General features: G+C 39.3%; 3 protein-coding genes across 4 annotated transcripts; 1 reads left to right on the top strand and 2 right to left on the bottom strand.

Annotated features, from left to right (window-relative positions):
• Positions 1 to 12,427: 12,427 nt before the first annotated feature.
• LOC134675170 (uncharacterized) lies at positions 12,428 to 34,457 on the top strand. Of its 2 annotated transcripts, none has more exons than XM_063533359.1 (8): positions 12,428 to 13,099; positions 14,217 to 14,336; positions 16,042 to 16,240; positions 21,302 to 21,392; positions 22,163 to 22,262; positions 23,192 to 23,357; positions 31,218 to 31,425; positions 34,352 to 34,457. In XM_063533359.1, the coding sequence occupies exons 1-7, from the start codon at positions 12,502 to 12,504 to the stop codon at positions 31,423 to 31,425; spliced, it is 1,482 nt and encodes a 493-aa protein (XP_063389429.1). In that variant the 5' UTR covers positions 12,428 to 12,501; the 3' UTR covers positions 34,352 to 34,457. The 2 variants fall into 2 exon arrangements, with proteins under 2 accessions (XP_063389429.1, XP_063389430.1); XM_063533360.1 differs by lacking the exon at positions 14,217 to 14,336 and adding an exon at positions 13,999 to 14,118.
• A 3,531-nt stretch (positions 34,458 to 37,988) lies between these two features.
• LOC134675103 (uncharacterized) lies at positions 37,989 to 43,381 on the bottom strand. The gene is made up of 4 exons (XM_063533265.1): positions 43,326 to 43,381; positions 40,191 to 40,269; positions 38,514 to 39,323; positions 37,989 to 38,115 (listed from the first exon to the last, which is right to left on the bottom strand). Exons 1-4 carry the CDS (start codon positions 43,373 to 43,375, stop codon positions 37,999 to 38,001), a joined length of 1,056 nt encoding a protein of 351 aa, XP_063389335.1. The 5' UTR covers positions 43,376 to 43,381; the 3' UTR covers positions 37,989 to 37,998.
• Positions 43,382 to 45,717: 2,336 nt separating this feature from the next.
• LOC134675333 (olfactomedin-like protein 2A) lies at positions 45,718 to 48,874 on the bottom strand. Its single transcript, XM_063533540.1, has 3 exons — positions 48,757 to 48,874; positions 47,335 to 47,452; positions 45,718 to 45,996 (listed from the first exon to the last, which is right to left on the bottom strand). Exons 1-3 carry the CDS (start codon positions 48,822 to 48,824, stop codon positions 45,718 to 45,720), a joined length of 465 nt encoding a protein of 154 aa, XP_063389610.1. The 5' UTR covers positions 48,825 to 48,874.
• Between the last annotated feature and the right edge of the window lie 23,215 nt (positions 48,875 to 72,089).

The raw sequence follows: 72,089 nt of genomic DNA, 5'->3' as shown, positions 1-72,089 counted from the left end.
AAAAACTAAGTAACCTATGACACGAATAGTGTACGACCAATTTTATCGATAATCTCTTTATTTCAGATGTCGATTATGGGCAAAGCTGAGGAAAAGGAAATGAGGATTTGGCGTATTTATTTACCTATTCAAAAGCTGAATGGAAACAAGTTCATTTGTGGAAATCATTCTCCATCCAGTGCCTTCAATAAAAAGGGACCAGATTAAAAAAGAATGCGCGCGAATTCAGCATATTGTAATATGCCTACTTGAATAATAAACTATGTTATTTTTATCATGTAAAATAATATTGTTTATATATATATATATAATGTTCTTTTATTTTATTAATAGGTAGTACAGTAGGTAAATACAGCAGCACGTATCGCACATTTATCGATATCGATAAACAGTAGGTAATGGAAGTGTCGAGCCCTAGCGTTGTTTTTTTTGTGTTGGTAGTATTGTGTGGTTTTTCTTTTTTTAACAATTATGGCCTGGATGCGAGATCTTTAAGCCTGTATTTGGTGTGTTGGGATATGTACGTTCATAATTCGGTTCGAGGATTGTTCGAGAGTGCCGACTCTTAAAACGTAGTGATTATATGCTCTTTGGTGATAACAGATCCTGTCAATGTCATCACTGCTATTTCTAGTAAAATGGATCGACATTACGAATATTCTAATTTAGAGTACGTCGCGATGGTGCAGCTGTATTACGCTAGGGCTAACTACGACTCCCACGCCGCCCGGCGACTTTACGTGGAACCGGACCATTTACAGTCGCTGCGTCTTCGGGGGATTTTAAACCCCCAAGTTCCACACGGACTAACAATTGTCGCCGCAACACAACGGGCAGTTTCAAACGCCAGCACATGCACAGGGCAGAGGTGATTGTGTATTGAACGTGGCGGATAGCAGTTCGAACAATTATTGCGGTATCGGGAAGTTTAAGTGTTTGTTTAAGTTTTTGATCATTAAAAGCTTGATCTTAACTTGTTATGTTTACTTTTAAGGATCTGCAAACTAACTGCACGTAAAATGTGTGAAGGAAAAATAAATGGAACTACTTTTTAGGTTATTTTGTTACATTCACTCAAAAGAATTAGGTAGGTACTACTGCAGTGCTACTACTGGTGTTAGGTCACTTTCGAGTTTCGATCGACACATTTATAAATCTGGCATTTCTTAACATTATTTAAAAAAATGCCCTCCTTCCGACAATATCTGCATCCAAATACAGAACGAGGCCAAAATTGTTTGGACGCAAGCCTGCCCGGAAAATCCAATCCCAGCCTTCGTTCAGTCACAAAAACTTTGGGACGAGCCCCTCTGCAGAGCCACCCTAAAGGCACTTATTGATAATACTCAAAGTTCTGCAGAGCGCGCTCGTCTCCTAGCCGTATCGGAGCCAGAGTCAGGGCTCTGGCTTCATGCATTGCCATCCCCCAACATAGGCACCCTCCTAGAAAAAACGACCCTCACACTCGCTACCAGTCTGCGATTGGGGGTCAAAACCAATGAGCCCCACCGCTGCCGCTGTGGCTCCAATGTTGACGAGCTGGGCCACCACGGCTTATCCTGCCAGAGAAGCGCGGGCCGCATCTCTCGCCATGCCTCCCTGAATGATGTCATCCGGAGGGCGCTTGCTTCCGTTAGCGTGCCGGCCATACTTGAGCCGAACGGTATCGCACGTGACGACGGCAAGCGGCCCGACGGAATGACACTTATTCCGTGGAGGCTGGGGAGGACGCTTGTGTGGGACGCCACCTGCGTTGACACGCTGGCGCCGTCCCACCTACAGGCGACCTCCGTCAGGGCGGGAGCTGCGGCTACAACCGCAGAACAGAACAAGCGGCGCAAATATGCTGTCCTCGGTGAGGGATACATATTTGCGCCATTTGGCGTAGAGACTCTGGGACCGTGGGGGCCTAGCGCAAAAGCCTTATTTAAGGAAATGTCCCAGCGTCTCATCGACACCACAGGTGACCAGAGGGCTGGCAGCTACCTCGGCCAGAGAATAAGCCTGGCCATCCAAAAAGGAAACGCTGCCAGCCTCCTGGGCACCATAACAAACGAAGGCGACCTGGGGAGCATTTTTTATTTATAAGTTCTGTTAAATTTTAGTTTTAATTTTAATGTTGTTTTTATTATCACTTTATTTGTTATTGGTAAATAAAAATTTTTTATTTGTATTTTTAAAAAAAAAGATTACACATCGACTGTATATCGATAGCAGAATCATTTCGTTGCGGGAAAACAACCACTAAAATTTCACGGTGTATATATCTATAAATAAATACAAGAATTGCTCGTATAAAGGTATTAAGTATATATTAATTAGATATTGTACCTAAGCTATTTTTGGAAAGGGAAATATTGTGAAAGTTTAACACTGATTACCGTATAAAAGGCGATAAGGCGAAATCTGCCTCTTTATCCTCCAGAGACCCAGAAGAATTTGTTTTATCTTTGAATTTCGAACCCTTTAGTCACTAATTTAAAATTCAGATTTGACCGTGGAATTTGTACAAAAATTTGTACGCCGGGTCCTAGGAGATTGAAGAACTTTGCTGAAGCGTTTAGCAACGGATTGTTATTTTTTATGTTATTATTATTACTTCCACCGTTATTAGAAGGGGATGAGGGGGATGAAATTAAATGAGCCTTTCAGTTTTAGTGACACACTCAAATGGAAATCTGGGTTAATATTTGGCTCATTTTTTGCACGGATGGAAGGAGATGAGACTTTAAATAGCAGTAGGTAAAATATTGTGCCCCAATCTCATAAAACCAATAGTCGATAAGACAGAAAAAGAGTCGGCGAATCCGAGCTTTAGACATGCGTAGTTCGCGAATGAAAGATTCAAATGAAGTACTTCACTTGATGTCACTCTTTCATTCACTAGTTCAGCGCATTCATTTAGTTCTTTACTTCAGCAGTTCAGTTTAAAAACCTGTTCATTTACTTGCTCATTCGCTTAGAGAGTGACAAGGACGCCATGTTAAACCTTTGATTCATAAATTAATTTACTTGAGTGAGTGATATTGAATGAAACTATCTATCAAATTCTTCATTCAACTCAATATATCCGTCAATGAGAGAAATGAAACCAATACTTTTGATAATATTTTAGGTAAATATACCATACCATTCATTAACCCGAGGTTAACCGGTTACCATAACTAAGAGTTTCGTTTGTTACGTTAACACGTTCACTGCGGCAAGCCAAAACCTTTACCTAAAATGTAGTGCGTTACGAGGCCTAATCCGCCCCGTAGTGGTTTACACCTTGGTGCGTTACGGGTATAAAAGTGCCCCGTACACCCAAGTCTGTTAAAACTGCTATAAAGTCCTGAAATATTTTATTGTACAATTTTTTTTCTGTCAGACTTAAAGAGTATGAAATTACCTACGTCATGTTCCCTTCGCACGTAGATACGATAAAAACATATGAAATTATAGAGAAATGAAAGGACGGGGTTATTTACTCCCCGTATCGCACTAAAATTGAAAAAGTACGGGGCTTAGCAAACCCCGTAACGCACATACCTTATTTATGTCGATAAATAAATAGTGATGGGAAATAAAACAAACGATATTTCAGCGCTTACTATAGTAATAATTAGACATCGTTTTTCAGGTAGAAATCTAAAGTTTTAATATTAAAAACGTCACTTTCGGACGCAACATATCTGGAACTGATTGGTGTAAAAATTGACTACAGAGCAGCCGTCAACAATACGTAACAATCAGTGATCTAGACACGCGGCAGCGTGTCAAGCCAAGTTCAAGCAAAGGAACTGGCTAGCCAGCGCCGAGTGTAATATTACACGAACCACTTGGTGCCACTTTTGACCCTTCTATAACTCAAAACATCTTTGACGTAAACACATAAAACTACGTGTGTTTAATTATATCCATAAGGATATCTAGAAGCCTAAATTTCATGAAGCTAGCTCAAACGGTTATAAAGGTATGAAGGTCAAAAAGTCGTAAATTTTAAGACTGACTTATGACTTATAGTACCTTAACCTAACCTACTTCCAGATGACCTAGAAGGATGAAATTTGGAATCCAGCTCGGTTATTGTGTGTAACCGTAGGAAAAAATCTAAAAATAAAAAAAAGTTAAAAAATCGGGGGGTCCCCATACAAAAAAATATTTTTTTATTGTAGCGTTGGAACCGTTACAAGCAGATATTTGAAACTACCCCAATATATGTATTATTATATTTGCTATATTAAAATAAAGTTTAATGAAAAAATAAGTGGTGTCCCCATACAAAAAACTTGTAATACGCTCTAAACAACCGGCCAACGGTGTGTCGTCGGCGGCGCGCGGCACCACATAATTATACAAAGAACAGAAGTAAAAACCATACAGCGGAAACACAAGAAAAAACATTAAATCTCAATACCTGCCTAGTTTTCTTTACAAAAAGTATTGATATCCCACCAAAAACATAAATGTAAAAAAGGAGAGCCAAGTTCAATACAAAAATTATACTTGGCTGTGGGGCTCGCCGCAAAAAGAATGGAGATCTAAATGAGTGCCACTGCCAAGTTCTATGCAAAATCCAAATATGTATTTATAGGAACAAAATAACATTATAAACAAGTATTAAACTCTATTTCTTTGCTTTATTGGATACCTATAACAATTGCTGTTATTTAAAAAAATGTGAGATCTTAAAGTAGGTTAGATTTGGCTTGGCCAGGTTTTATCAGAATTACAATATATATAAAATGATTGATATAATGAAAACTGGCCAAGTCAAATCTAACCTACTTTAAGATCTCACATTTTTGTAAATAACAGCAATTGTTATAGGTATCCAATAAAGCAAAGAAATAGAGTTTAATACTTGTTTATAATGTTATTTTGTTCCTATAAATACATATTTGGATTTTGCATAGAACTTGGCAGTGGCACTCATTTAGATCTCCATTCTTTTTGCGGCGAGCCCCACAGCCAAGTATAATTTTTGTATTGAACTTGGCTCTCCTTTTTTACATTTATGTTTTTGGTGGGATATGATATCTCGTGAAGTATATTACTTGTTCTAAATTATACCAATTGTTAACTACATTGTTTTTGCAATAACACCATTCTAGCATGCGTCCCAAAAGCATTATTTTTAATTTATCGATAAGAAGTCTTGCAATGCTGACTGCACTAGTGACTTTGTGGTCATAACCCCGTACGGGCCAGCTGAAATCTATACGGGGTTCACTGGAACCCGTATCGCACTAGAAGGCGAAATTTGTTCCCTGGTCGGTACGGGGTTCCTGAGACCTCGTATATTTTGAATATACCACTTGGTTATACTTTTGACAAGAAACTCAAATATATATTTGTCTTTATCATAGTCATAAAAATATCCAAGATACAGCTTCCGCACCAGCGAGTAGACACGATTTTTTAGTCTCCGCACTGAATGATGACATCGTACGGAGCTTAAAAGCCCCCGTAACGCAGTGAACGTGTTAACTCGGCACATCATGCAGTTCTTTTGAAATAAGGTCAATATGGCTAATTAAGGGGCTATTCCGTCCACGAGCGTATATTTCTTTAATTTTCATTCGTAGGAAAAAAAACCATTTGCTTTTCATTGCTGAAACTAAAAGCAATCGCTGCCTTGTCGATGATATTATCAATTTTGTTCGTTGTTCGAGAGAAATGCTACGGAATACGCTTATTTTCCTCACAAACTTTTTCATTCCAAACATTTTTACCTAAAAGTTTGGCTGTGAAACAAAGGGAAGTTACTTATAAAATATTTTGTGGGATTGCGGAAAGAAACAAACTTAATATACTTACGCCTTGCCAATAGGTACAATATGTGACGTCCCACGGGTAAATGTACCTTATGGGGGTGTGCACTTACGCTATTATTAACGTCGCTCCAATAGTATTACGGCGCTATGCATCGTAAGCGCCAGCTGCCATAAGGTACCTTTTCCGTGGAACGTCACATATACAGAATGGATATGGATAAAATACACTCCTTTTTTTTGGGTTTTCGTGTAAAAAATAACTGCATTCCCGTTGCCAGGGAGGTTTTGGGATTATACTGAGCAACTTTCACTATGGGACACCCCGAAATCGGGGAAAAATTTTGGCGGTTTCATACATTTTGGCTGGTACATTTTCTATGGAAGGGTAAATTATCTTTCGCGTATTCGGGATTGGTCCCATATTAAAAGTTGCTCAGTATAATCCCAAAATCTCCCTAGCAATGGGAATGCAGTTTTTTTTTAACCACCGTGGGCTACCGTATTGGGCTAGCTTATATTATGATTTATTTATTGTTTAGTTATTAGTTTTAGTTTTGTATGTAATTTTAATTTTAGGTAAAATATTTTATTAATTATTTATATTATTTTATTAATATTATATTTTCCCCATCTAGCTTTGATGATAGGTACATTAAATTTGAAGACAAGTCACATTTCCCGAAAGTGCAATCTTATTTAAACCTTAAATCGGAATGCTAAAGTTGAAATTGTACTGGCGCGTAAATGGTTCATAAATCGTACTATGCCTGGAAAAGGTTTAATGATTTATGCATTTAATGATTTATGTTTATGTACGAGTATTTCCTTCCTGTCAAACGGCAGTCAAACTGTTCACTAACAGAATTAAACGGCGCGATTCGGGAAATGAATTAGAGATTAACTAGATAGGTACGATATAGTAAAGATATGTGACGTCCCATGGGTAAAGGTACCTTATGGCGGTTAGCGCTTACGCTATAATCAACGCCGCTCAAATATTATTGGGGCGGTATGCGACGTAAGCGCCGGCCGCCATAAGGTACTTTTTCCGTGGAACGTCACATATCTTCACTATTTCATATCTAGTGAATATTAAATTCATTTCCCGAATCGCGGCGCCAGCCGCCATAAGGTACCATTTTCAGTGGAACGTCACATATCGTTACTATTTCATATCTAGTGAGTCTCTAATTAATTTTCCGAATCGAGCCGAAAGACGGATTCGACTTCGATATCAAAACTATCCATAATTTACTGAAATCCCTAGATTACCGACGGAGATGATTAATTTATGTCTTTACTGACACAGTTTAACTATTTGCTTAAGTTTTTGTTTCTATTTTGACTATACAATTTATCATACATTTTACAAGGTAGGGACCTAGCAGGGTTGTGTAAATATTTACTTTAAGAGCCAACAAGAGTAGTCATTTCTCCATACAAACGTACTCGACTGTTTCCTCCGTGGGTTTTGATGCTAGAGCAATGTTTTTTTCAACACAGATTAATATTGTCAATACCTGTGTCGGACCGTTTTGCTTTTTTTGATATTTTTTGTTTTATAAGCGCTAGAGCCCTTTAAAAATGGCCAAAATGGCCTCATTGTCTATGCCGCAATGAGAGGCGTAGTATTCAAAACTGATAACAATTAGCCAAAAAAGAAAAACGGTCCGACACACATAATTTCATAATCATTTGGATTTCAAATTTGGTTACGATTGGTTAAGTTTTGGAGGAGGAAACAGTCGAGTACGAAACCTCGATTTTTGAGATTTTTACGCAGGATTTTTCGCCTTGTCCTTATCGCACTAGTTTTTGGAGCCGCTTCCGTTAGCGAAACGGGTATGTTTACCTAAAATATTTAAAACTCAGCTCCTGTTTCGTCTTATGTAAATAATGTAATATAAATAAGTATCTACGCGGATCCCATTGAATGAGTTAAAGGGAACCACCAAAATTTCAAAATCGAATTTCACAAAATTACATTTATTATGAAACTTGGTACCACAGTTAAAAGCCTTTCAACAAAAGGTTTTTATCTTGCGTTACTACGCAATAAGAGTTGAGGAAACATCATGTATGTATGTACTTATTTATGAATTTATTATAATGTGCGTTTACTTTTCCTCACAAACTTCTTCATTCCAAACATTTTTACCTGGAAGTTTTTACAGCTGCAGAACAAAGGAAAGTTGTGGTATATAATTGTGGGATTGCGGAAAGAAACATACCTTAAATAAAATACTTAATATACGTTTCATGTTCTTTTACTAAACCAGAGAAGACTTCCGTGAGCCACATACGGCCCCGACTTGAAGGAATGACGTTTTTAGTGATAGTGTATAATAATATTATAGGGATTGTCATGAAGGAATGACGGCAAGTAATGAAGTTTATTTTAATAATATCCGTCAGTATTGGACTTATGTCAACGTAATGATACTAGAAATGACAATTTGACAATACTACTGACAGTGAATTGATTAGAACAGACATCACTACACCTTACTGTTTTTTTAATCGTATGGCGTACATAAACATTCTCAAACAATAATTATGTAAGTAGCTAAATAATTACAAATCCACATCTTACTATATAAAACAAAGTCCCCCGCCTCGTCGGACTGTTTGTGTTTGTATGTTTGTTCGCGATAGAATTAAAAACTATAGAACGGATTTTCATGCAGTTTTCACCTATCAATACTGCCGTATTATACCGCAAGATATTCACAAGTGACGACACGTACTAGATCTCTAGATACGTTATAGTTTAGATATCAACTAGTTCTCTTTTGCAGCGCAATTCGGGCAACAAATGTCACTTTTACGTTAGATAGAGTAAGATATCTATTAGATGTGAATTGGATCTCTAAGTCATATCCTGTGGAAATCGTTCAATAGTATCTCCAGAATCGTGCAAATGTCAAATTTGACAGGTAAGATCTTAAACATATCGTTATTGTATCTTGGTGATATTTAAAAGATATCTAATAGATGTCTATTTCAAAATCCGAATCGGGCCCATAGAGTTTTGTTTTTGTCCATTTTATGTAAACCTGTTTATGTGCAATAAAGTGACATACATACATACATACATAGAGTGATTCTTGAGGAAGGGTTGGAAGCCGGGCGGATTGCTAGCATTAGGCACTGGTCCCACCGCGAGCTAGTAAGCTATGAGCTATCGGCTATAAACACGAACAAAAGATAAGCACTCCCGTGTAAATAAAAGAGACACGGCGATATTTATAGCTCACCGCTGGGCGAGTAACTATAAATATCGCCGTGTCTCTTTTATTTACACGGGAGTGCTTATCTTTTGTTCGTGTTTATAGCCGATAGCTCATAGCTTACTAGCTCGCGGTGGGACCAGTGCCTTAAATAAATTGTAACGGATCACTCTTGTAAAATGTTAAGTTGAAAACAGTAAATTAGAACATATGTAAATCTGCCCTAGTATGTTGTACATACTATAGTCTATATATTTTTGGGACAACCCCTACAAACCTTTCACTAGGAAATTTAATAAAACTTTTACGGCTGCGTGCTCCTATTTGCCTTTGTTAGATGGGGCATTATGTGCCGTACGTGATTCATGACATATTTAGGTAATATACCTAAATACGTATTTAAAGTTAGCCTTTGTACAATTTGTATTGTATTTTTTTTACATAAAGGTAGTTTGGAAGTCTAGGGGGGAGAGGCCTTTCCCTTCAGTGGGACTATATAAAAAAGAAGTTGATAAAAGGATTTTTAGCTCTATCTTACAAATACAAATACAAAATGACAGATAAAGACAAACGACTTATAGCTAACTGAAACGAGTTAATAGCTAAATGAATAACGTCATTAATAATCTAGTGGATATTAAATGACAGAGTTTTAGTACGAAAACCAGTGTCGCCAAACTCACACATTCATAGTTGAGTACAACACGGCATACATACAACTACTATACTACTACAACTACTATACTATATACTAGCAACTTTCTATTTTAATAGGATTTTACCGGTTTCATTTTTAAAATGAAAAGCAACTGTAGGTAACATACTAATCATAGTCCGTGCATAAAGTGAGTCGGGCACGACAATATAAATATTTTTTTTAGCTTGTAAGATTTTACTATTGTATGTATGTTAGTTTGTAAGGTATGTATTTATGGGCCTTAGTCACAAAACAGATAAGTACAGAAGTCAATCACATGTATGTACTTTACTTTTCATACCTACGGTCGGCGGTCGCTCTAGGGTTGCGATTGTTGCGAACTATGACTTATGCACAAAAAACTATCGTGGTAGTGGGACTCGTATCCATCGTATCGTATCTCGTATCTAGTTGTTTGATTTATTGTTGAGGATGAAACGGGAAGAATGGAAATATAAATTAATAATGACATTAATAACTCAAATAGCTATTTTCATTTTAATGTCATTGTTATATTACAGATTTGCCACAGAAAATATCTTGCGATGATTTCGAGTTTGGCGAAATGCACGATTATTATATTTGAAAGTGTAATAAATTCGCATTCTCATGTACAATGTAATAAATTCGCATACGCATTCTCTCTGAAACCACTGGTAGCTTAAAAAACGACAATTCACCGGTTAATGTTGAATTTAAACAACCGTCCACTGTACCAGTTATAATAACTTTTTGTTTTGTTTCTCCATTATTGCACAAACAAGTTCACAGACGCGTGTCTCAAGCGGATGGCACTCGCGCTCGCACTGGTCCCAACTGGTCCGAGATATCGTGTCCGTGAGCAGTGTCTATGTGTGCGTTGCTCGAGCGTGCTTTGTATGTAGATTGATTTCTGTACCTATCTCTTTTGTGCCTTAGTCGCCTGATAATAAATGTTATTTGATTTGGTTTGATTTTGATTTGAATATGTAGAATACACCAAGACGAATTATGCACCGAGACTCCCACTTGCCATCTCCATCCTACTCCGTATTCGGAACGAAGTGCTAAATTATAATAATTATAATAAAATTCTTTATTGGGCACTACTAAAAGTACTAAAGAAAAGTACATAATAGAAAAAAAAGACAGGACTTAAATGGGTAGGTAACAACAGGCGAACTTATCGCTATAAAGCGATCTCTTCCAGACAACCTTCAGATAGCGAAACAGTGGCAAGAAGTAAGCAAAGAAGTAAGTAAGGAAGTAAGAAATTATGTTATATATTTCTACAGAAAATCAATAATCAATGTCAGGCTTTTACAACCCATAATAAATATCTTTCTTTCTACCAAATTCTTTACAACAAAGGTTAGATAAAAAAGGTTCCATAAATAATCTTCTTACGAGTACCTACATTTTCCTAGACAAATTCGGTTCCAATTCAAATCAAAGGGCTTGAAAAGGGGAAAGTAACATTACATCGTTACATCCACGTACATACGTTCCGGAAGGGTTAACCGGATAACGAGTATTTGCGGTTCCCACATGATAATAGTTTGGGTAGTTTACGGCTGCTTTAGAAGTTTTATTTTGAAACTTTGATATCTGGTTTGAAAAATCAAATTTAATCGATTTAATAATTTAATTGTTTGACGCAAATTTTTTGTTTTTATGAATCAGCCAATCAGCAAATTATTTTGAACTGTCAAAAAATATTGAAGACATTTTAATTGTGTAGTTCTGTTCCCAATATCATTCTTATATATTTTTCATAAATCTTATGCACTGTAAGAAACACTTCAACATCACTTCATTGTTGCTGTATGACCTTATATTTCTTTTGAATAAGTATATAACAATAGGTTTATCAATGGGACATTAACATCACTGTTTTATTTTAGTTTTTAAAATAAATGCTCTCACATCTCTTTAAAATGAATAGTTTATTATACCTAGCGTGATCATCATACCTCACATCCGTCTAAATAATTCCCAAAGATTGTTCATCTGATAAATGTAGGGCACATTATAGACAAACTTCAGTTTTCTATTAAATCAGACCATTTCGTTTCCCCATAACATACTGCCGTATGCAGAAAAATGACGGAAGTTCGCAAGATCTGCAGAGACAGATACCACATTTTTCCTTTGCACGACAATGTGCTCGAACAATCGGTGGGAAGGCATAGTCATGTCATGTAATACAGTTTTTCTCACAATTATTTAGTCTTTCTTCAATATTACTTCATATTCATAATTATGACCGTAATATAATTATTGCGGAAGTAATAAGTAATAATCATAAAGTAATGGCTTCAATGGAAACCATCCTTATTGGAAAGCTGCAGAAAAAACAAAGAGCGAACTTTTACATGACTTTAATATTTTTTTCTGTGTGTATCGGTGTAACTAACTAGTTAGCTGCCGGGGAAAACTACCCTTTTGTTTAAAAACGTTTTATACGGGCATGCACATTACAATACATTAGATTATGTGCGGATAGAGAAGAATCGTGGAATGTATGACGCTCAATTGACTATACTCATCTTCTCATTGTAAGTAGCTAAAGGTCATAAAATATAGCCGCTAAAATTATTTTCAAGCTCAAAGTTTGAATCCTATCAAAACTATTGTCAGATTATGGCGTCCATATACATAGTTTTTATTTTATTCTAAAGAAACAAATATTTTATTCTCAGTAGCACTTTTAGGTATTATCCTCCAATAAGTCTATATTCATATTTTTTTTGTTTCAGATTTCAATGACCTCAACGAAATCTCAAGAAAACTTCAATATCATCGGTAATGAAGTTTGATAGAGATCCCCACAACAATGGATCTCTTACTCGGAACAGACCAGAAAAGGCTTAGCAGATCAGAATGGAGGTTCGCGGAGAGAGGCCTTTTAGTTATAACATATATATTCCTCCTTATACTACAAAACAATTGTCAGACAGTTCTTAGTAATGAAACAAGTCAAATAGAAAACATAACCAAAAGAATAGACAGTCTAGGTAATAAAGTAGAATCTAAAGAATGCCATAGTTGTCAAAGTAGTAATAAATTTGAAAATAAAAAAGTAGAGTCAAATGAAGAGTCAGAGAATTTTCTTGAGAATATGATAGAGACTGTTGGAGAGTTTACAGAGAAGTTACTGCTTGTGAATAGAACTGAAAAGCAATTAGAGAATGAATTAGAAAGAATAGTGGATGATGCTTTGAGCATGGATAGGTTTGTAATAGTAGATGGAGTTGAAATCAAATCTGTGAAGAAAAGAGATTCAAGAAAGTCGGAAGATGAAGCGGAGTCCAGAGCACTCTTCAGTACATATACGTATGAGTATAGATTACTGCAAAAGATAAAGAATTTTGTGGAAACTCATATTATTTCTATAAATCTACCCAAAGCTGCCAGATTCATCACTTTCCGATGTAAGTATGAATAAGAATTACCATTGTAATTAAGCACATAACTTTAAACCCTCCTAATCTATAATGATTTTTTTATCATTAGAAAGAACTTGCAAGAAGGTAAACGATCTTGAAATGTTTTTTAATTGAAAACACTTTTTAAAAATCAAAAACTATTACTTATGAAAGCAGCAGAATATAAATGATCTTATTAGATTCATAATTGTTACATATTTGCCGTAACTTATTTTTAAATTGTGGTTTTCAATTAAAAGATACACCAAGATTGTTTACCTTATTTCTAATGCAAAAAAAAAACGAACTAGACCTCACCTACATACCTTGACTTACCTCAAATTTATCTAGAGTCTTTTGTATAGGAAATAGTATCAAACACCCACGCCTTTAACACCCTGTACTAATTTATAGGTATTTATTTACATTTAACGTCACTTACAGACTCCGTGGCGTGGGCGTAAAGTGGAAAGCTTACAAATATACCTAGCTAATATTAGCATAAAGTCAAAGCCTGGAGTTTTTTCAAGCAGGCAAGAAAATACGTGTCTGGTTTTGCCATAAAATTAATAATTTAGACGCACATACTTCAACAGCTGCAGTTTTTATAAAGTACTGTGATTTTGAACTAATAATTACAAACAAAACTCTTAATGTCTTGCTCAGATTTAAAAACAAGATTAAGCATAAGATCCGATTAAAAAAGACAAAGATATCCAACTCTAAGTAGCCTCGAAAGGGGGCTATAATAGCCTATTCTTTCTGGCCCTACAGAGTAGATTTGAAAGTCCCTATTTATACAGGTGACATATTTACGGGGTCCCAGCTTCACTTTATTCGCACGTATAATGATTTAATGATCGCGAAATTATCATTCGTGGCTGATGATGTACTTAATGTTCCAGCCTTTGGCCTAAAGAAGTTGTTCGTGCCCCTGCTCTTCGGCGCGCAACTGTTCAAGGGCATGCTGCTGGCCATGTTCCTGCCCAGCATCCTAGGCAGCTTCGGGAAGATACTTGGAAAAGGTATACAACACAACACAACACAACACAACACAACAAAACACAACAAAACACAATGCACCACAACACAACACAACATAACACAACACAACACAACCCAGCCTTTGGCCTAAAGAAGTTGTTCGTGCCCCTGCTCTTCGGCGCGCAGCTATTCAAGGGGATGCTGCTGGCCATGTTCCTACCCAGCATCCTAGGCAGCTTCGGGAAGATACTTGGAAAAGGTATACAACGCAACACAACACAATACAACACAACACAACACAATACAACACAACACAACACAACACGACCTTTGGTCTTAAGAAGTTTTTCGTGCCCCTGCTCTTCGGCGCGCAGCTGTTCAAGGACATGCTGTTGGCCGTGTTCCTACCCAGCATCCTGGGCAGCTTCGGGAAGATACTTGGAAAAGGTATACAACGCAACACAACACAAAACAACACAACACAACACAACACAACACGACCTTTGGCCTAAAGAAGTTGTTCGTGCCCCTGCTCTTCGGCGCGCAGTTGTTCAAGGGGATGCTGCTGGCCATGTTCCTACCCAGCATCCTGGGCAGCTTCGGGAAGATACTTGGAAAAGGTATACAACACAACACAACACAACACAACACAACCCAGCCTTTGGTCTAAAGAAGTTGTTCGTGCCCCTACTCTTCGGCGCGCAGCTGTTCAAAGGGATGCTGCTGGCCATGTTCCTACCCAGCATCCTGGGCAGCTTCGGGAAGATACTTGGAAAAGGTGTACAACACAACAGAACACAACACAACCCAGCCTTTGGTCTAAAGAAGTTGTTCGTGCCCCTGCTCTTTACATATATTTATACTATCATGCAAAAGTCGAATCTTGTTCCTATCTCGCTGCTGGTCTGTTTTAATTCTATGATAATGACCCATCTTCCTTAAACGACACTGAAAAAATTTAGGTATGGTCTTGGGTCGTCCCATTCGTTTTTCGTCAAGTTCTTAAATTAGTCCTATTCTGCTTTCGTCACTCATTCTACATTGAAAGCCACCGCCGATTGTGACGAATGTAGAATGAGTGACCAAAGCAGAATAGGACTAATTTAAGAACTTGACGAAAAACGAATGGGGCTCTACCCAAGACGATACCAAAATTTATTTGATTGATCAACATAAAAAAAGGTATTGAATATCGAATATCTTTCACATGCAAAAAATAGACTGAGTGAAAAGCCTTTCAAATAAAACTTCTTGAAGTAAAGTATAATAAACCAATTTATCCAATTGAAAAAGGGTAACTCAGCCAAATTGAATTTGTTAAGAAACTTAGTACAATAGCTATCTAACTTCCATCCGAAGTGAATAAAATTGCCAAAAGTCTAAAAAAACAGTCTAAATGAACTAGGCATAATAGAATCTACGAGTTTTCTTTCTTACAAAGTCTTAGTTACAAAATTGTAACTTCTATTTTGATAAGAAATAAATTGATGGCCGATGCTCATAATAATTTTACTTATTATGTAAATGTAATGCCAATGACGTAGTATTTAAATATGAAACATCCTCCTCACATCTTTTCAAAAGTTAACTGGAAAAGATCTCTTAAATGGATAAGTTCGCCTTTGTACTTCATACTAGTTGTATGTTATTTTTAATATTGTCTTTTTGTCTTTACTATGTATTAAGTACTGTACGTCTTGACGCACTTAAGCCCTTAAGGCCCTTAAGATTAAGGCCTTTAAGATTGTTTCCTTGGAAACAAGTCTTTGCTTAGTACTTTAAGGGCTCATTCAGACGATGCGAGAACTCGCATGCGAGTTTTATTACTATTCGGCTTTTGATCGGTCGGTTGAATTGGATGGAACCCACAGTCCGCAATGTAACTAAAATCGCATGAGAGTTCGCGCGTCTAAATCAGCCCTAAGTTTGTTTTTCGACCAATCAAGTTTAAATAAATATTCCAGGAATCTCCCAACTCTCAGCATCATCCAGCCAAGCTTCCAACCCTCCAGCGGTCGACGACCAGACGCCGTACAACGATCAGAAGGACTTCATGGCTTACGAGACAGATCCGACCGGCGCGTACGCTTACCCGCAGGACGGGATGTATGTCCACATGGATCCAGCCGAAGTCAACGATTTGTCGAATGTGGATATGTCTAGGTAAGTCACGATTTGAATAACGCCTTCCTCCTTCCTTCCTTTTTTTCTTTTTTTTTTCTTTTTTTTTTCCTTTTGACGGGAACATGGCACTACAGAGGAGTGGCATGATGGGATTTTAATGCGTTTAGGATGCTGTTGGCAATTCATTTTGGCATTCGTTGACATTCGTGGGAGGGGTGTGTGGGACTCGCCGCTCCTTTTTCCTCTGCTGTGGAACTAATTTTCAATTTTTCCTGTGGTACAGTCAAGTGTAAAAATATGGGTGCATACAACTTACTCAAAAATATGTCCCATAGTTCTTAATTCGCTGACATAAGAGCTATGGGACACATTTTTGAGCATGACGAGTGCACCGATATTTTTATACTTGACTGTACCTACATTTTTTTGTGGATTCAGTTTATTGGTATGTTTTTGAAAATTAAATATTCTGGTTAAAATTGATTGAAATGTATCAATCAATCAATTCATTTATTTGTCGAAAAGCAGGTAATGTTACAAACAGGTGTTACATACATATAATTAACATTTGGCCATATGAGGCATACAAATATTTAACGAAAGTGGCGGTGTAGCTCATGAGTTACAAATTAATCGTCATCATCCTTGAATAATAATAAAAGTTAACTATTTACAATCAATCTTAACCAGAATATTTAATTTTCAACCTGCGCTACATTTTTATGAATAAATAATATATTCTACTCGTAAACTGAAATAAATGTCATAAAACTAAGAAAAAGTGACCAAGGCCTCCAGTGACTGGAATCGAACCAGCGTCCTCTGCTATCGCGGCAGGTGCCTGCACCATTCGGCCACCGGGCCACAGGCAGCAATATATTTTAATAATTATCTTTAAACACGTATACTACACTACATGGCAGTCCTTATATTTATACGTCAATGGGTAAAACTCATATAATTCACGTGTCCAAGCGGCTCGGGAAAGCTTTTAGATAAAGTGTCTTAGGGTTATTTCTTAAAAAAATAATTCCAGAATATCTAAAAATCCTATAAATTAAGCAATACTGGCTCACAGGCAAAGTTAAGATGGGAATCCATCAGTGTACGGTACTGTACGGCAAAAGCATATTCGGTTCAAAAATAATGCTTGTACCGTGCCGTACAGTGTCGCACACTGGTGATATCCTTGTATAGGTCATGTTTATGTAACCGCCTGATGCCATAGTTGTCGATATGTCGGCGGCCGATCGTATGATCAGGCAGATCGTAATGTTGGTGTGTGATCACCTTTTGTATTGTCTTCGAGCTCCCGACTTGGGTGGCTTGTTTTGTTTATATCCCAGTTCGAATAAGTGTACTGAAGCTTGAAATAACCCCAGCGCACCTTACGTAATTACGGACAGTTTGCCAGCTCCGAGGCTTTGATCCATGTGGCAATCAGCGGGACGCATTCATTCAGGATTTGGGTCAGAGGGCCTACCGCGAACCACGTTCGACGTGTTGCCTCTCTGTCGCACTTGTGAGTTCGTACGTAAGTGTGACAGGGAGGCAACACGTGGAACGTGGTTCGCGGTAGGCCCCCAGAGCCTCAAGGGGCATGATTGTGGGCGATGATTTGTCTTTGCCTGATAAGGGATAAGTGGGGGCTAAGACTCGATCGTACATTGGCCTTTGTACTTGGCTTTTCCTAATTGTGAGTTAATTTTATTACGTGTTTTTGTACTATTGTTTATTGTAATAAATAATATTATAAGGACATTCTTACACAAATTGACTAAAGGGGCCCACTGATTACCACTCCGCCGGACGGTATCGGCCTGTCAGTTGTTCGGAACTGTCAAAATTTTGTTCTAACTGACAGGCCGATAACGTCCGGCGGACTGTTAATCAGTGGCCCCCTTTAGTCCCACGGTAAGCTTAATAGTGGTAACACACTATCGCACCGCACCAAGGTCATTGTGCGACGCACCCATAAGTAAGAGCGAGAAAGCGATATCTCTTTCTCGCTCTTACTTATCGGTGCGTCGCACAATGACCTTGGTGCGGTGCGATAGTGTGTTACGGCCTTAAGAAAGCTTGTGTTGTGGAAACTCGGACAACGATAAATATAATATACAAATACTTGAATACATAGAAAATATCCATGACTCAGGAACAGAACGGAGGATGTTTTTTAATCTAGTATATAACTGGATCAGTCATGAGGGATGGAGGGAAATGACCGAACGGGATACTGCCGTATTCGAACTTCAAGATATTCACAAGAGACGACACGTACTAGATCCATTCTAGATACGTTATAGTTTAGATATCAACTAGTTCTCTTTTGCAGCGCAATTCGGGCAACCAATGTCACTTTTACGTTAGATTAAGTAAGATATCTATTAGATGTGAATTGGATCCCTAAGTCATATCCTGTGGAAATCGTTAAAGAGTATCTCCAGAATTACAGGTTAGATCTTAAACATATCGTTATCGTATCTTGGTGATGTCTAAAAGATATCTAATAGGTCTATTTCAAAATCCGAATCAGGCCCATAGTCTTATGTACCTATCTTTCAGTAGGAGTAGCAGCGAAAGCGCTATTATTGTTTGTCCTTGTCACAGTCTCACATGTTTTTTATTCCCCACCGTAAATTTAGTATGGATTGTGGTGGACAACAAATAAATTCGACCAATCATAGCGTCGCATTGCGTAAGTTTTGTCCCTCACGGAGGCACGCGTATTATTATATATATATATATAGATATATATATATATATACACGAACTATAGATATATATATATATATATATATATATATATATATATATATATATATCTATAGTTCGTTTTTTTAGCATTAGAGAGAACTTGCAAGAAGGTAAGCGATCTTGACATGTCTTTTAATTAAAAAAAACGCTTTTTAAAAATCAAAAACTATTACTTGTGAAAGCAGAAGAACATAAATGATCGTATTAGATTCATAATTGTTACATATTTGCCGTAACTTATTTTTTAAAATGTGTTTTTCATTTAAAAGACACATCAAGATTGTTTACCTTATTTCTAATGCTAAAAAAACGAACTATATATTAGGATCCCACCGTCTATGGTTTTTATAGTTCAGTGGGACTATAAAAACAAGTAAGTATACAATAAAAAAACATTTTGCAGTCGACTTTCGCAGTTGGTTAAAATAGTAATCCACTCGAAAAATTAAATCTAATTCATCAAAAGTTCACTCCAATTCTCATTCAATTCCAAGAATAATTTGGTGAAAGCACTGACGCAAAGGAAGAGAATTTTTGCGAATCGAAGATTTATCTTTAATTTACACAGTATTAGGTAAATAAAAATAAAGTTAAGGGCCCCCCCCCCCCCCACATCTAGCGTCTTTCGAGCGTCGGCGTCTACAACTGTATGGCCGCGCTCGACGCAACGTCGACGCAACTGCGCAGCGACGTCATTTTCCATAGCGCTGACCAGACGCCGAAAGACGCCGACGCTCGAAAGACGCTAGATGTGGGGGGGCCTAAATTGCAAACTGTCTCGCAAATGGGTAATTTAACTCTGAATTTTTTTTTTTTATTATGAATGGGCTTACTCATGGCCACAGACTAGCCGAGGCGTAGACGTGGCCTACGATGTAGCGAGCTCGCCCAGAAGGTGCCTGTTCACTCTTGATTTGAAGGTTGCCGGGTTATAAGAACACGGAAATATAGACGCCGGCAAGGAATTCCATCTATATATTTTTATATATATTTTAAAATATTTGATTATTTACTACTTAGTTTATTAGATGCACTTATTTGATTCGTGTCTTCAGTCTTACATACGCCTACGAAAAGTCTTTGGAGACTGATTAGGAATTTAGTATCTATAAATATAACATTTTAGGAATCGGATTCATTGAATACCGGTTAATAAATAGGTACCTTCTGTAGATGTGAGTACTTCAGGGCGCGTAGCCAACGTGCCAATCTAAAGGTGACAGTCCATTTCCAACGACAGCTGCAGTACTATTCTGTCTGTCCGTATTCGTATGCCACCAACGAAGCAGCAATATTACCAACGACAGCTGCATTACTGTTCATTTTACTATGGAAATTGACAATGACAGCGACGCGTTCAGTACCGGTAGTGCAGCTGCGGTTAGAAATGGAATGTTACCATAATGCTCCGTAGCGTATCGTAGTCAAGTCTCTATCACTTTTCCCCAGGTACGCACCCTATATACAGGACAGTGGCAATGGTACATAACGTTTTCAACTAATTCTGACCCAATGCGTAGTTTTGAACAACACCACCCTTTAATACTAAGTTTTAGCAAAGACATATATAACTTCGTATAAGATGAATAAAGTCTAAGAAAAAAACGTGCCCCGTAAAATCAAGAAAAAGTCATTCTCGGATAGATAGCGCACACACCTTTGGCCTATCCTCGGTTAGATGGCGTGACGGCACCGTTTCATATTTAACAATTTTAACACATAGATATCAGGGAATGAACATGAGTAAAAATGATATAAAAGTAATAAAATCATTTATGCATATATACTTACACATTTTATTGATAATTGTATACGTGTTTATTTTGAGTTTTAGTCGTGTGTCGATAGATGGCAGTAATTTTACGGTGACTACAAAATTTACTATGACAGGACCCCTCTTTACTATCTATTCTCTTTGGTTTTAGTGTATACCGGGTGTAGCCTGTAATATGAGCAAAAAATTCAACTGTAGGCTGTACTCTTCATACTGACTAACATTTGTTCAGCTACTTTTAAAAATAACTTGTGGTTTGATTTTTAATACACTTTAAAGTTTATTATAAGACGCAATGTATTGCGAATTTTATTTTGTTTAAGGCGTGACAAGCAACGTCAATCACAATGATATGGCGTGGCGATGGCATCCATTGAAGATAATATTTATTTTGTATGAAAAATAGGGAGTCTATTAGTTCATAATTTTTAAAAGTTGTAGAACAAAAGTGTCACCGTTTGAGGAGTACAATCTATATTTTAATTATTTGCTCATGTTACAGGCCACACCCGGTATGAGAAATTTGGAAAAGAATTACCTGATGCTAAAATAATATATTTTATTTTCAGATTCGGCGCTGGAGGACATAAAGTGACGTATTTGCCGTCCAAAAATGGCTATTACAAGAACCAATTAGCGTCCGCTACGAACAATTACAAGGTACATAATTATTTCCCTACAGATAAAGAAAGCAAATACTGTTTGACTATATTCACGCGCAAGAAACGTAGAACAGCCATTTTCTCGCGTGCGTTTCAAATATTTTTTTTAGCTTTATACGATAAAAATCTAACACCAAGTGCTGTTATGACTTCATCGTACAATTCGACTTTCCGGGCCGCTGTTATATCCATAAAAGTATATAAAAAACCGGACAAGTGCGAGTCGGACTCTCCCACCGAGGTTTCCTTACTTTTTAGGAGGTATTTGTTGTTATAGCGGCAACAGAATTACATCATCTGTGAAAATATCAACTGTCTATAGTTCGTTTTTTTTAGCATTAGAAAGAACTTGCAAGAAGATAAGCGATCTTGGCATGTCTTTTAATTGAAAAACGCTTTTTAAAAATCAAAAACTATTACTTATGAAAGCAGAAGAATATAAATGATCGTATTAGATTCATAATTGTAACATATTTGCCGTAACTTATTTTTAAAATGTGTTTTTCAATTAAAAGACACATCAAGATTGTTTACCTTTTTTCTAATGCTAAAAAAAACGAGGTATAGCTATCACGGTTCATGATAGTTCATGAGTAGCCTGGTGACAGACAGACGGGCGGACGGACAGACGGACAGTGGATTGTTAGTAATAGGGTCCCGTTTTTACCCTTTGGGAACCCTAAAAAGCATTTTGTCATACGGATAAATTTTCAGAAACGCTAGGAATTTGGTAATTTTGGTCTCTTTTGTACGTTTGTTATTTTGCAGGTATTCCAGAAGATACCGGCCTCATCTATGATCCTGAGCAACTACGATCCGTTCTACTCCCCTCTGCTATCCAGGCTGGATGGAATCTTCGCCAGACTAGGTAAGTTAAAAAATTTAGAAATTATTATATGCCACTAACGAAGCAGCAATATTACCTCATTTACATAATTAAAGTAATATTATATCGATATGTTTTTGTAAAACTACAAATTAAAGTTAATATATCTTCAAAACACGCATATATCACAATAAGGTGTATTCGGGTAATTTCGTATGTCGGGTAATTCCGAAAATCAGACGAAAATGATCCAAAATAATGAGTCCGTTTTCGGAATTATCCAACGGCTTTCGACATTCGTAATTACCCGAATATACCTTACTTCCCAATTTCGTCCTGCACACCAAATAAGTAAGTCAAATAACACTCAACTATGTAGACTCAACACACGTTTGAGGACTTCATTAAAATAATATGGCGTCATATAATCTCATTAACTTATAATCAAAGTTATTATTTGACAACATTTCGTTACACGCCCTGATTAACACAGCGGAACGGCAATCTCGCTAATAATGATTTACGTCTTACATGATCATTCCACGGCTTTGGGCCCTTTAATGAGCTTAAATTCCGGAAAATGTCGTTATTGTAGCTACTCAGTTAAGCTACTAAGTGTAATATAATATTATATAAGATGAGGATATATAAGTGTGGTGAAAATAAATAATACATATTATAGGAACATTCTTACACAAATTGTCTAAGTCCCACGGTAAGCTCAAGAAGGCTTGTGATGTGTGTACTCAGACAACAACATATATAATATACAAATACTTAGATTAGATACTCGTACCTACATAGAAAACATCCATGACTCAGGAACAAATATCTGTGTTCATCACACAAATAAATGCCCTTACCGGGATTCGAACCCAGGACCATCGGCTTCGCAGGCAGGGTCACTACCCGCTAGGCCAGACCGATCGTCAAAATTAGAATCAAAATAGAATAAATATAAATTGTTCCAGGCTTAGCCCCCTCAGAGAACACGATGGACACGGGCGCCCAGGTCGGCGGGCAGAGCCTCAGCGACGTGAAGTTGGAATCATGTCGGGAGCAACTGATCTGCCTCATGTACGCCAGCCCGGCCAAATACGCCCCGTATAGCAACCTTGTGTCAGCTCAGTTGAGCAGGTAAGAATACAACACAAATACTCCCCGTAAAGTAATCTCGTGTCCTCTCAGTTGAGCAGGTAATGCAACACAAATACGCCCCGTATAGAGACCTCGTGTCCGCTCAGTTGAGCAGTAAAGAATACAACACAAATACGCCCCGTATAGCGACCTCGTGCCAGCTGAGTTGAGCAGGTAAGAATACAACACAAATACGCCCCGTATAGCGACCTCGTGTCCGCTCAGTTGAGCAGGTAAGAATACAACACAAATACGCCCCGTATAGCAACCTCGTGTCCGCTCAGTTGAACAGGTAAGAATACAACACAAATACGCCCCGTATTTTAATCTCGTGTCCGCTCAGTTGAGCAGGTAAGAATACAACACAAATAGACAAATATGTCACACTATTAGGTAGGAGCTACATATTTGCGGCGCGGCGTTTGAGTGGAAATCTTGGGGCCGTGCGGACCTAGCGCGCGTCGCCTCTATGAGGAGCTGTCAAAGCGCCTCATAGAGGCCTCCGGTGACCAGAGGGCTGGCAAATATTTTGCCCAGAGGATCAGCATTGCCATCCAGCGGGGCAATGCGGCCAGCCTTCTGGGCACCCTACGGACTACAACTTAGGGCAAATTTTTTATTTATAAGTTTTCGTAGTGTTTTTGTGTTGTAAAAATGTTATTAAATAAATTCATCCACTTTCTAAGACTATTAATAATACCTAGATGTAACAGTTATGCCAAAGTCAAGGTTAGGTCAAGGGTAGGGTATTAAGTACAGTTCAAAGGCAGTATTTAAAGCAAATAGGTCTCTTGTGAGCAATAACAACAGTCTAGACCCCGTACCGGTTGCCAAGACGCTGTCGATTTGAATAGAGTACAAATTAGAAATCTATGACAAAGTCACACATATCCATGCGGAATTTACACCATTGTAGGATGTATGCTTTTAGTGATAAGGAGTATAATCGCGAGTCGAAATAAAAGGCCTTAAGTCGTACTGATTTTAAGCTTTATATAACACATAGAGTTAGATATGTGGGTGGTGTGTGGGTGTGTGGATTTATATCCGAAATAAAATAATTTTATTTATTTATTTATGTAACTACTGCTTTAACATTAAGTCTGCAAAATTGTTAAAAAGGTTAATGGACGTATTCAGTCAGTGACCGATGAATTGTCTGTTTGTCACCTCATCACGCTTAAGCCTCTGAACCGATTTAGATGAAATTTGGCATAGAGATAGTTTGAGTTTGGTGCTGTCCATAAATTACGTCATCGGTTTTTGACGATTTTTTACCCTCCCCCCCCACCTAAAATCATCCAAACATCATGCTTCGAATGACCCCGTTTCTCCCTAATTTGAAATGACGTAATTTATGAATAGCCCCTATTCGACGAACGACATTACAGATGTATGTAGTGCATAATCGTTTTCCATACTACGAGTATTTGTCACACTAAATACTTTAGTCATTTATTTACATACAATATATATACAGTGGTACTACTAAACGAAATTAATTATTTTATTTTATTTTTATTTTATTTGAAAAAAATGTTTACATGACCTTACAGACAGATCCAATGCGCCATGAAACTTAACATTAACATATACCAAAGGTACATATAACAATCAGGTACAAACAAACAATTACAAATAACACAATTACAAATCACTGGTCCCTTATCACATCCACAATTACACTTTTACGGATGTAGGCCTCGCATCCATCACCTCACAGAATCTTATGCATTCATTTCTCACAGACACCCAACGCCACGCAAACAGGTCGCACTCGGGTACTGATGCCAAGAGTGCATTCAACTGTGTGAGGGCACGGAGCAGCGGAGAGTTCAGTCGTGACACGGTGCGTCCCGCTGGCAAAGCCAACAGACCGCGTCGCCGCGGTCTGAGGGCTATCCTGGGGATGTCTGGCACATGTAGTCGTACAAGTCGACTCACCAATTCTGGACAGTCCGAATCACCGCGCAGGGTCCGACACGCCAACGTCAGTAAGCTAAGGTTACGTCTCACCTCCAAAGAGTTGTAACCTAAGGCCCCAAGGAGATACTTTGTCGGATAAAGCTATTAATAACTAGCTTAAATCTAAAATAGGCCCCTGAGGCATTGTACCAAGGATCCTGGCAGCATTTCCTCGCTGTATCGCAATGCTGATACGTTATGCGAGGTAGCCGCCAGCACTTCGGTCACCAGTTACGTCAACCAGACGCTTACTTTAGTTAATCTCAGTACGTTTTGTATCCCGTGGCTGACTCAAATAGAACGACACGTTCGTAAGTTTCCGTGAAAATACGATGGAAAATAATTAATTAATGGCAGAAGCTAGTAATACAAATGTAAATATTTATGTTTAATCTATTTATTTATAGATTTAGACTGCACTACGGTATACAAATAACGTAATTCTCTGCACTTTCGACCGTACTTTAGTTATTCCATTATTTCCAAGCATACGCTGAAATCTTGAACGCAAAGTATACTTTTACGAGTATCTCGAGGGAAATTCGACTTTCTGAAGTTAGATTTCAAAAGTTTCAGGTATTATTGACTTGTTATGAAGGCTAATAGCGGAAGCAGTTATAAAGTTGACCCAAAAATTTTTTATTAAGCTATGAGCTTCATCACATATGTTCCTTGAGTAATTCTAAGCATTTCAAGCCTGGGAGCCAATAAGAAATGTGTGTCTACTCGGATTTGTAATGGATTCAAACTTTCAACCCCTTTTTAACCCTGTTAGGGGATGAATTTTACAAAACGCTGAAATTACTTTTCCTGTCTTTTAATAATATCCCCAAATACAAAGATTCAAGTCCCGCGTTCGAAAATTTTTTTGATATCCATACAAACTTTCAACTCCTTTTTCACCACCTTAGGGGATGAATTTTCAAAAACGCTGAAATTAGTTTTCTTGTATTTTAATAATATATCGTTTTACGAAGTTTCAAATTCCTAGCTTAAAATAAAACTTGAACCCCATACAAACTTTCATCCCCTTTTTAACCCCCTTAGGGGTTGAATTTCTCAAAATCGCTTCTTATCTCTTGTACACTTTATAAATGTAATCTAGTGTGCAAATTTCAACTTTCTATCTTTTGTAGTTTCGGCTCCGCGTAGCAAAAATCTCCAATCAAATTTTTCACCTTTTTACGTTTTTCTTGTAAAATTACTATGAAATTGAAAAAACAAATATCAGCAATGAATTCTACGTCTTTGGTTTATACGAAAATGATACCAAACTTGCCCTAGTACCCACCAGGATCAGAGTAGATTTTTTTTAAAGATGACGGATGGCGGCCGTCTTTGTATCCCACCCTCCCCCCCACTTCAGGCTAGAAATGCTTAGAATTACTCAAATATCAGATGTGATGAAGCTCATAGCTTAATAAAAAATTTTTGGGTCATGTATGGCAGCGTTACATAACTGACTCCAGTATAAAGGGGCACACGACTCGTATAGGAATGACATTTGCACCTTTGAATCTGGAAAGTTACCCGACAAGATCTTTATACCTACACAGACATGGTATAATAATATACTCCGCCTGGTACTCTCTTCCCGTCTTTTTGTGGTCACGTGACTGACACAAGCCTACGTCATCATGCGACAGCGCCATATGATAATATGCGATAGCGCTATATAAAGTGGCAATGTTATTGTGACGTAGGCTTGTGTCACTCTGGGAAGAGAAGACCATGTTTTGTTAGACTATGTACACAGATATGTTTATTGTTTACTAGTAGTTAGTAATATGTATGCTAGTTTTACCTATTATACCTATCGCGCCACTAGCTGCCTGAAAGGAAGTCATTCATTCATTCATTCATTCATTCATCATCTTCATCATCATCATCATCATCATCATCATCATCATCATCATCATCATATCAGCCAGAGGACATCCACTGCTCCAGCAGTATGTCCACATAGGCCTCCCCTAAAGAGTGCCACAATGACCAGTCTTGCGCCACCCGCATCCAGCGGACTCCCACGACCTTTACCAGGTCCACATTGTGGGGTTTAGATCGCGTTTTCATTCATTCATTCATCATCATCATCAGTCGTTCCCTCAATGCTGAGGATCCTGACATCATGTCCTAATGTTGCTGACCAGTCTCTTCCATAGGCTTCTACTTTTTTTGACATGGACTTTTAAGCCGCTTTGGGCTCGTATGCTTCATATCGGACTTTTATTTATTTATTTAATCGTATGGCAAGATTCGAGTCGCTTAAAGTATTAGGAAGTAATAAATAAAGAATTAAAGAACTATATCCAATGTCTTGGCCCATAGGGCTGCGTCTTCACTAGGAGCGAGCAAGTCTTCATGGTTGCCAATAAACTTTCTCTTAGGGCAGTCGACTATTATGTGCTGGATAGTCTGCTTTGGAGCTCCGCAGTCACACTCTGGCGAGTCTCGCCACCCGCACTTGAACATATAATCGGCACAGCGTCCATGTTCAGTTCGAAGTCGGTTGATCTGGCACCATTCCTTTCTGGGAGCCGAAAAACATCCTGGCTTTTTTGTAGGGTCAAAGTTCGAGAGGGACTGCCTAGGCGGATCTGACATCCAGTCCTTTCTCCATTCCTCACTTATATTGAACCCACATTCCCGCAGAACTTTTGCTGTTTCGTATGGTGGGTTCCGAGATTTCAGGCGGTGCTTTGGTGGGTGTAGGAACTCTTGATAGACGGGTAGGTTTGGGTGCTGGACTATTTTCTCGCTTTCCCTTACCAAGGCGTGCTGTCTTCTGAGGTGAGGAGGTGGAATGTGGCTCAAAGCTGGCAGCCAACGAATAGGCGTCGACTTGACCGTCCCCGTTATACACCTCATGGTATTTCGCAGTTGGACATCGACCTTTTCAGTGTGTGCGCTGTTTAGCCAAACTGGAGCGCAGTACTCCCCTGCCGAGTAGACCAGGCTGAGTCCAGTCGTGCGCAGAACATCCGCTGAGGCTCCCCAAGATGTGCCGGTTAATCTGTGCAGTATGTTATTTCGGGTGCCCAGTTTCTTACCTAGCTTGCTTAGGTAGGGGTTGAACGTAAGGGAGCGGTCTAGTGTAACACCTAGATATTTAGGGTGTGAGTTGTAGCAAAGAGCTTTCCCTTCAAAAATAACGTTGGGTTTGTATGCAGCCAGCTTATTGTTTAAGTGGAACGCAGACACTTCCGTTTTGTTGGCATTAGGCCGCAGACGCCATATATTGAAGTAGTTGGTTAGCTCTTCTAGGTCTTTGCTAAGGGTTTGTTCCGACTCCTGAAATCCCACGTGTTGGTGTGCAAGGGCGATGTCGTCGGCATAAACAAACTTCCTGGACACGGTATCGGGAAGATCGTAGGTGTACAAATTAAAGAGCAGGGGCGCTAATGTTGAACCTTGAGGTAGGCCGTTCTTTAGCTTCCTGGTGCGGCTTTGCTTATCTCCCAGGTGCACGATAAATTCCCTGTTACCGAGCATGTTTATTATTAGGCTGGTAGTCCGCCGGCATGGGATTGTCTTCATGAGTTTGTAAAACAAGCCCTCTCTCCACACCGTATCATACGCGGCTGAAAGATCCACAAAAACGGCCACGGTCTTAAGTCGTTTCTGGAAACCCGCCTCTATGTGTGTGGTGAGGGAGAGCACTTGGTCCGAGCAGTTCCGACCTCTCCTGAATCCAGCCTGCTCAACGGGTACTACTTTGTCGATTAAGGGGGTGATCCTATTTGACAGAAGCTTCTCCAGTAATTTGTACAGTGAGCTGAGCAAGGCAATGGGTCTATAACTTTTCGGATCGTTCACTTCCTTTCCTGGTTTGCATATGGCAATTACTTTAGCAAAGTTGAAGCCATCAGGTATTTTGTTTCTTTCCAGTAATTATGTCGGAATAGAATTCAGCCAGCCATTTTTTACTTCTGTGACCCAAATTCTTTAAGAATTCGTTAAAGATACCGTCTTGCCCAGCAGCTTTACCGAGGGCGAGCTGTTTAATTGCAGAGTTAATTTCATCAGTGGTAAATGGTTTGGAAAGTTCATTGTCAACTGGGAGTTGCTTCTGCAGGTTAAGAACTGCTCTTCTGATACTCGCAGTATGTTTTCGGTCACCCTTTACTCGCGAAGTTTCCACAATTTTGGCTGCTATAGCCTCGGTAAGCTTCTGGCTCTCAGTGTGGTTATTTGACTTAAAGTTGCCTGTCAGTTTATTCAGTACTTTCCATGCCTTTCTGCTCGAATGCTTAAAGTCCATCTGTTCGACCGTGGTGACCCATTTGTTTTTTCGCTGAGCATCTAAGGATTGCAGTAAGTCCTGACCGATTTCTTGGTCGCCTGTTTGTTGGTATTGCTTATATAGGCGTTCGCTATCCTCATTCCAGCAAGGTATGTACGTTTTCCTGAAACCTCGTGGTACATGTTTTTTGGCTGTGGCAATAATCATACCGACAAATCTATGGTAGTTTTCAGATTTTGGTGGAATCCATCTGACAGTTGCGTCCGTGTCAGCTGCAAAGGGGGCCCACTTTGCTTTCTGGAAGTTCCATCGTGGGATGGGAATTGAGTTGACGACTGGTATTTGAATTCCCACTTCCATCAGGACCGGTCGGTGTTGGCTGTTCGGGAAGTTAGACAGTACTCTTCGTGTTATTGGCAGGATAGCACCGGAGTATTCTGATACAAACGTAAGATCCGGGTTATAATCTTTCTGCCATCGAGCAGACCTAAAGGAGCCAGCGTCCTTGGCATTGAAAATAAGGTGGAAATTATTGCTTTCTGCCCATTGAGACAGCTGCTCTCCATTACGGTCGGTGCAGCTATACCTCCATGAGGTATGGTGACTGTTAAAATCACCCGCATAGACACATGGATGAGGAAAGACTGGAAGGCCGTAGTCCCACGTACAGGCTGGTGGTTTATAGATGTTTGTTATGATGAGTTCCTGCAGTTTAATACTGGAGAAGAAGTAGTTTGGACATGGAGTTAGTGGTAAAATTTCAATATTAGAGATGCCTTCTCTTGCGTAAGTTGCGATCCCATATTTAGAGTGGTGTAGAGCGTGCACTATATTGTATCCCGCAATTTTACCTCTGGATTCTAAGTCCTGCTCGTCCTTGGTATGAGTGTCTTGTACTAGCAAAATATCGACTTTGTGTTTCGTCAAAACCTTATAAAGAAATTCACATTTAGCCTGGCTTATACCCTCGATGTTTAGTTGGCATATTCGTAAACTAGGCCCTACATTAATAGTAGGAGGGCATTGGGAGGGGTCTTTTTTCGACATTGGATTCGCATTCATTCTCATTTTAGGAGCGACTCGGGATCAGGGCTGTGAGGTTCTCTCAGTAACAGGTACAGCCGCCGATAGGCTGTTGCTCGTTTAGCGCCACCCGGAGGACACGTGCAGGGTAATAGTGGCAATTCCTGCGGACGTGAGCAACTTCATCCTCCATCCTCCATATCGGACTAAATATGTACTAACGCCCTTAAGGCACAGCAATTAACTACCTTAAAACTAACTTAAAACATAGTGACAAAGGGTTCCAGTCCTTCACTATATGAGCCCCGCTAGGAGGAGCTCATGGTGAAGAACTCGAACAGGTCACTCTCTTCCCGCTCAGGGGAAGTTTCTTGGAGGCAACGGCAGCTGCTCCAGAGATAGCTTTGACTGCTTTTGGCAACGGCGACGGGCAAGAGCGCCGTACTAATTTTGGACGATATAGGACTCTTGGTTGAGGGTGTATGCCACCCGACACTCCCGACGATGATGGTGGGGATGGGTGTGAAGGATAGAGAAGTGGTGGTGGAGAGATGGCGGCTGTGGTGATGAGAGGGAGGGGGAGAGGTTATAGGCTTCTGTCATTCAATATAACTTAAATACCATTTCAGGGAACTGAACGAGCTCCGCCGTCCCGTCTCCGACAACCCGGAAATCCTCCGCTTCTTCCGCTACATGCGCGCGGCGCGGCGCGGGCAAGAAGGCGTAGATTGCGCGCGTGCGCATCCTGGCTGCGCGGCCAGCACGCCCCAGCACACAATGATCGCCGCCTACCACGACATCAATAAGCTCGTCACCGCCAGGAAACTCAAGAACTAGGTAGGCTGATTCAATAATCAAGACTAACTAATATTAGTTATATATTAATATTAGCCATATGGCTCAGCGACCCTAAGAGGGTCTTGGCTTCCGAAACGAGAGCACGCCACTTTTCCCAATCCTGCGCCGTTTCCCAATTATCCACTTGAAGCTGACGCAGATCTGCTTCCACACTGTCTCCCCAGCGGTACCTGGGCCGACCTACCGGACGGCCACCAGGTCTTCCAAGGTACGACCTCTAGGCAGGCAATCCTCTCCCATTCTTTATAGGTGACCGAACTAGCGAAGTCTGATGATATTCAAGAGGTCCTTACAAATTTTTGCGCCCCTAAGATAAGAGTACATTAGAAAACTGGTCAAATACACTATTTTGTGGAGATAAGAGTTAAAGAGGTTTTCTTGAGGTACGCTTTTGAGCAAATTTACGTCAACGGTTAACAACAACAGTACTGCTATAGGTACGATGAAGTGTAAGATCGTTTGGATGTATCTTACTCCTGATGATGAATATATCCTGTATCGATATTGTAGTCACGTAGTCGGATGTTGACGTGATAGTATGTCTGTCTCTTTCAATTTCCCAGTGTTAAAACGTGACGTATGGTCGATAACGTGGATAGGAGCATCATATACTGCCCGATTCAAACTTCAAGATACGTCAATTAATAGATCTAAAAACTATAATTGTGGATATGATATGTCAGTGTCAAAAGTGACGATTTTGTTTGAAGAAACGTCACATTTGACACTGACATATCTAACCTATAATCGTTTCTAGATGTATTAACTGACGTATCTTAAAGTTCGAATCGGCCCGATCTCCACTTGATTAAAATATTTTAATATCCACTACCTACCCTAAAAATACTTTCATGAGATAGGGGGAGGAATATTTATGGAGATAAAGTTTAACACGTGTGCACTAAGAAGGAAAGATAACACGGAAATAAATGCAGTATGAATACTCTCCTGGCACCTGCGAATGGGCTATAAATATCGGAGTTTATTCTCTAGAGCGTAAACACTTTTACTGCTTATGGACGACCATTCGCCAGTTTAGCGTCAGGATTAAAATAAAGGTTGGCTCACGCTTAAACGTTCCGGGCCCGTATTTCAGTTTTCTTTAGAAAGCATATGTAATCACCGATCGTCTGTCATAGAAACCGAAGTGTCTAAAGTCCAGCTCGGACCCGAATGATTAGTGTGAGTCATCCTTGACATTAAATCGTATTCAAATGCATAGCAAATCTGCTAATCTGTGCGGAAAGAGAAGAGTCGTGAAGCGTGGTTCTCATATATTACACAACTCTATCCAATAATTTCCGTTAGCGTCACCTAAATCCACAAATTATAAAAACTCAGATCAAATAAATACTTACGAGCAGGTTCAATTTTTTCCGGGAGTAGGTAACACGAATATTGGGGCTTAAAGTTAAGGTTTAGTCATTTTAGCGCCATTTGCACCTTTCCACTGACCCAGGGTTAACCGGTTAAACCTGGAGTTACCGTGGTGACCGGTACAATTTGACACTGGGTTTACGGTTTAACCGCTTAACCCCGGGTTAGTGGGATGGTGCAAGCTTAGTCAACAAAAATTTACTCGTCACGATTGCCTACGATGATTGCCGTTGCCTACGTTGTGTGCGTCCCGACATGCCCTAGGCCCTCTTATTTACATTAATGTACAGTCCCCATCAGATACCTATATCGGAGCGGCCAAGGCGCTCACAAATATTTGAACACGCCTCTATTGTCAAGGCGTTAGAGTGCGTGTTCAGATATTGTGAACACCTTGACCGCTCCGATATATCTGATGGCGACTGTACTGTTGGCATACCCACTCACGGATCTTTTAGCAACTATTTCCTTGCCCTTTAAGGTCCAGCTACTTTGAAATCAATCTTCAATGAGTTATACTACAAACTTTAGTTTTCTTTAGTAAATAAAGATTAAAGGTCGGAAACATCAGAGAATCTTTCTTGACCTTTGAAGAAATCCTTTTGCCTTTGATTTGAAGATTTAGAAGGACAAAGGAACCGGGAGTGTGCACGAGTAATTTCCAGAATTTTTATTCCTGAGCAAAATACAATTTTTTAAGAAAGGTTAACAAAATGCCAAATGATACCGTAAAATCAGGTAACATTGTCGTATAATACAACTATGGTCCAGTTTTTAACGTTGAATACCAACGAGCCTTTTTGATTTATGCTCGTTATTTGTTTTATTGCTTAGATACTAATGATTTTTATATATAAGATATCCATTATTATTTGAAAAATATTTACGTATGTACATACTTTAGATATTACATACATACATATTTTACTCGAACTTGAACTTGGGCCATAGTTCACTTCTTGTGGACTAAAGTTACCAAGATTTCACGGTATTTGAAGCTAAATAAATAAGTATTAGTTCTGAATTACTAAGTAAGTAATCTTCTTGCCAAAGGTTTTGATAAGACCTAAGTACCGCGAACAAAGAAAACCGAAATTTCGTTATCTGTCTCTCTATTACTCTTGCATATTCAAGCGACAGAGATGAAGATTCTGCTTCTTCAATGCCATATAAACACAGCAAAACAAAACATACAAAAAACAAAAGATATACCTAGATTAACAGAATAACGAATTGGTTTGCGGTTGGCCCTCGGTATACGCAAATTTTAAAGGTTATGATGTTGATATTGATTATGATTCAATAGTTCACGAATAGTGCGAAAGTTTTATTCATAAGAATAACAAATAATTTGGAATCAAAACTTAGAATCGACCTTAACAACTTTTTAGTGCATCATTTATTACCTACTTATATCAATTACTAACCCTCACATTCCTTGAGGTAAAATAATAATATGTTCATACACTATTAGTGGTTTTTTGTGTGTCAATTTTTTTTCTAATAACATATTTCATTATCTTTTCAGACGCCGAAAGTGATCCGAGTAGCATGAAGCCTCATCGATCGAATGATAAAGTGAAATTCGATTAAATATGTAAAAAAGACTGTTATTCGACAGCGTCTATTTAATAAAGAAAAAACGATTTTCTTAAATATTTGTTGTTGTATGGGAAAATGTTTGTAAAGTATGATTTAAGTTTCAAGTGATAAGTGATTATTATGTTCGAACAATGTTTGTCAATATCACGTGGTGTTTTAAGAAAAAAAATGTATTTCACCCATACTGTTTTTACCAGTAGTTATATTATATCATCATTTATTCACTCAAAAGGTGAGGGTCGCGGGAGTCCGCTGGATGCGGGTGGCGCAAGACCGGTCATTGTGGCACTCTTTGGGGGAGGCCTATGTCCAGCAGTTGACGTACTCTGGCTGATATGATGATGATGATGAATGAATTAACTCAAGTATTTATAGTCTCAAAACATACACGAGGGACTGAAAGTATGTGAGTTGAACCGTAAAATTAGTATATTTTAAATATGATTTAAGGTACAGCGGGCCAATTTCGACTGCGGGTTAATTTCAACTAATCGAAATATCTTCCATGTTTTACATTATTAACTAGAGTGCCATAAAATGCCCAGATAGCGAAAAAGATGTATGTGTGTGACTTTAGTTAATAATGTAAAACGTGGAAGATTATTTCGATAAGTTATGGCATTATAAATCGCTGTCGAAATTGCCCCGCTGCATCTTATGGCATTTTAAATCGCAGTCAAAATTGTCCCGCTGCATCTTATGGCATTTTAAATCGCAGTCAAAATTGCCCCGCTGCATCTTATGGCATTTTAAATCGCAGTCAAAATTGTCCCGCTGCATCTTATGGCATTTTAAATCGCAGTCAAAATTGCCCCGCTCCATCTTATGGCAGTTTAAATTGTACGAGTCAACTTTAGATTTAATACACTTTCGCTAAAGTGAAATAAACACAAAGGGTGATCTTGTGGTCAGATAAGTTATCGTGATAAACCCCTTCAAAGTGAGTTCAGAAGCTACAGATAAAGTTTGGTTCAGCGGGCAAGATTACTAAATCTTTGTTCACCACACAATTATTCTGCTTTGGAATTTACAACTCCAAGATACGAAGTTAGATAATCTATTTCGCCCCGTTTGATCAATAGGAATAGCAATTCAATTATTTTAATCTACGGTTTGACTATTCAGTGGTTTGCAGTTTAAATTAAAAGATTTAATTTTAAAATATATTTTGCGAAACAAAGTTCAGTAAGTATTTGAATATTTGATGGGATTTAAGAATTACAGAATTTAAAATTTTAAAATGACCATTATAATGAAATTATATCAAATTGTACTATGTAAACTGGCAGATTGTTTTCACAAATTTAGTTGCTGAGAATGTAAATACACGTGAATTATTTTAACACAAAATTAATTAAGTTTACCTGAAGTACCAATTTTCAAGTAAGGTCTTTTCTTTTTAATACATTTTCCTGAACTGTAAAGACGTTTAGTTTTAGATACTTACCTATTTTTATTCCTTATTTTCTATTTATAGTTTTTTATATTTATTGAATACGTTGATACAGCATATTTATTTAATCTAATTATAATGGATTGTGTGAATGTAATTTATTGTATGTTTGGGAATAAAATAAAATGTGTTGGAATTTACCTTATTTATTTCTTGAATATAAGACTTTACATAATTTTATAACTTATTGTTAGGTACAAGGAAATCTTAATGAAATGTTTACATTATTTTCTTAACAGCATACTTGTTGTTATTTTGTTATGTTAGTTGTTATTTTGTGTTGATTTCTTTTTAAATAATTGTGGTGTTTTAGTAATTTTATATTTTACCACTTGTAATCTTATTTATGTAAAAATGCACTTGAAATGTTTTATACATCTAGAGAAATAACGATTTGATTAAAGTTATGAATATTACTTATCTACTTGTTTATTTTCTAAACACCGTTACTACTTATGCCGGCTTAGGGTTCGCACGACGGATCTGAAATGTATGGAAAGATCCGTGGATCCGGATAATTTCATACATTTCGGATCCGGATTGCAAACCCTATGCCGGCTGTACACACTCGTCGAGAGCGTCCAATCGGAGAAAGGCGAGACGAGTCGAAAAAGGAGCTGTGTGTACGTCACACTCGTTCTATGTCTGTCTCAGGGTCTCAACGAGTTTGTACAGCCGGCACTACAATGCTTTTTACCAAGGAAAGGAGATCTAAAGCGGGCAGGTAAACGGACAGAGAAGGCCAAAAAGTGTTAGTAATTCTTTGACATACTAAATTCATACATATATACATATATACATTCGCCAGCAGACTTATAGATTTTCAATCCATAATAATAATACGTGGGCCATACTGAAAATTTCTTTATTCTGATTATGAGACGACTTATTTTTAGGGTTCCGTACCCAAAGGGTAAAACGGGACCCTATTACTAAGACTTCGCTGTCCGTCCATCCGTCCGTCCGTCCGTCCGTCCGTCCGTCTGTCACCAGGCTGTATCTCACGAACCGTGATAGCTAGACAGTTGAAATTTTCACAGATGATGTATTTCTGTCGCCGCTATAACAACAAATACTAAAAACAGAATAAAATAAAGATTTAAATGGGGCTCCCATACAACAAATGTGATTTTTGACCAAAGTTAAGCAACGTCGGGAGGGGTCAGTACTTGGATGGGTGACCGTTTTTGTTTTGCTTTTTTTTTTGTTTTTTTTTTTTGCATTATGGTACGGAACCCTTCGTGCGCGAGTCCGACTCGCACTTGCCCGGTTTTTATTTCTAAGTGGCCAGTCTAGAAATTTTCAGTATGCCCTAAGTATATCCAGTGGTCGTGAGTTCAAGTCTCAACCAAGACAGTACATTTTGCCACTTTTAAATTTACTCTAAGCTTAATAGCATCGTTTGCAAACGTTGTTGCTTGTAACAAAATTAATTTACTTATTGTATTCTTATGTATGTAGGTATTTAATAAAAAAAATCCGAATCTTTATTTTTGTAACACCTGTTACAAAACAATTTATACAACACCTCTGTTACAAAACAATTTTTGTAACACCTATTACAAAACAGTTTTTGTAACAGGTTTTTAATAACAGACGTGAAAAAAAAGTCACTTTGAAAATACACCGATTTCTTTCAAAAATCTTGCCATGTCTGTCTGTAGATCTCTTATAATTCGGGCCGGACATGCATGGGTACGGAAAAAACTTTGCATTATTTTTAATATCGTAAAATGGGGTGAGTTGGTGGTTCGATAAAATTTTATTTTTACATGTGAAAACTGAATGGTGTATATTAATAAGTGGTTCGGACGTTTGTATTTTATTTTGGGTAGCTCCATTTCATAACTTTGACGATAAAGAGGAAAACCCACCTCACCCCGTAGTGCCTTGGGGTGAGAAGGGTTTTCATACAAAGGTGATTTTGGAAGATTGTTGGATCGATTTTTTTTCATTAACTATGCGTATTACTATAGCCCCATTTAAAATTGGAATACATTATTTTTGCAGCAGTAACCTTAAAATCCCTTCTCACCCCCCTCTCAAACCTTCTCTACCCATTCATAACCCAACTCTCCCCGCGAAACCTACTCACCCCGTTTTACGGTAATAACTTTTAGTTAATATTCATGCAGAGGATGTGCTCTGTCCGGCATGTAGAAATTTTTCCCTTCATCAAACTTGGTACTCCGTTGGCCGCTCTGCGACGTTACCACGGGGCGGATACGGGCGTTTGCCTGTCAACAAAAAAAATACAATACCTACAAATGTTTTGGGAGCATTTCATGAAATTGTCTACCATTTGTCGCGTACAAACGCGATTTTTTTAAAGATTTGCAGGATTTGCTTTTCTATGACAAATGGTCAAAAATATCCACAGAAAAATAATCGGCTAATCGCGCAACACAGGATTCTAGATCTATTAATCGCCGTATCTTAAAGTTCGAATGGGGCAGTTAGTGCATCTATCTAAGCTCCAAAATAAATGTAACGAGTACAAATCACAAAGGCTCGTTAAGAATCAACTTTAAAAACTTGAGACTTGACCATTCTTGTACTTAATGAAGTTACCTGATTTTACGGTACGCATTATTTTGTATCGGCTATAATGTTAATAAACTCTTATAATACTCACGTTGACATCATTTTTATGTATATAATGACGTAAATTCTGCAGTTTCCTTTTTAATTTACTGACTTCATTCTCTAAATACAATCTTCGCTTTAATGTTGTGACGTCAGACGCGGTTTGTGTGTGGTCATTCATTTTATTTCCTGCGTCATAAATTATTTCTTGTCTTTCAGTATTTTTTCGAAAATTTGGCTTCACTTGGATTGGCTCGGCTTGGATATGATTAATAAAGGCAAGATCAGTATTGGCCAAATTACTTCCTGGCTTACGTGCTATATTGTGGCCCATTATTAATGTTTGGTCGTTGTTATTATTTTTAGGTTTTTCGTTTTTGGCGTGCACTATTGGCTTTTGTTTTCGAATTATTGGAATTTCATATTCGGATTGTGTATCAAAGGCTATGTTAGCGTCTTGAATGATAACAGTATCTTTATTACTAGGATAATTAGCTACATCACTACTAACTACGCGTGAACCATGAGTTATTTCTTTCAATTTACTGTTCGTAAGTCGTAATATGTCTTCATCAGTTTCACCATTGACAAGTTCTCGCGTATAAGCTCCCATTTCTACCGCCCCAAGTCTCGGTGTATGATTTTCTTCGGATTTGTGTTTCTTTATTATCTGTTTCAGTAATTCTCTTAAGCGTGGAACTTCTGTTCTAGGTACTTGGTCTAGAAGTGATTTTAATTGTTTTTTTAATGAAACTTTGTCCTCTAGGTTTAAATTACTTGTGCTATCGCCATTTCTAGGTGAAAGGTTAAATATAGGTGCTCTTGCGAAAATGCTGGTTTTTCTTGAATACGGTGCTATCTGAAATGACTTACAATATTAACAAAATAAGAGCTTAGTAGGAGAGGGGAGGCCTTTGCCCAGCAGTGGGAAAAACACATAGGCTGATAAAATAAAACAAAAGAGCTTAGTGCCTAACATTTTCTGATAAATATAAAAATAACTAAAATAGGTATTTTCAAAGGTACAGATAAACAACGACCAAGCTTAGGTTTAAAGCTAAGAAAGACTTTTATAAAACTATTTTTCATGATTCTGATCACGTATATGATAAACATTAATTGGATAATAAATAGCAAGAAGATTTGTGGTATTATCAATTAGATGAATTTTATTGCACACATACGAAAATAAAATGCAAATGGCCGCTTTAGCACGCAAATACTTACCTCAATCCGATGACAATGCCACTTAAATTCCTAGGTTTACAAATCATAGTGGGAATTGTCTCAGGATGCTTGCACCTACTAATGTATAAATCTATGTCCTCTTTAAATCTTTTTCTTTTTTTTATGTCTTTTTCTTTTTTTTTTGTCTTTTTTTTTCCCCAATAAAGAAAAAAAAAAAAAAAATTGGGCATTGTCAACCAGTCAACCATCGGGCTAATAAAGGATATAATTATATAGGTAATAATTGTAATAAATTATATACAAATGGTGCAAGAAGCAAAGTAAGGATAAGAAGATATTAATTATATCTTAAACAACTGGAAAACCGGACAAAAATACATATTTACAAAATACACAAATAGAAATGTATCGAATGAACTTCTTATCACGTTTTTTTATACTCTTACTAGTTGAAGTTATAAGTAAGCTAGCACGTTCCACCATTTTATATAGATATTTTTTTCTTCTTAATCGAATGAAAATGTTTTAATTAACTTACCTTTGTTTGATGGTTGTCGGTACCAAACATATTGTAATTAGATCGAGAGACTCCTGAGCTCCTTCTTTGAGCAATAATTCTGAAAAAGTGAAAACAGACTAATCAATGCTGATGATGATAATGAATTCCTGTTATCCCTCATTAGGGACATAGGGCTCGCAGAAGAATCCTCCATTTCTCACGATCTTGAGCGGCTGGTTCCAGCTCTTTCCAGACTAATCAATACATTTTAAATTAATCTGATGACTGGAAGTCATCGCCTCGATAACGGTTAATATTCAACTATCTCGATAATGGCCGTTAAGCGCTAGGTTTAATTATTTTTTAATAAAAAAAAATTATAAGACAATTTTACACAGATCGGCCTAGTCCCACAGTAAGCTCAATAAGGCTTGTGTGGTGGGTACTGGACGACGATATATATTATATACACATATACACAAATACTTATATAGAAAACATCCATAACCCAGGAACAAATATTTGTGATGGACACACAAATAAATGCCCTTACCAGGATTCGAACCCGGGACCTCCTGCTTCGTAAGCAGGGTCACTACCAAACCAACTAGACTAAGAGGCCTAGGGGTCATCGGAATGTAGGAAAAATCAATGCGCTTAAGATCGGTTTTCCTAGGATAGCGGTACCGTCATATAGCGGCCGTCTCCGTACTAAATAATACGGCTAAATATGGATGTCGTAGTATTTGTATGGAGACGGCCGCTATATCACGGCACCGCTATCCTAGGAAACCAGAGCATTACCGTTGCGTTTACTGCGTAAAACATGTAAGGTGTATTCGGGTAATACCGAATGTCGGATAATTCCGAAATTCAGATGAAAATCACCCTAAATTCCATCATAATAAGAGTCTCTTTTCGGAATTATCCGACAGTTTTTCAAATTCGGAATTAGCCGAGTAAACCTTACTGTAAAGGTTTGCAACCTTTACAGCCCTTTTTAATCTGTGACTGGCTAGTCACGACATTCAAATTTAGAATATGAGCTTGCTGTCAAATAGAACGCGTTGCGTAATTGGCATTCGGTTAGAGGCAGCCATCGAGTGTAGATATTTCGTCGATATACTTCAAAAACATGATAAGTGACGAAATGGTCAAAAATGAGTTATTTATACAATTTTGTTCAAATTTTATTGCTTTAAATATATATGTGACATTTTATAATTATGTTAATTATTTACAAAGTTACACAGTGTAAAAAAGTACTAACAGACAGGAAATTAAATGTAATGTACACTTGAAACATAATAAGAGTATTTAACACTACCTTATCTCATAAAACTGGTCACGCAAAATATATAAAGTAACGTTAACATTTTTTACCTGAATGTACCAATAATTAAGAACCTAGTTATAGCAACTGGTAAAACATTATAACATTATTAATTACTATTTACCTGTAGACATTTCTTTCAATACGCGATCCATTATACAACTAGACAATATTAAATTCACTTTAAACTGATTAACATTATGCTCGTTAAACGCTAAAAAAATCAGTTACATAATTTATTGCAATAATTTAGTTAATAAGGAGTGTATTATCACATGTTTCTTCAATAAAGGAGGGAAAAGTCAAAAATTGTAATATTAGAATCACTTATAACTGTTTACCTGTAAATAATAACATGTTGTATGTAATTTATTACTTTTTATTGCTGACGGTAGTTTTTAGAATTTACTTATAATGCCGTGTCAACTAGTATTTTTATCACTGTCATTATTTTTAATTATATATAATTATTTTTTATATGATTATAAATTAATAGGCAAAAATCAGTCCATTTTTTATACAGGCAAAACATGATAACTAACACATCCCATGTTTTTGTCGGCCAATATTTATTATTTTTCGGTTCAAAAACATCAGTTTTATCACTTTATAGACAACTTTAATATCCAAAAATTTTAAATGTTAAACTAAATTTGTAAAAACGCGTTTCTAAATTCCCACATTTGAGGATCAAACTTTCAACTTGCGTTTTCTCGAAACTATGTTTCAGGTAGTTATCATGTTTTAGAAGTATACCGACGATTTAATGTAAACTAGCTGAAAATATATATATAAAAGAAGTGATTTACGGTATTTCTATGCCCACAGCTTTCTCCCATTTAGGCCGTCCCCTTTACAGTACCTACCTATAGTTCGTTTTTTAGCATTAAAAAAAGACTACGCGATCTTGACGTGTCTTTTAATTGAAAAATGCTTTTTAAAAATCAATAAATATTACTTATGAAAGCAAAAGGATGTAAATAATCGTATATGATTCATAATTGTTACATATTTGCCTTGACTTGTTTTTAACTGACTTCCATTTCATAGAAGGAGGAGGTTCTGTATTCGGTTGTGGCTATGTTTTTTTTTTTTCAAAAGTGTTTTTCAATAAAAAGACGCCAAAATTGTTCACCTTTTTTCTAAAGCTAATAAAACGAACTAAGGTGGTGGTACTAGTGCTCGACATTCTAATGCCCAATAGATGACACCCTGCTCTCACCTCTATTGACAATCACTTAAGTGTCAAGATGTCATGTAGGTACTGGGGCCGCGTCGAGCATCAGTACCACCACCTTATAGTGTCATTAGATTATCTGATGTAAAATGGGTGTACGGCAAACGCATCGCGTATAAAACGGTGGTGAGTAAACATGAGTTAAACTGTAAAATTAGCTTATTCCACAGGCAAAACATCCTCCAGCCAGACCGAGCATAGTCGGGCTACCCCCTTTGCCAAGCACACGGTAGTTTTACTCCATGTTCTAGTCGAAAGTGTCTTTGTGTGACGTCCGTGTCTTTGAACGAACCAATCACGGCACGAGATTTCGCTCACCTCGTCTTTTTTGGCATCATCGGTTGCATAAAATAATTGCTCTAAACTCGGTCTAGAGCAGCGGTCGGCAACCTGCGGCCCGCCCACATGCGGCTTGTGAACCTGTCACTTGCGGCCCGAGAGCCGCCTTGGCTATGTAATAATGACAAACGACAATGTCTCATAAAGTTATAAATATTAACAAAGTACGGCCCGCGTCACCTCCGTTAACTACTATGCAGCCCTTGGCTGCTAAAAGGTTGCCGACCGCTGATCTAGAGGATCCTAGTCTATGGCTTATTCTTACCGTTGTTGGCTGAGATCAGATGGAGAATCTTCCACGGTTATAATAGGCATTACCACGACGCCTCGGCCACCAGGCACCAGGTCTCTCAGTCCAGGGATGTCTGCTAAAGTTTTATAACTAAGTAAACTGCCGTATTCGAACTTCAAGATATTCACAAGATACGACATGTACTAGATCTATTCTAGATTCTCTTTTGCAGCGCAATTCGGACAACCAATGTCACTTTTACGTTAGATAGAGTAAGATATCTATTAGATGTGAATTGAATCTCTAAGTCATATCCTGTGGAAATCTTTCAAGAGTATCTCCAGAATAGCGCAAATGTCAAATTTGACAGGTTAGATATCGTTAAGCATATCGTTATAGTATCTTGGTGATGTCTAATAGATGTCTATTTTAAAATCAGAATCGGGCCCAAAGTCCGGTTATAGCGACGCCCAAGGGACCGCTGATATTACGTCGTACTAACCGGACGTCGTACTAAACGAACTGCCAATTTTAATATATTTTTTAAATAAAAATAATTACATAATTTTGTATTTATTAATACTTATGCGACAATCAAAGAAGAAAATACATTTCAATAAAAATATTTATTTGCGTTAGTATTGCAAAACTTTGTCTTAAATTAAAAAACTAAAATTAAAAATTAAATCTGTTTATTTCAAAAAAAAATAATAACATTACACGTTCTTAACCTATAGTTCGTTTTTTTTAGCATTAGAAAGAACTTGCAAGAAGGTAAGCGATCTTGACATGTCTTTTAATTGAAAAACGCTTTTAAATCAACCAAAAACTATTACTTATGAAAGCAGAAGAATATAAATGATTGTATTAGTTTCATAATTGTTACATATTTACAATAACTTATTTTTAAAATGTGTTTTTCAATTAAAAGACACATCAAGATTGTTTAACTTATTTCTAATGCTAAAAAAACGAGGTATAGTTAAAATCTTTAAGATTTAAGATTGTGTTAATGCAGAAATTCAGAGGCTTGTGTGATTAGTTAGACTTAGAGGAAGCCACTTTCGTACTTAAAAACACAAATTAAAATATTTATTGAAAATAATTTGAATTGCTCCCAAAGTGGCGCATGATTTGATTTTTATCAAAGTAATTCTATCCGGGCAGGCCACATTGCACGCAGAGAAGATGGCCGATGGGGTCGAAAAATGCTCGAGGGAGACCACGGACTAGCAAGCGCAGCGTAAGACGTCCACCCACAAGATGGACGGACGACCTTGTCAAGGTCGCCGGAAGACGCTGGATGCGGGTCGCTTCCAACCGGCACGTATGGAGGTCCAAGGGGGAGGCCTATGTTCAGCAGTGGACGTCTTATGGCTGAGATGATGATAATGATGAATTTTATCCTCTCCACTCAACCGTCCGGCCCGCGAGACTGTTTTCCTGTCAACCGTCCGGGGTTTTTTAGCGACGCACGCCCCGCGCAGCGCATTCACAACTTTCTACAAAAATTTTAACTACACTGCCACCTAAATTTTTTTAGAGCTAACTATTTAGTTAGGCTACGTTGTCGCATCAAGAGAATTAGTAAATAATGCCGAAATATTCCATTAGATGGCTCTGAAATAAATTCTTTCTTCCACCCCTTTGGATAGTAAGGTTCCCGCGGACGGTTAAGAGCATATTTTTTTCGGATACTATGCTATCGTCGGACGGTCAAGTGGTTATGGCCCAGCCAAATGAAAAATGCATTTGCCATAGAAATTTGAACCTACGCTTTAGGAAATAGAGTAAATTTTGCGTTGTTCAAAAATTAAACGAAACAAAGCAAAAACCTGTTCCAATCTATTATGATTTAAATTTCATTGAACTGGATAAGTCGGTACTACAGGTAGCACAGGTAGGACCTTGCGGCGCGATTCGGGAAATGAATTAGAGATGCACTAAATAATTATGAAATAGTAAAGGTATGTGACGTTCCACGACAAAAGGTACCTTATGGCGGCTGGCGCTTACGCTATTATCAAGGCCGCTACAATATTCAGCCGGAGCAATGGTAACTTTTGCCGTGGAGCGTCACATATCTTTACTATTTCATATCTCGTCAGGTGACAAGCAAAAGTCACTAATAACTAAAAAAAATTAAATAAAAATCGACCTTCTAGTACTAATATGGTTCACTATGGCTATGAACTTGTGGTGGTACTTAGTGACTTGCTTGTCACCCGACGATCTAGTAATGTCTAAAGGTGACAGTCCATTTCTAACGACAGCTGCATTACTGTTCATTTTACTATGGAAATTAACAATAACAGCGACGCGTTCAGTACTAGTAGTGCAGCTGCAGTCAGAAATGGAATGTTACCATAATTCATTTTGCGAATCGCGCCGTTCTGTTTTAGGGGGCTATTCCACAGTACTTCGTTTACTTACTGTTATCAGAATCTCCACGATTTCCACCACCTTCATCAGAATCTCCACGATTTCCGCCACCTCCATCAGAATCTCCAGGATTTCCACCAGCTCCAGGTCTGGTGGTTGAGGGTGGAGTACGTCTAGTTGTAGTTGTAGTTGTAGTTGTAGTTGTTGTTGTAGTTGTTGTTGTGGTTGTTGTTGTTGTCGTCGTGTTCTCCGACTCAGCGGTATCGTAGACCCTGTAGCCGGGAACAAGCTTATGTGACAGATTGCAGACCAGTTGTAGGACCTGGAAAACATTTTTTTAATATTATAACAAGTGGAAACCTTTTGGAATACAGGTCCAATTGCTCTTGAGAGCCCATCAACGTGCACATTAGCGCCACTGCTAAATACCTAATCGTGATATTTAAATTTAAGATAGATTAAGAAAGATATTTATAAAAGGGGGCCGCTACGTACTGTATTTTGTATTTAAGTATCTTTTGAATACATCAAACTAGTTTTTATGTTGCTGGATTCGTCAATTTATGAACTCAAAATAGAAACGGCCGTTTTAACTTTGGACGGAAAAATTACTGTCTTAATTGGGTGAGACTTGTTAAAAATTAACCCCCTTATTCATAAACGTTTACTAAAGTTGACAAGCCGATAATAATCGTTGTCCTTTTTCATATTTAAGAAGTGTAAGGCTGTTACGGTAGATGTCGCTAGGGTCCCTAGATCCATATGGTAGAAAGATTTGCTGGCTATGAACGAGGTCTTGGTGACTCAGATGGCAGCGCGCTGGAGTATCAATTAGAGATGCCACGAATATTCGGCAACTATTCGGTATTCGGCCTATTCGGCCACTTTGCCGAATATTCGGTATTTGGCCGAATGTTGCCTACTATTCGGCCGAATACCGAATATCTGTTGCACCTACCTAAAAAGAAAAATTTCACAAAAAAATAACCAAAAACTAGTTATATTTAATATTTAAAATGTTTTCTTGGAAAGTGGTTAAAAATACGTTTTTGAGCATTAGTTGATTCCAAAATATTTTATTTTTATTATGGGTCTGATTTCATTGACGCTAATTACATTCATCAATTCTGTTCAACATAAAAATATATCTTAGCAAACGTTGTGCTTTGTTGGCGAACAGTTTTCGTAATAATTGTGACTCAAAATGTTTGCACGTCATGCCGAATATTCGGTCGCCGAATATTCGGTATTCGGCCGAGAGGGAGGCCGAATATTCGGTATTCGGTATTCGGCCAAATCCACTATTCGGGGCATCTCTAGTATCGATCCAGAGGCCGTGAGTTCAAGTCACACTTGAGTGACTTGAAATTACTCTCTTGAGAGAGTAATTTTGCCACTTCTAAATTTATTCTAAGCTTAAGCTTAATAGCATCGTTCGCAGACATTTAGGGCTCATTTAGACAATGCAAGAACTCGCATGCGAGTTTCATTATATTGAGGGTTTTCGTCGGTCCGATGAATTGGACGTAACCAACAGTCCGCAATGTAACTAAAATCGCATGCGAGATAGCGCGCCGTTTAAATCAGCCCTTATGCTTCTTATAAAACAAGTATATTTTATAAGTATATGTATAGTATCTACTTAGTAAATATAACTTACAAATACATCGTGTTTTCGCGGGAGCGGGTCTGTTGACTGTTTGTATCCAAAATAATGAGACATTGCGCAGCCTATGTGCGTAAAGTTTTGGTACAGCATATTCAAATAGACATTTCTCCTAAAAGAAGATGGAAATTTATACACGCTTTTGTGGAAACACATAATATCGATTATACAATGCATATATCTTGAACTCGTAAGAACCAGGGGAATAATTGTGTTTTTTAATTAATTTGGAACAACTCACCGCTGGCTCAATATTACAAATTTTAAGTTACATTTTTAATATAATTAAAATTCGACTTAATGCCACTACGACAATAATAATACGACAATGTTCAAATTCCAGTTCGATAAAAGTGAAAGATACCAGACGCAGCTTTTTGGAGCAAGTGGAAGAAAAAGTAAGCGACTTGTCGTATCAAAAAGTCAAAAAGCTGGCGCAAGGTAGGGAAAACTGGAAGATACTCCGCCGACAAGAGAATAACTCTTAGGCTTGTTTTAGGCTGGTTTTAGTGTCACGCGGACCATCCGTGCGGATCGCTCCGCACCGGACCAATATGTATTAAGTTCAGGGAGCGTTATAGAGTAAAGCTGACGGGTCCGCACGGACGGTCGTCCGCGCGGACAGCTTTCTCATACGATTTAGCGCGGAGCGATTCGCACGGACGGCCCGCGTGACACTAAAACCAGCGTTAAGTTCAAGGAACGTTACAGAGTAAACCTGACGAGTCCGCGCGGACAGCTTTCTCATACAATTTGGCGGTGCGGAGCGATCCGCACGGACGGTCCGCGTGACACTAAAACCAGCCTTAAGTTCAGGGAGTATTACAAAGTAAAGCCGACGGATCCGCGCGGACAGCTTTCTCATACAATTTTGCGGTGCAGAGCGATCCGCACGGACGGTCCGCGTGACACTAAAACCAACCTTAAGTTCAGGGAACGTTACAGAGTAAAGCTGACCGGTCCGCGCGGACAGCTTCCTCATACAATTTGGCGGTGCTGAGCGATCCGCACGGACGGTCCGCGTGACACTAAACCCAGCCTTATGTTCAGGGAACGTTACAGAGTAAAGCTGACGGGTCCGCGCGGACAGCTTTCTCATACAATTTGGCGGTGCGGAGCGATCCGCACGGACGGTCCGCGAGACACTAAAACCAGCCTTATGTTCAGGGAACGTTACAGAGTAAAGCTGACGGATCCGCACAGACGGTCGTCCGCGCGGACAGCTTTCTCATACAATTTGGCGGTGCGGAGCGATCCGCACGGACGGTCCGCGTGACACTAAAACCAGCCTAAGGGCGTCCGCTAGATGGCGCGGGTGCACGGAGTTTTGAACTTTTATACAAATAAAAGTAAGTTACAAATTCATCATCATCATACCAGCCTTAGACCTTTCTTAGTTATGGAATAGACACCTACCTTCCGTTATAATTCACAATCATATCGCTTGTGGTATTTGATTTACCAACTTCTTTCAATAAATTCATTATTGATATAATTGCAGCTTTCACTTTTGCTCCTGTCAAACAATTAGACTGAATTTCTGAAAAATAAATATTTAGATAATTTTATCGAAAAACATAATCTTTAATATAAAAAGAACCGGCCAAGTGCGAGTCGGAGTGTGGTATTTACTTGGAGATCTCATTAGTCCATGGATATATTTTAGAAAAAACTTTATGTCATTTGATAGATCTTCCTTCAATACTTACAAGTAGGTAGGTACCCAATATTTGAGACATACATATCAAAACTCAAAAATGCGCGTGTTCCCAGAGGTAAAACCTAGCCAGTTCGTTTTCGCCTCCCAAAACCCCCATTTCATCGAAAGCGCTAAAGCCGTTTTCGAGATCCTCGATATATAAAAATAAATATACAAGAATTGCTCGTTTAAAGGTATAAATATTAAAATAGGTTGTAAGGTAAACGTACTGGTGCTCGACGCGGTCCCAGTACATGGCATCTTGAAACTTAAGTCATTGTCAATAGAGGTGACAGCAAGGTGTCATCTATTGGGCATTAGCATGTCGAGCACTACGTTTATCTTAGTGTGTTTCAGGGATTCAATAATAAGTACTTAACATATGAAAAATACAAAGACAAAATTCCCATGATAATTATGTACCTATGAGTGACATTCCATTTCCAACTGCAGCTGCAATACTGTTCATTTTACTATGGAAATTGACAGTGACAGCGACGCGTTTCCATAGTAAAATGAACAGTATTACAGTTGCAGTTGGAAATGGAATGTCACTTTATAGTGGACTTGAAGCTAATTGATGATTTAAAGATTTAAAGATTTAAAAGTAATCAAGGCAAAACGTTCCGTATTTTTGGAAACCCTGATTTTCAATGAACTGCAAAATCGACAACGGGGTTTTTGTGGGTTATTCGCAGACAGTCTAGAACGCAAAATGACTAGTATAGTAAAATGTAGTGTAGTGTAGTAAACTGACTAGTGTAGTGTAGTAGTAATAGTTTGCCTATATCACTTTTAGTTTACATCGCGAACGGTCTAGAACGCAAAATGCCTACATCATTTTCGTCGTTTTATCTTTACGTTAGCGATGTCGACGGAGCTCCGCGGGGCTCCTATTCTGTGCTGTTTGGCCTTCGGCCATTTGAAGATATAACGAACCTAACCTACCCTAGGGCAGGCACGCAAAATGACCACTTTCTTATATCACTAGTGAAGTAGTAGTAGTGTGCTAGACAATTCGCGATATAGAACAAAAGGGATATTTATCTTAGGCAAAATATTACACTAGTCATTTTGCGTGCTAGACCGTCCGCGACTATACCGTTTGTTTCTCACCTGATCTCGAAGTATTAGTAGACAGCCATTCTGGATTTGAGAATGTATCAATCCCAACGAACTGTTCCGGATTTAGAAAAGCCGCTGTAAATAAAAACCGGTAAAGTGCTATAGACCGACCGCTTAACTGAGTCCTCGCCTGCGCGGTACGGGGGCGACGGGGCGGGACGACTAAGCCCCCCCCCCCCACATCTAGCGTCTTTCGAGCGTCGGCGTCTGGTCAGCGCTATGGAAAATGACGTCGCTGCGCAGTTGCGTCGACGTTGCGTCGAGCAGCGGCCATAGAGTTGTAGACGCCGACGCTCGAATGACGCTAGATGTGGGGGGGCCCTAAGGGTGGCAGGGAAGGTGCGGGCGGGGCGCCGTACGCCTGCCGCCCGCTGCTGCTGCTGCGCGTAGTCGGACTCGTATTACGTACATTACCCAATTTTTAACAATGTATTTTTTATGTGGAAAGTGTATGAAATGTCTTTAAAAACACCCGGGTCGGATCAAAAACTAAGTAATTAAGTCCGACCCGACCCACGCTTGACTGGCCGGAAGCTCCGGCCCGGACACGGCCCGGCCTAATGTGAGTCATCCTTTAGCCTAGCCGTTTTTTTCTTCTACTTATGAAAATATTTTTCTGTAGAACTACATCTATCAAGTAACAGTTAAACTTAAAGGAAGAAATTAAATTTAAAGGATGACTCACGCTAGACCATCCGGCGATTCGTTTTCTATGGAAAGCACTACGCGATCACCGATCAGCCGTCATAGAAAATGACATATCGGACGCCTCGGTGCGGGTCCGGCCCGGTCTAGCGTAAGTCATCCTTAATTAGGACCTCGTAGTTTGTGCCTTTGGATTATTGAATAGTTTTATGGTACTCACTAGTAGCTCTGCAGTAATCAAGATTATGTTGGCACTGGTTCGCCCAAACTTGTGCAAATAATGTTAAGTTGTAGTCCCAAAGCTACTGAAACGACAATCATAATTTGAAATATACGTAGGTAATTGAATGAATATTATATGATTTACACGGAGCAACCTATCGGCGTTACTTTGAAAAAAAATCGTATCTTCTTCTGTCAATTAAAAGAAAAATATGGTAACTCAGTATGGCACGCATACAGAGTTAGAGTCTGGCCAGCGAATCGTGGCACAAAACAAGCGCGGGAATTTCAATAAAAACCGCACCTGGCAATAAAATGACTATGAAATTAAATGACAGCTTGAAACTGACAGCTTATTTGATAGGAAAAAAAGTTGCCATATAAAGAATTAAAAAAAAATAGCTTGTGACACGATTCGCTGGCCAGACTCTACGCTGCGTCTTACGTAAGCGAATAACTCGCGAAAGTGACGAGGCGCGGCGCGGCGGGCCCAAGGCGTTCGCGTTCGCAACGAGATCGCCCACGTAGGACACTTCTATAGGTATCAAAGGATTGATTCATCCCGCGTCGCATCGCTTCGCTTCGCGTTCACGTGTTGTTCGCCTACCTAAGTAGCACGATGCGTTACTACGTTTCAAATTTGAGTAGCAGTGTGAGATACGAGATTTTTTCAAAGTAGTGCCGATATGTAGTCCCATGGTAAGCTCAGAGGTTTGTCGCTGGTGATACAAACGCGGTCTTTTCTTCTTCCACTTCTCATATTGCCCCGGCTCATGGGAGCTGGGAGCGCCACTCAGGCCTTACAAAGGTTGCGCCGTACGCCGTACGCCGCAACCTTTATAAGGCCTGAGTGGACGCTCGAAGCGGAGCGTTCGGCGGGGCGTGCAGCGGGGCGTGCAGCGTGGCGTCGGGCTCACATGTGATTTGAGCAGCGTGCACTAAGGCCGGTCCTATACGTTTGCATTTGTTTAACATGCCCGCCTCACGCCCCGCCCCGCTGCACGCTCAACTCGAGCGTCCACTCGGGCCTTATACTTAGTCGTCCTACCCCGTCACCTCCGTACCGCGCACGCCGCGCAGGCGAGGACTCATTTAAGCGGTCGGTCTATAGTATCCACAACACAAGCCTTATTGAGCTTACCAACAAAGTTGATAAAAAAAGTGTATGTCTTACCAATGTTTTAAAGATATCTTGTTGTGCCTTAGGAAGTGGCTTACCATTTTTATCCAGAGCTATACCATCAACGGCTTCGTTTCTCATTCTAGAATGTAACACACATTTTAACAACTAATTTAAAGGTAAAATCACTTACCAACAAAATATAATATATACAGTGGTATTACTAAAATAAATTAAAAACTAGCTTAAATCTAAAATAGGCCCTTGAGGCATTGTACCAAGGATGCTGGCGGCATTTCCTCGCTGTATTGCAATGCTGATACGTTGTGCGGGTAGCCGCCAGCTCTTCGGTCACCAGTTACGTCAACTAGACGCTTCGCGATTTCTGCGAACAACTCATGCGCGCTGGACCCCATGGACCTAGAGTTGATTTAAAGTATTTTTTTTATAATCAGTGATCGGACAAATCCTTCGAGCAACACGGAAGGGAGGCGGTATTCGCACTATTTCCCCTCTGCCGAGGCACAAGATTAGCGCGAAAATCTAATCTAGCGCGGGTAATAAAACTAGTTGCACTTGGATTTTTCACTAGACCGAGTCCAGACGCGCGCGTGAACACTGCTGCACAAAAATGCCTGTTTGCTCGGTTTTTTGTTATAAAAAGAGGTCGGGGACATCAAATTTACAAAAAGAAAGTGTTACATTTCACATGTAATATTTTTTTTACATATCATACGTTAAATTACGTATAATTTATTATTATATTTTAGTCTCAAGTAATTGCGGATCGGTCGAGCGACAAATCCGACTTCTCATCTCTCAGAATACAATGACATACTTCAACGAAAATGTGTTAGTGTGCGTGTTGTGACACTAGTCACTCGTCCGTATACAAAAAGAGATCGAGGTTTGCAAGATTTGTCTTTGACGTGTGTCATTTTCTATGTATTTGTGTCGTCATTACAGATTGGATTTTGTAAGTATGTAAGTGTGTGAGAAATGCGACTGTGTGCACCTTTCCCCCCGCGAAAAATGGCAGAAAGATTTGTACGGCCAGATATCGCTTGGGCCCCTCCCTTCCGACGTGTCGGAAGAGAAGCCGGTGTTGCTCGAAGGACAAATCATCGCAAAACCGTCAAAAATAATTTAAATCTCAAAATAGGACAAGATTTATTAAACTCATATTATGTACCTACGCAGTATCTTTATAAAATTTCCAGATTAGACTCAGCAAAAATTGAAGTTCAAAATTGTTAAATAAATTGTATCATGTTCCATACCATATTTATTTTCGCGGTAAATTGTCCCAACTCTGTTAATAATAAACTAATTATTAGCGATTGTCCCTATACTATTTTCTAAGCTGTCTCAATCTCCTTACAATAGGGATGTTTTTTCTACTTAAGAGCCAACAGGAGTGGTCATTTCTCCATACAAACGTACTCCTCGTTTTCCTCCGTGGTTTTTGAAGCTAGAGCAATGATTTTTTCAACACAGATTAATATTGTCAATATCTGTGTCGGGCCGTTTTGCTTTTTTTGATATTTTTGTTTTTTAAGGAGCTAGAGCCCTTCAAAAATGGCCAAAATGGCCTAATTGACTATGCCGCAATGAGAGGCGTGGCATTCAAAACTGATATCAATTAGCCAAAAAGCAAAACGGTCCGACACAGATAATTTCATAATCATTTAGATTTTCAAATTTGGTTACGATTGGTTAAGTTTTGGAGGAGGAAACAGAGGAGTACGAAACCTCGATATTTGAGATTTTTACCCTAACAGGCCTACATGAATAATGTATATTTGAACTTGAACTAAAATTTTGAAAACAATACACAAAATAGGTCTGTACTTCTAGATGACAGGAAAACCTAGTAATGTGCAGTCAAGCGTGAGTTGGACTTAATTACTGGTTTATAAATTGTCCCTTACGGGTTTTTTAATGACGTTTATTAAAAATAAGTTAATTGTACGGAACCTTTTGAACGTTAGTCCGAATCGCACTTGACCGATTTTTTCATTTTTATATAGACCGACCGCTGAAATAAGTCCTCGCCTGCGCGGTACGGGGGTGACGGGGTACGTACGTACGGCGCCCGCACCTTCCCCGCCGCCCTTATTCGTCCTACCCCGTCACCCCCGTCCCGCGCAGGCGAGGACTCATTTAAGCGGTCGGACTAAAGTAACTTACTTTTCTATTTCGCCCCTTATAGTAGCTCGTAGTTCACGATTTAACTTAAACATTTGTCCCTGTTCACATTGAGGGCCCATTGTCATCCCCTGAAACAGATGACGTTAATATTTCACAAAAAATTTTTTTTAATCCATGACTGTGTTCCTTCATTTTGCTGCCTTCATCAGCAATTCTAACGCATTGACATAGATATCTAGGGACTGGCTTCGCGGGCAATAATAATGAGGCATGACAGGGGCAAGTACGAGCCCCGATGCATATGTTTTCGTCTAGTGAGACCATTTTTTGAGGTTCTCGCGTTTGTTCAAAAATTATGTTTTTGTTTAATAATTACTAATATTTAATGCTTATACTAATGTAATTTAATTTTATATGATAATACTCTGCAATAACTAAATCCAAACACAAGAAATACCGTTTGTACTGAAAGGAAAAAAATCATGTTTTTTTATTTTTTTATTGACGGGTAGGATTACAACATATGTGAAAAGGGCTATTACTAGGGAAAGCAATAGGGCTCTGCCAATGTACTGATAATTTTGTTTCGAGCCCATGCATGCAGCAGTGCTGTAGGAGAGGACAATATGATTTAGACAACGTTATTAAAAAGTCCTTTTTTTCAGCAATAAAAGTCTCATGCAATTTTATTATACGATCAAAATAAACTACATTAAACATTTCTATTATGGTTCCCATTACTGGGTCATTTTATGTTCATGTGTAAAATTTATTAAAATAAACAAAATTGTTGCGTGGAACTAGACGAAATAATTTGCATCGGGGCTCGTACAGCGGCGGTGTGAAACCGCTACAACGCGATTGGTTGATTACTCGCGCTATGGTCGCAACTAAACTGTAAATCGTAATTCAAGATCAAAAAAGTAAGACAATGTTGCCACTGCAATAATTTGTTTGTAAAATAGTAAATTCCTTTTTAGGGTTCCGTACCCAACGGGTAAAACGGGACCCTATTACTAAGACTTCGCTGTCCGTCCGTCCGTCTGTCCGTCTGTCTGTCACCAGGCTGTATCTCACGAACCGTGATAGCTAGACAGTTGAAATTTTCCCAGATGATGTATTTCTGTTGCCGCTATAACAACAAATACTAAAAACAGAATAAAATAAAGATTTAAGTTGGGCTCCCATACAGCAAACGTGATTTTTGACCAAAGTTAAGCAACGTCGGGCGTGGTCAGTACTTGGATGGGTGACCGTTTTCTTTTTGCATTTTTTTCCGTTTGTTCTTTTTGCTTTATGGTACGGAACCCTTCGTGCGCGAGTCCGACTCGCACTTGCCCGGTTTTTTTATAAATAAACACGCTAAGATAATTTATTTATTGGTAATTTTACCCTTACGATTTAAAAAGCAGTTTTACTTACTTAATTTTACGCGCTAGTAAAAAGTGGCCCATGGGTAATTCCGAATGTCGAAAACTGTCGGATAATTCCGAAAAGAGACTTTTATAATGATGGAATTAAGGATGATTTTCATCTGAATTTCGGAATTATCCGACATTCGGTATTACCCGAATAAACCTTAGTTGCGACTGCACGATTGGCTGGAATTCGTGAGTAACACCGCTGAACTAGTACCATTTATTAGGCCATTCTTAGATTAATTACGTCAATGTTCTAACGTGACCAAATCGACACCTCCTGTATACATATATGTCTCTATCTTTAGGTATTTAAATAAAATTACACAAAATCTACCCTCAAATAGCTCATTTAGCTATAGTCATGGACATATATATTACTTCGTAAGGACGCGGCTAACGAGCACTAAAAAGGGGGCCGCTACATGGGTGTGATATTTGCATTTATCACACCCCGGCGCTCAGTCGTGTGGCGAATTGCGCAGTAGAAAGTTGTCACGCAGCATAACACAAAAATGCCTTATTGCGTTGTAAAAGGGTGCAAAAACCATTATAGGAAGTATAAGAAAAAAAATGGGATCTCATATCATCGGTAAGTAATTTCCAATTAGGTTTATTTATTGCTTAAAACCAGTTTTAAACGATAATTTTATTTCATTCTCACGAGCAACTAATGTTCGCTCGTACGTCATAGCGCTAATGCATTAACCTTGTAAGGACGTCATTTCTCTTTGGAAGTTATTATGAAGTAGAAATGCATACTGCGTGATTTGTATAGGTAAATTTACTTAAATATGATTAGTTGATTACCTACCGGATATAATTACCGAAATTAAAGTACCTATTGTCTGTCTTACAGAGTTTGTTCCCGTTTCTTTTACATAATTATTAAAAACATTCGAAATAACAAGATCAAGTATTTGTTATTGTTTTATTCGTTGACTTAGGTACCTAGTATATTAATTCTTGTCAGGTTAAAGTTTTTAATTAACTGTAGGTAAAACTCAAAAAAAATTAACAGGTGAGCGCTAGAAACAAAGCGCGCATTTTCAAACACCGATTAATTCACATCGCTGTATTTAATACTTTCCATTACCTACTTATATTTTTGCATCATATTTGTGGACAGGTGGCACGCTCTCGTTTCGGAGGCCAAGATTCTCTTTGGATCACTGAGCCAAAATAGTTAGTTTGTATTGCTGTTTCCTTCTTTTTTACTCTACCTGTTTTGCAAGCAAGAAACTAACAGAAATAGTTGTTCGCCGCATTTTACTCGCGAAAGCTCGGGAGGTACTTATCGAACTGTACTGCTGTAGCTAGTAGCTCGGCCAACTTGTCGACCTTGACAGAGCCGGCTTACACAGGGCGGCACACCGCACTGCGCGAATGTTTAAAATATTGCATTGCCACCTGAGACGATAATGACATCACGAAATAACGTAGAAGAACGGAAACTTATAAGGATAAGTTCGCCCATTTTAATACAATAAATATGTTAACTAAAGCATTTATTACGAGAATCATAAGTAATACATAGGCAAAGGGTTAGGTTAAGACATATGTAGGTAGGGTAGAAAAGGGGTTTCAGTCGATGTGTGGAAGGGCGGCACCGTCGTCGAACCCAAGCCACCAGGCGGGGGACTTAAACCGGTGGCGTGTGCCTCGGATGCACATGGTGGTGGCACGTATAACGGCGTTACTGATCCTGCATCTCAGCCAGCCCAGTACAGTACTTAGAGATCGGTTCCAACGTTGAGATATGGTTTCTGCCATATGTTTTATAACGGAGGACATTTGGGGTGCATAGACGCTGTCAACAGATGTTACAAGTGGTGTGAAAGTTGCATGTCGCATTTCACAGGCCGTGGAATATTTTCTCTGTTTTTCGTCTTCAGCTGATTTTAGTACAGATGTCACGGGTCTTGAGAGGTAAGAAGGAGCGTCAGTGTCGACGACACGGATATCAAACAACGCCAACAAATACAACAAATAATTTTGATTAACCATAAACTTAATCGACGCTCTTCTGATATAAACCGCGAATAAACTTAACAAGCCTTGTACGCCCGTACAAAGTTATCGCGAGAGTCGAGCTCACGTAGTTGTACGCAGTGTGTAACAGATGGCGCTTTTTTGCTGACATGAAGATCGCAACGGGCAATTCATATGCATGCGCTCATCCATAGTTTATATCTATGGCTATAGTTCGTTTTTTTTAGCATTAGAAAGAACTTGCAAGAAGGTAAGCGATCTTGACATGTCTTTTAATTGAAAAACGCTTTTTAAAATTCAAAAACTATAAATTATGAAAGCAGAAGAATATAAATGATCGTATTAGATTCATAATTGTTACATATTTGCCGTAACTTATTTTAAAAATGTGTTTTTCAATTAAAAGACACATCTAGATTGTTTACCTAATTTCTAATGCTAAAAAAAACGAACTATAATTGAGGGTAGATGAAAACATTACATTATAAGAGTTTCTTTTCTCTGACAAATCGCCGGTTGAAAATACGTTCGTACCATATCTATTTTTGGCATAATCGTTTTTTCATAATTACTAAAATAACAAAAAATATGCTATAATTGACAGTACCTAATCGGTTTGAGGTACAGCCTGGTTACAGACAGACAGACAGACGGAAAGCGAAGTCTTAGTAATAGGGTCCCGTTTTTATCCTTTGTGTACGGAACCCTAAAAAAGATTCTTACCGTCGAAGATACATTGATACATACATTCATACATAAAATCAATACCGATTCTAGGTATTTGCTTACCGATTTGTAGTGCGTACACATGACGTGTGTACCGGGTTCGCAATCGAGCCCGGTTCGATTGCAATAATCAGTAAAATTCGTTTCTGTACATTCATCGATCATTTGGTTGTCCAGTGAGTAATCGTGAATAGTGGCATTATATCTGGGCTGAGACTGACCAGTGCTCGGCAGTACCAACATTGTAACGCAGAAGACCTGGAATGATACGCCAATATGAGTTATACAGTGGAACTTTCGGTAACAATCCTCGTTAACACAAAATAAGATACCCTTCCCTTCAAAGCCCAACCTCTATAATAGATGGTCGATAGACGGCCGCACAGGCTTTAGATGAGGCTGGTTTTAGTGTCACGCGGACCGTCCGTTCGGATGGCTCCGCACCCGGACCAATATGTATTACGTTCAGGCTGGTTTTAGTGTCACGCGGACCGTCCGTGCGGATCGCTCCGCTCCGGACCAATATGTATTACGTTCAGGATGGTTTTAGTGTCACGCGGACCGTCCGTGCGGATCGCTCCGCTCCGGACCAATATTTATTACGTTCGGGATGGTTTTAGTGTCACGCGGAGCGTCCGTGCGGATCGCTCCGCTCCGGACCAATATGTATTACGTTCAGACTGGTTTAAGTGTCACGTGGACCGTCCGTGCGGATCGCTCTGCTCCGGACCAATATGTATTACGTTATTACGTTCATGCTGGTTTTAGTGTCACGCGGACCGTCCGTGCGGATCGCTCCGCTCCGGACCAATATAAATATATTACGTTCAGGCTGGTTTTAGTGTCACGCGGTGAAGTGTTCGGAGTTCAGGGGTTATAATGATAACACAAGAGTCGAGTAAATACTGAATATATTGGTAGAAAGCGCTCGCCTTATATACTAAGGTTTTAACAGGTTTAATCGAGTGGAAGTTATGGCAATGGTCATTAACCATTGTATAGTAAATTACAGTAAGTCAAGGTTTATGGCATCGTTAACTTAATGTTCTATAAAGTAGTAAAATACATATGTGGGATATAGGCATTAAGTATCAGCTGTATCAGCTGATAGCAGCTGTGTATGATCTGACTACACTACAGCTTTCCCGTTTTTTTTTTTTTTTTAGACAAAAAATATATAAGAAGTATTATTTTTTGGCTTAAGTGAACTTATATCTATGGTATACATAGTGGTTCTTAAAATTATGAATATAATAAAAATCTTAATGCTATTTGGATATATAATTTGCTTACATGCCTATTTTTAAGATTACATGTTCCTTATATGGTTATGAAATACATTGTTGCATTAACATGTGTTTACTGTTATTGAAACTGTTAATATGATATTTAATTGTTAGGCATTATTGATTAATTCTCTGTGTCATGGAGATAGTGGTTCCTTATATGGATGGTGGTATGCGATGGGATGTTAGGTTTTCTTTTCATCAGAATTCTTGCTCGTAAATTGTTTGTTATGGTAAAGAATTGATCACCAATGAGCCATTTTGTAACGTCTGCATTGTGACCTAATAATGTAAGCTGACGTCGTGATACTTGTCACCTGTCTTTTAAAAAGTACACAGCGCCTTTTAATAGCGCTCTGGTCGTTCGACCTTTTTTTACATACAACATATTTATTAAGGATACAAAATTTATTATTTATTATAGCGCCCAAGGACCGCTGCAATTGAGAGCTCGCTCGAATTGTTTTGGTTTCGAGGGTTATTGCCTGGTTGTATCCTGGTGTACCTTGCTTACATTATTCATTTCCACGAGCTATCTAGTTTTGAAAGGAAATCATCATTTTGAAAACTTAAAGCATATATAAAGTCATAATAACTTTTGGATATTGGTCATAATATTCTTATGAATTTAGATGGTACGGAAATATTCACTTTGCTTACAACATTATTTGAAATTGGTATAACACAGTTATGCTTAAATTGTACCTCTTAACATCGTATGGTCGTTGTTGGACGCTGGGGGGGTAGTAGTAGCGACGGCTCTGGTGCTGGTGACTCGCTGCAGGTGCTGGGTAATGGCGGCGGGGCTGATAATATGCTCTTCCTAGACGCTGGCGCCTGCGGGCGGCGCGCGCATGCCGCACTCGTCCTGCCCTGTAGTCATCTGGTGGTTGCTGTTAGGCACAGGCGGTGTTGGTAGTGGCGGCGGGCCTGGTGCTGGGCTAGCTGGCTGGCTGGTTGGCTGGCTGGCTTACTGGCTTACTGACTGGCTGGGCGGCTGGGCGGCGTCTAAGCCGGGGCTGCCTCGAGCAGCCCGACTGGCAGGGTCGCCATGAAGTGTTCGGGCTAATCCTCGAGCAGCCCGCCTGGCAGGGTCGCCATGAAGTGTTCGGCGTTCAGGGGTTATAATGATAACACAAGAGTCGAGTAAATACTGAATATATTGGTAGAAAGCGCTCGCCTTATATACTAAGGTTTTAACAGGTTTAATCGAGTGGAAGTTATGGCAATGGTCATTAACCATTGTATAGTAAATTACAGTAAGTCAAGGTTTATGGCATCGTTAACTTAATGTTCTATAAAGTAGTAAAATACATATGTGGGATATAGGCATTAAGTATCAGCTGTATCAGCTGATAGCAGCTGTGTATGATCTGACTACACTACAGCGGACCGTCCGTGCGGATCGCTCCGCACCGGACCAATATGTATAACTGCCTGGCCACGACATCGCGCGACCAGCGGCAGCGGCGGCGGCGAGCGAAAAGCGAATGTTACAAAATAAGGCGAAAAGAAGAGAGAGGCCACGCTGTCAGCGGCGACGCGGCCGTTACGTTGGGAGCGTTATAGAGTAAAGCTGACGGGTCCGCGCGGACAGCTTCTGATACAATTAGGCGGTGCAGAGCAATCCGCACGGACGGTCCGTGTGACACTAAAACCAACCTTAGTTTTCATTCATGTCATCTCAGATATGGGTGAATATGGTATCGATGTATTTAGTGTAATACCCTGAAGACAAATAATATGAGATGACAAGCGCGAAAATGGTGGGGGTAATTGCTGTGACGTCATAAAGTCGGCAGTACAAACTGTGGGGTACCAGATGAAAGGGCTTTGTAAGATCACAAATATATAGGTAACATACTAGAGATGCCCCGAATAGTGAATTTGGCCGAATATTCGGCCGCTCTCTAGGCCGAATACCGAATATTCGGCATGACATGCGAACATTATTCTGAGTCACAATTATTATGAAAACTGTTCGCCATCAAAGCAAAACGTTTGCTAAGATATATTTTTATGTTGAACAGAATTAATGAATGTGATTAGAGTCAATTAAGTTAGACCCATAATAAAATAATTTTTTTTCGTAATCAATAAATGCTCAAAACCGTGGCTTCGTATTTAACTACTTTCCTAGAATACATTTTAAAAATATTAAATTTACATAGTTTTTGATATATTTTTTTTTTGTAATTTTTCTTTTTAGGTAGGTGCTACAGATATTCGGTATTGGGCCGAATAGTAGGCAAGATTCGGCCGAATACCGAATATTCGGCAAAGTGGCCGAATACCGAATAGTTGCCGAATATTCGTGGCATCTCTATAACATACTGTAACATTTTCAATACCAGTACGGCTACCATCAGTTTGTCATTGATATAAACGCTATTGTGAACGTAATTTACTTTCTATATATCTCTTTCGCACTAATATGTCAGTACGAGCGAGATGCATAGAAAGTAAATTACGTTCACGATAGCGTTTATGTCAATGCCAAACTGATGGTAGCCGTACTGGTCTAACAAATTAGGTATTAGAAAACATTCAAAAATTTCACAATCCGCAGTTGACTTTCATCATTTCAGCCTATATACGTCCCACTGCTGAGCACAGGCCTCCTCTCATGCGCGAGAGGGTTTGGGCTATAGTCCCCACGCTAGCCCAATGCGGATTGGGGACTTCACATACACCTTTGAATTTCTTCGCAAATGTATGCAGGTTTCCTCACGATATTATTTCCTTCACCGAAAAGCTAGTGGTAAATATCAAATGATATTTCGTACATAAGTTCCGAAAAACTCATTGGTACGAGCCAGGATTTGAACCCGCGACCTCCGGATTGAAAGTCAGGCGTCATATCCACTCGGCCACCACGGCTAGTTGACTTTCAAGTGCTCTAAATTGATAATGGCTGAACGGATTAGTCCAAAATACTATACCAAGTGACTGTAAAAATCAGCGTCTTTATAATGTTAAACAATAATAGATATATTAAGAAATAAGAAAAGTACATCATCATAAAAAGTTTAAGGGTACTTCCTGAAGTCCTAGAAAGCTAAAATTTGGTACGTAAGCCGAAATACTAATTACTTTAGTACACTAATAACAACAAAATCTAAAACTTGGAACTTTTACCCTTTAAAATTAGGGGATCTAATCGGCACTACTAATCTAACCTACTGTCTCTTTTTGGCCCAATGGTTGACTGGTAGAGAATGCCTTATGGCATTAAGTCCGCCATTTGTACTTATAATTTTATGTGCATTGTGCAATAAAGTTTAAATAAATAAATAAATAAAATCGGTACCTACTACCTACTACCTATATACCTACGATTTTTCAAAAACTTGTTTTCTGATCCTACGGCACCTTAATGTTATCTAACTATAAAAAATCAAATTAAAACTTACCGTCAAAAATATAATGTTTCCAATAATCCAGCATATTCGTTTATCAAATCTTTCTTTATGCATTTTCATTTTGTTCTTCTCAGTATTAAAATGCCAAAATATTTATATAAACATGTACATATAATTAAATTTTGGCGTAAAAGACACGATTGCTTTTTGAATTCCTTTACCTGGATAGAAAGGACACACAGACGCACAATTTTCTACAAACACTTTTTTTTTTCGAAAAGAAAAATATTAAGTCAACACTGTTTTCGGTATTTTTGAGTAATTCGCGTTGGGAGCATTCCACGGGCTGTCACGTACAAACGTATTTCGCGTGTTGCGACTATTTTTTTCAGCATTTAACTAAGCAGGCGATTATTTTTCTGTGCATGTTTTTGACCATTTGTCATAGCCTCTAGCCGCCCATACATCAAACCTTGCCAAGCAAAAAGACATTTTATTTTGTCAACACAAAGTTCAAATTAGAATGGAACAGGACACCTTTTTATAGGTCTCTGGGCGGCTAGAAGAAAAGGAAATTCTTATAGGTACTTGCATACCTTCACAAAATTCACGTTTGTACGGGACAAACGGTAGACAATTTCATAGAATGCTCCGTTGGCGCAGGTAAAGGGACAACAGCGACCACTGTAAGTATCTGTCATTTTCCTTACATTTACAGAAATGAATTTCCTACAGAACCGAAGTTTGGCAGCGGTTCAGGGTCGAATCATGCTGTCCCTTCCTAATATGGCACTATCCCTTTCGGCTATTTAGGGTTGTCAAAATTCAAGCCATTATCTTATCTGTGGTGGCAAAGGGACGTCGAGTTGTGTCAACGCTAATAATTTTATTGCTCGGAGCAATGCTGAGCCGAACGGAGCCGATTCTGCCCGAAGTCAGGAGTTTGGGATCCCTGGCTGTACACACTCGTCGAGACCCCGGGCAGGCCGAGAACGAGTGTACATGCTGCTCCATTCTCGTCTCGCTGTTCATTGTCTCGTCCCGCGCTTTACCGATTGGATCGCAGTGGTTCCGAATGTCTCGGCGAGTGTGTAGGTACAGGCTGTACCTACACACTAGCAATGCACGCACGAGAACTTTCCAAAGTTGCGAAACTTTCCACATGAGAAATTCTCGGTAACTTCTGAGAATGTTCTCGAGAACGAGAATTTATTTATTTATCGTAGTTTATACCATGAATATTCACGATAGTTTAGGTGTAGTCCTTACCCCCAGAAAATTCCGACTTTTGGTCGTCCGTTTCCGGTCAGAAAAATGTATGACGGCCCGGCCAAACGGTCAGACTTAGGTGGGGGGTGTTCGACCAAATGTCATAGAGGGACCCTGGCAGTTTTTGACGCCGCCATTTTTTTTCAATATGGCCGACTTTTTTTTTTAACTTTTATAATTTTGTCCTGGCGCGCTGAAATTTTGGTCACGGAATCTCGGGGTCCCCTAGATACCTATGAAAAATTTTTTTTAGAAAATTCTACAATTGCGGGAAAACCGGCCACTTTTATTTTGTATGGCAACTTTTAAACGGTGCGTGATAGGTGGGGGGTGCTCGACCAAATGTCATAGAGGGCCCCGAGACAAAACAAACTGCATTAAAAAAAATCAAAATGGCCGACTTTTTTTTTTAACTTTTTCAAGTTGGTCCGAGCGCGCTGCGATTTGGCATGGCGGGAGATAGAGGCCTCTAGATTCTAATGAAACAAAAAAAAATGTTTGGAAAAAATTGTCGAAAGTCGAAATGTTCTCTGATATACAGTGAGAATTTAAGCAACTTATTGGTAAATTTATCTCATCAACAAAATAGCTAACTGTAATAGACAATAATATATGCATAATAACATTTAGTTTTAAGTTATGCCTATTTAAACTTTATTTCAAGTATATTCTCTTGTTTAAACAATAATTTCCAAGTTGCAGGAATGTTCTGAGAACATTCTCGAGAACGTTTCCGCTTTTTGGGAATGTTCTGCAATTTGTACATTGTACAGGTACAGCCGACCAGGGCTCGGAACCGGTTTTTTTGTGAATCCCGATATAGCCCAATATTTTAAATTATTTTATGCTCATTATGTAGAACTAAATCATGTATTTTTAGCATTCTACGGGCAGTCCCGTACAAACGCATTTTATTTCCCGTGTTTCGACTTTTTTTCCGGCATTTAAAGCAGGCGATTTTCTGTGTATATTTTTGCCATTTGTCATAGAAAAGAAAACTCTTATACTTGCAAATCTTCAGAAAATGCTCGTTTGTACGGGACAAACGGTAGACAATTTCATGTAATGCTCCATTTAAACAACTTCGTATTATTAGATTGTCCCAGTAAAAATTAAATAATAAACCAAAGGACGTAATAATACCGGTATTTTTTGTATGAAGACAAAACCGGGTCCGAGCCTAGCCGACATCATAATCGAGGCAGGAATGCGGCGGCGAACGTCACAGCGTCATATGGCTTAAAGTGACATTCCATTTCCAACTGCAGCTGCAATACTGTTCATTTTACTATGGAAATTGACAATGACAGCGACGCGTTTCCATAGTAAAATAAACAGTATTGCAGCTGCAGTTGGAAATGGAATGTCACTCTTAAGGTGACAGTCCATTTCTGACCGCAGCTGCACTACTAGTACGAAACGCGTCGGTGGGGCCGCCATACACGGACTGCTTTGAGCAGTCAGTGCCAACAGCTTCAAGCGGTCGCCGTTGGGTGATCTGCAGTTTCAATACAAAATCGTCATTCGCAATACACGAACCGCTCAAGGAGTCAGTTGCAACTGCTTCGGGCGGTTGGCTGTGCGGTGAAACTTCATCATGCGGTCAAGCTGCAAAAGCAGTCCGTGTATGTTGATCACTGGGTTACTGCTCGAACAGTCCGTGTATGGCGGCTCTAATTGTCAATTTCCATAGTAAAATGAATGGTAGTGCTGCTGTCGTTGGAAATGGACTGTCACCTTTAGCCTCATAACGTCACTATAAATTTTTAACACTCTTTAAACACTCCGACAATGCTCACTTTATACTGACGAAAACACTATTGAACGCTTCCGTCCCACTTTTGTTTTTACTGGATTTTGTTTATAAACTACGTACTACGTAGTTTCGACTTCGCTTATCGCTATGATAGGAACGAACCTGTATTGCAATAAGGTATGCATTGTCCATAAAGCGCATGTGAAATGCGTTTAGACGACGTTCCTGCTTGGAGTAGGTGGTCCACGTTTCTGAAGCGTACAGCAGGATACTAAGAACGCAGGCTTGATAAACGTGAACCTTGGTGGACATGGTAAGTCTGTTGTTAGTCCAAACTCGTTTTGAGAGTTTGCCGAAAGTTGTTGCAGCCCTTCCAATGCGAGTATCTATCTCCTTGTTGTTGCAGAGATTTGATGTCGTGGTGGATCCAAGGTAACAGAAATGTCTCCGAACCATATTAGGAGTAACCTGGAAGGATCGGGTAACTAATGAAGCTGTTCTTTCAAAGACCAAATGCAACAGCATAACGGCCATGCTGAAACAGAGACGACTCCGTTGGCTGGGACACGTTCATAGAATGGACCCTGACAGATTGCCACGTGAAGTCATGCTCGGACAGATTGCCGAAGCTAAGAGACCGGTTGGTCGACCCGTACTCCGTTTCAAGGACTCCTGTAAACGCGACATGAATGGCTTCGGCATTCCAGCTGACTGTTGGGAGGAACGCGCGGAGATGAGACCGGAGTGGCGTCGTAAACTGCGGGAAGGCATGACAAAGCATGACGACCTCTGGCTGGACCAACTCAGGCAGAAACGAAATCGCAGAGCTGCTGGACCACCCCAGGAGTCAAGACACGTCTGTGATCGATGCGGCAAGAAGTGCCGATCGGCCATTGGTCTATACAGTCATCGCAGTCGATGTAGACTGTAGAGTACCTCCTCAAAATACTTTCTTTAGTCGCTGCAACTATCATCTGCAAAGATGCTGTGGCCAATGATGATGATGATGTCCATAAAGAGAGGGCTAATGCAAAATTACAGTTTATATATTGAATTTTTGCATGTTATAAGCAAGGAAAATAAAATAAACATATTGTAAGAGTAAAAACACCAGACACCACTTTATAACAACATTTATTAGGGAATCACAAATATTAGAATATAGTTCTGAAAATAATATGCAAGGACGCTCTCGCGTAAAACCAATCTAAGATGGACGACCACCTCTAGTGATGTGACCTTGCCGGTTACCGTAGTGATGTCAAACACCGATGAAATGACGACCCCACCGTTTAGCTCGGCCATCTTCTGACCCGACCTACGTCCCGTCAGGTCACCGTTATCAAGGCCGCCACTGAAGACTGCCGCAGCCAACGCAGTCGCAGCAAGCTGGGCCTTCACCAGGTGGCGGTAGCCTCCACCAGTTCATTACTGGTTGGCTCCTCCGTTGAGTTGGCTCCTCAACTGGTGGGAGGCTAATGTGGGACACGTCTCATGCATGTGCATAGGTGCCCTCCGATACAGCACATGTAAACAGTACAAACTCTTATTCACGAAACTCTATAACATACATGTGAAAAGCCTCAGTTCCTTAATATAACTAAGGCGTTATAATTCACCCTAGCGCCATCGATAGGCTTTGCATTAGCATACCACAATGTTGTTCAAAATAATCATGATAAGGTTTCGACGATATATTAATGCGCAAATGGCACAGTTAGACCCTTTGATCACAGGTCCGGCTTGATAGCCATAAAATTATACCGTAATAACCATCACAGTCAAAAGGTCTACTTCTGTAAATACATGAGAAAGATGCAGTTATGATTGGACAGAACTCATGAGCACTCTTTAGCAACATTGTTAATAAATTACATAATCACCCTTAATGGCGACGTAATCAAGTAGGTACTTCATGTCACCGCTTTCTAGCATCGTGACTAATGGCATATAACCACAGATTTGATTATTGGACAAAAAGAAAACATTACCGTGTTAAAATACCACATGCAGGCTAGAATATCACTGCCCTTGTAGGGGCAACGACCGTAGAAGTCAGCCCTTCACGATAAGGCTGTCACGGAGCCCATTGCACGCACTCGTTCTACTGGGCATCTTGAACAGGCACTACCTCAACGTCTACTGGATCCGGAACTGCGCCAGCGATCTCTAGAAGGTATTAGTGCAAGCAACCCTTTCAAGGTAACCTTGAGATCATCAGTCTTAAGGTCATTTAAATATCCTTTTGTATCAAGCCAACCTCTCAAGGTCAACAACAAATAGTACGATATAGATAAAACAGTTATCGGTAGTAGAAATAATGGTCCTCTTAAGGATAATCTCATATCACATACAATGGACCGCCTCTTAAGGCCTACACTGCAGATACCAGGAACAAACTAGCCTCTTAAGGATAGTACTATGTTATAAGCAATGGACCGCCTCTTAAGGCCTACACTGCAGAAACCAGAAACAACTAGCCTCTTAAGGTTAGTATTATGTCATCAGCAATGGACCGCCTCTTAAGGCCTACACTGCAGAAACCAAAAACAACTAGCCTCTTAAGGTTAGTATTATGTCATCAGCAATGGACCGCCTCTTAAGGCCTACACTGCAGAAACCAAAAACAACTAGCCTCTTAAGGATAGTATTATGACATCAGCAATGGACCGCCTCTTAAGGCCTACACTGCAGAAACCAAAAACAACTAGCCACTTAAGGATAGTATTATGTCATCAGCAATGGACCGCCTCTTAAGGCCTACACTGCAGAAACCAAAAACAACTAGCCTCTTAAGGATAGTTAATACTATGACATAATTGTCATCAGCAATGGACCGCCTCTTAAGGCCTACACTGCAGAAACCAAAAACAACTAGCCTCTTAAGGTTAGTATTATGTCATCAGCAATGGACCGCCTCTTAAGGCCTACACTGCAGAAACCAAAAACAACTAGCCTCTTAAGGTTAGTATTATGTCATCAGCAATGGACCGCCTCTTAAGGCCTACACTGCAGAAACCAAAAACAACTAGCCTCTTAAGGTTAGTATTATGTCATCAGCAATGGACCGCCTCTTAAGGCCTACACTGCAGAAACCAAAAACAACTAGCCTCTTAAGGATAGTTAATACTATGACATAATTGTCATCAGCAATGGACCGCCTCTTAAGGCCTACACTGCAGAAACCAAAAACAACTAGCCTCTTAAGGTTAGTATTATGTCATCAGCAATGGACCGCCTCTTAAGGCCTACACTGCAGAAACCAAAAACAACTAGCCTCTTAAGGTTAGTATTATGTCATCAGCAATGGACCGCCTCTTAAGGCCTACACTGCAGAAACCAAAAACAATTAGCCTCTTAAGGATAGTGACAAGCAACAGACCGCTCCTTAAAGCCTTTGTTGCTATTACCGGCGCCAGGAACTAGCCTCTTAAGGATAGTATCCCTTGCCATGACGAAGTAACAGCCCTTCTTAAAGAGCACACAATAATTTAAGCTCTATAGCAGACATTGAAGCAACCGGTAGAATTATGAACCAGCCTTTCGATTAAAATGGCTAACAGTGAGGTGGCATAAAATAACATATCGCAAGCATTACCACGGTTACTACAATATTTAATCAAGCGCAAATGTGTTTATTTTCTAGGTTTAGCCGGCAACTTGTTAACAAAACACATTAGTATGACAACAGTAACCCAGATCTAAATCTGGAATAAAACAAAATCACAACTCGGTTCCTAATCCGAGAGTAAGTAATATAAATAATATAATAACTCAGTTCTTAATCCGAGTGTCTAATAAAATTATATCTCAGTTCTTAATCTGAGAATATACTCGTCGTCAGTTCTTAATCTGAAAACGGTACCTGAAATAACAGCATTTGGCGTGAACATGGAAAATATAAAATAATAAGCAGTTGCTACTATGCAACCAATGTAAATGATCATGTGCAACTTGGCGTGCCTCTTCCGTGCCCCTAAATAAAGGCAACACTCTTACTATACCACGGTTGAACTACAGTAGAGCCTGAACAGAAGTTCACGTTATCGAGGTTCCTCTGTTACCCAGGTTCGTCTTACCGAGGTTTCACAAATTTGTATTTTCAACCATCATGAAAGTGTATATTGATAATGATCAATCAGCCGAATCAATGGCACATATGCTTAAACCATAAAGCTTTCAATCCCAAGACACAAGGTTGATTTTCTTCAGCTGTATATGTGCATTTTATGTGTAGGTAACTCATCACATCATCTTATACCTGCACAAAACTAAATAATTTTGTTAAATGCCATGCAAGCACACATTTAAAAGTAAATGAGTTCATAACATAATAAACCACAATTTATGCAGTTTGCAAAACAATGAAATAGATACTTAGTGAACCCACAAAATTTGTGAAACATTATTATTATTATTTATCTTTATTCATTTTACGTCTTAAGTTAGGTTTTTTTATAATATGAATATAAAAGTAAAATATAAAAACACTTACAGAACAATAAAAAATACATATAAACACATTATAAAAAACCTAACCTAGGGTGCCGCCAGCAGCGGGGCAAGGCCCAAGCTACCGGTGGTCAGGGCTGCAGAGAGAGGAACCGGCGGACTATCCGCGCCGTGTCCAAGATCACCGCCTTCTGCATCTGTCCCTTGATCCAACCACCTAGCGAGAGTCTCTCAAGATGTTGGTCGAGACTCTTCGCTATTAAACCGTTCACTGAAACGACTATCGGGACAATGATCGTCGAATCAACATCCCACATGGCGGTTATCTCGTGAGCCAAGTCTAGGTACTTACTGGACTTGTCCTTCTCGGCCTTCACGAGATTCTCATCATGGGGGATGGTGATGTCAACGAGCACGGCCCGACGTTGCAAACGATCTATTATCACAATATCAGGCTTATTGGCTACAATAGTCCTGTCAGTGATGATAGATCGATCCCAATAGAGCGTGGCACGACCATTCTCGAGAACTGGCGCAGGTGAGTACTTGTAGTATGGTACTTCACGGTCCACAAGGCCATATAGGAGAGCAAGTTGCTGGTGAATAATCCTGGCTACGAGATTATGTCTGTGCAAGTACTCGCCGTTAGCAAGATGAGAACAACCGGAAATGATATGCCTGAGTGACTCTCCGGGACGGCGGCATGCCCGACAAATGTCGACCGTACCGTCCTTCAGGATATATTTCCGATAGTTGTTCGTCATCATCACTTCGTCTGCAATTGCACAGGCAAAACCCTCGGTTTCTCCGAAGAGGTCCCCGAATCGTAACCAGTTCACCGACGCGAGCAGGTCCACATCGGGTCCCGTGAGGGCCTTGTAGAACCGCCCGTGTAGCACCTTACTCTCCCATGCCGTCTTGCGATCCGCAGTACTTAGTACCACAGGTTTGCGCCAGTTCTCGTTTGCCAAGGAGAGCGGCGTGAGATTCCTATCTACTGCCACCACATCACGATGCATCCCACACTCGTTGTTAAGGAAATAGTTCCTGAGACTGTACACCTCGCGGTTGTGGAGATCCTTGGCGTTTAGGAAGCCTCGGCCTCCACACTTCCGTGGGATGTACAATCTCATAACTGATGAGCGTGGGTGTAGCATGCGATGTGTGGTGAGCAGTGATCGGACCCTCCGATCCAGGGCGTCCAGCTCGGTCTGAGTCCACCTTAGTATACCAAAGGAGTATGTGAGTAGGGGCATTACCCAGGCGTTGAAGGCGCGCACTTTGTTGCCTCCTGACAAAAGACTGTTAAGGACTTTTGTGAGTCGACTGAAAAAGCGCTCCTTCACCGACCGTCTAATACCCTCGTCCTCAATACCCAACGACTGTGACATACCAAGGTATTTATAGGTTTCGGATTCAGAGATAGATCTGAAAGACATTGTCTCAGACAGTTGTAAATTTGTTGAGTTTACAACCCTCCCCCGTTGTACATGCATAACCGCACATTTATCGACACCAAACTCCAT

The sequence above is a fragment of the Cydia fagiglandana genome, chromosome 21 (genome assembly GCF_963556715.1).
Source record: "Cydia fagiglandana chromosome 21, ilCydFagi1.1, whole genome shotgun sequence".
In the NCBI taxonomy this organism is placed as follows: Eukaryota; Metazoa; Arthropoda; class Insecta; order Lepidoptera; family Tortricidae; genus Cydia; species Cydia fagiglandana.
This window is presented reverse-complemented; position numbering and strand designations above follow the sequence as displayed.

Coding starts and splice junctions, on each gene's coding strand:
- LOC134675170 (XM_063533359.1), top strand. CDS start 12,502: ATGGATCTCTTACTCGGAACAGACCAGAAAAGGCTTAGCAGATCAGAA. Junction 22,263..23,191: donor TGGAATCTTCGCCAGACTAG/GTAAGTTAAAAA, acceptor AAATTGTTCCAG/GCTTAGCCCCCTCAGAGAAC. Junction 23,358..31,217: donor GTGTCAGCTCAGTTGAGCAG/GTAAGAATACAA, acceptor ATACCATTTCAG/GGAACTGAACGAGCTCCGCC.
- LOC134675103 (XM_063533265.1), bottom strand. CDS start 43,375: ATGCCTATTATAACCGTGGAAGATTCTCCATCTGATCTCAGCCAACAA. Junction 40,270..43,325: donor TCTGATCTCAGCCAACAACG/GTAAGAATAAGC, acceptor TCACTTTTTCAG/AATTATTGCTCAAAGAAGGA. Junction 39,324..40,190: donor CCGACAACCATCAAACAAAG/GTAAGTTAATTA, acceptor AAGTCATTTCAG/ATAGCACCGTATTCAAGAAA.
- LOC134675333 (XM_063533540.1), bottom strand. CDS start 48,824: ATGAATTTATTGAAAGAAGTTGGTAAATCAAATACCACAAGCGATATG. Junction 47,453..48,756: donor ATTGTGAATTATAACGGAAG/GTAGGTGTCTAT, acceptor ATCTTCTTTTAG/GAGAAATGTCTATTTGAATA. Junction 45,997..47,334: donor CGCGAAAACACGATGTATTT/GTAAGTTATATT, acceptor AATGTTTTCCAG/GTCCTACAACTGGTCTGCAA.